The sequence below is a fragment of the Euphorbia lathyris genome, chromosome 5, assembly GCF_963576675.1.
Source record: "Euphorbia lathyris chromosome 5, ddEupLath1.1, whole genome shotgun sequence".
NCBI lineage: Eukaryota > Viridiplantae > Streptophyta > Magnoliopsida > Malpighiales > Euphorbiaceae > Euphorbia > Euphorbia lathyris.
In genome coordinates, this window is record NC_088914.1 from 71946692 (window position 1) to 72018780 (window position 72089).

Genomic DNA, 72089 nt, shown 5'->3' on the forward strand with positions numbered 1-72089 from the left:
TATTTTGAGAATTTTTTGGAAACTTTTTTTCTCGCCGGAAAACGCCAACCCGGATTCCGTTCACCGGAAATTTTTTTACTTGAGCCTCAGGGATCTTAAAATGACCGTCTAATTTAGACGAGTCTAATAGTATAAAAATTTTCGAAAAACAATGTTAGAGATGTCGGGAAAATGTATTTTAAAGAAAAGAAATAAAACAATTTTCTCTATTCTCTCTTTCATTTTATTTACCAATTTGCCACATTACCCTTTTTAATTATCATCAAAACTACGTAGTTTTGTTATGTCACAAAATAAGCTCATTGCCACAACTTAAGCCCTTGTTACGCTGGATCTCTCCCCTATATATATATATATATATATATATATATATATATATATATATATATACTTTTTTTTTAACAAATAAAGTGTATATATATATATACTTCATTTCTTCAAAATCAAACTCACAATTTTTCCATTCTCCAAAATTAGGGGTGAGCAAAACCGCACCGAACCGAAAACAAAACAAACCAAACCGAAAAAACCAAACTAAACCGAACCAAATTGCAATTTGGTTTGGTTCGGTTTTTATTTTTTTACATCTTTGATTTTCGGTTTGGTTTGGGTATAAACCGAAAAAACTAAAAAACCCAACTAATCATAACTTAATTAAATCCAACCCACTACTAATTACTGTCAAACCCACTAAAAATATAGTTAAACCTAAATTAATCATATTAACTTAACTTAGTTAGACCCAGCCTAGCTTACTACACTATTTACTATTGTGCCCAATCCACTACAAATTAGATTATTATTTGTTTATAAAAAAAATTAAAACATTTTTAAGTTGGCAGATAAAAATTGAAAGATTGCAAATGAATGTAAAAGAGAGAAAAAAAACACATGGAAAAAGAAGAATAAATGATTAAATGCTATATATATTAAAGATATTTCGGAAAAATCGGTTTTAAAATAATCTAAATATGTAATGTCCTATAATGAGTCAAAAATATATAAATGCAACTTCCAATTGCACCAAATTTATAATTTAACCTATTTTTCTTGTGGGAAGAACTCGAAGAACTCAAGTCATTATCACTGGTTAAGAAAATAACCGAAACATAAAAATAAAACGTAAACATTTTCTTAATTCTGTGTCAATCCTTTTTTCTTAAGAACACTTTATAATATTATCAAAAATAAAAAAAAAACACTTTATAATATGTTTAAGATTTGAATTAATATCAATCCTATTGTTGCGTCAGTTTTGATTACATGCACCTTAATGAGCATGTAGAATTTGCTCATTCACCATTAGATCTAGGCTTATTAGAATCCTAAGGTGGAGATTCAAAGCATCCTGAGACTTAGATTTAATAAGCCTATATCTAACGGTGAATGAGCAAATTCACTTGCTCATTAAGTTGCATGTGAAAATTCCTGATTGTTGCTGGGTAAGGAAATTTTCCTAATTTTTTTTGGTGCAGGTTTGTTGAAGACTGGCGGAATATCTAAGATGAATGGTGTGAATGTGTTAGCAACTAATGCAATTATAATAAACGAAACACAAACAAAACACAAGAATTGTTTACCCAGTTCGCCACTCAATTTGAATGACTACGTCTGGGGGCACTACCAACCCACGATATTTTACTATAACTTTTGAGATGAAGATTATAAAGGAAAAATGCTATATTTATACTCATAAAGTTGGGCCTATCTATTGGTCTCCAAAGCTCAACAGAATGGTGTTAGGCAGATTGATCATGATCAAGCTATGTGGATTTCCTCTATGTGCAAATTCGTATAAACTAAATTGTGATGCCTCTTTTTCAATTCTTTCATATTCTGGTTCCTTTGGCATGGTTGTGAGGGATTGTTATGGAAATGTGATGTTATCTAGCGGTGGGCCTCTTGGATCCTCAATTTCGGCGCTACATGCTGAGCTTTTAATAATATACAATTCTTTATATGTGGTTCATGATTGCGGGTTCCAAAATATTGTGGTGGTCTGACTCAATTTCAGCTATTAATTTGCTTAAAGGAGATCAAGGTTTGACAAACTGGTTGAGTGTTATTCGTGATGATATTCTCGATTTTCTTCATTCTTTTATGTCGATCGAATTTGTGTTTGAAAGAAGGCAAGCGAATACTGTTGTATATGGTTTAGCAGCTTGGATCCGTTCTTTATCTGTTATGGAAATTCTTATTGAAGATTTTCCTGATTGTATTGCTTTTTGTATCGAAAACGATTTGTCTTGTGTTGTTTAATATAATTTCATGTTATTAAAAAAAAAAAAACCGCATTATTGCATAAAACGTGCTTATATAAAGCAGCGTTTTTCACAATGAAACCGATACCAGCGAAAACATGGCGGACAACCTTCTTTTCATCATCTTCCTCACATTTCTCATATCTTTCCTTGCTTTAAAACATTACAAATCAGTAATTCACCGGAAAAATCACCCTCCGGCCCCAAGCCCACCAGCACTTCCAATAATCGGCCATCTCCATCTACTAAAACTACCTCTTCTTCATCACACTCTCCACAACCTCTCCCAAAAATACGGTCCAATCATGTCTCTCCGATTCGGTTCTCGCCCCATACTCGTCGTTTCATCCCCTTCCGCCGTGGAAGAATGCTTCACCAAAAACGACATAGTTTTCGCCAACCGTCCGCGTTTCATCCTACACAAATACGTGGCTTATAATTACACAACCTTAGTTCAGGCTCCATACGGCGACCACTGGCGCAACCTCCACCGAGTTAGCACGATTGAAATATTCTCACCTCATCGTCTTAATTTACTCGGAAGTATAAGGAAAGATGAAGTGAAGAGACTAGTTAAAAATCTGTTTTCTTCTTCAATTGAAGCTTTTGGGAAGGTGGAGATTAAATCGAAGTTTCAGAATCTAACTTACAGTATAATGGTAAGGATGATTTCAGGGAAGAGTTATAATGGCGATGAGAAAGAGGCTGAGCATTTTAGAGAGTTATTGAAAGAAGTTGTGGCTTATGGAGGAACATCAAATCCAAGAGATATGTTGGGGTTTTTGAATTGGATTGATGGTAGAAGAAGGTGATTAATCTTGCTAAAAGGTTTGATGATGTTTATCAAACGTTTATTGATGAAGTTAGAAACAAAGATGGGAATACTATGATTCATCATCTTCTCTCTTTGCAACAAGGAGAACCTGAGTATTACACTGATGAGATTATTAAAGGCCTTATACAGGTTAGTCATCTTCATTTCTACATGGTATATATGCTCTAAGTTTGTAGGAGTATATCAATCTACTCTCTTGATCTACATGGTATCCCATATATTCTGTTGCAATAATATTTTATATTTTTCCGAACTGGTTCGCTTACCAATCCTAGTTGAAAGAGAATAAAATTTGTACCGATTGATGTTTGTACAGATAATGCTATTTGCTGGAACAGATACCTCAGCAATTACATTAGAATGGGCATTATCCAACCTCCTCAACAATCCAACCATACTACAAAAGGCAAGAGATGAAATAGACAATAAAATTGGGCAGCAAACTTTATTGGAAGAACATGATCTTCCCAAATTACCTTATCTTCAAAACATAATCTCTGAGACTCTCAGGTTACACCCAGCAGCTCCTCTATTAGTCCCCCACATGTCATCCGATGATTGCACTGTTGGCGGATACCACGTGCCATGTGGCACAATTCTACTGGTGAATGCATGGGCTATACAGAGAGACCCTAAACTATGGGATGATGCAACAAGTTTTAAACCAGAGAGATTCTGATACAGATTGAAAGCGATAAATGAAGGTTTTAATCGTAAACCAACAAAGAGGTTCTTCTCTAGCTAAACTAGAAGGAGGGATTCAAGGTATAAACCTTAGGTTCTCAAAGAGAATAATATTTGATTCATAAAAAGTTAGTGTATCCTTACAAAAATGAGGGTTTAAATACATCCTCCTAATGATAATAAAAGACAAGGACTACCCCTTACTAGGGTTTCAATAAGGCTATCCGTAAAGGGTAAAATAGGTGATACGCCCCGACAATCAGTATAATGGTACATGTATGGATTGTCAGGGTTGTAGGTGAATTACTTCGGGAGGAAGTAAACCAAGATCCGCCCAGGGGTAGATGTTGATTCGCCTCCTGGTGTACTCCTAGATCCGCCCCGCTCGTATGTCCTGGGGATCCGCCCTCCTAGGTACAACCTCCGTGGGTCTGATGTCTGAGGATCCACCAAAGCGCGGGTGATCAGCGATCCCAGTTAGGATGTCCGCATCATTCTCTCCTTCTTTAAAAGAGTTCGGCACTGATTTGTCTGTGTTGAACTCTAGAGGACCATCCGGCTTCCACGGGCTAAGGTCACGGATGTTGAACGCTGATGAGATTTTACCAAGCCAATTCGGCAATGCTATATGATAGGCATTGGCATTGACCTTCTTGGTGACCTTGTATGGCCCGTATTTCCTAGGCCGAAGCTTGCTGCTTGTGGCGTTGGCGAGTCTTTCTTTGCCCAAATAGACCATAACCTCATCCCCAACCTCAAACTGTAGGTCCCTGCGGTGCTCATCGGCCTTAGCCTTTAATGTCTGATTCCTCTCTTCAAGAGTCTTTCTCACCTCTTGGTGCATCTGTACATAATCCTTGGCCAGCTGGTTGGCAGTCACGTTTCCTTTAGGAAGATGGGCTATATCAAGGACGTGGTTCGGGGTCTTCGTGTATACCACCTCAAATGGGGATCTCCCGGTTCCCGAATGTACAAAGCCGTTGTAGGCGAACTCAGCTTGGGCTAAAACCACATCCCACATCCTGGGCTTATCCTTATATTTGCTGCGCAGTAAGTTTCCCAAAGTTCTATTGACCACCTCGGTCTGTCCGTCTGTTTGAGGGTGGGCGGTGGTACTAAACTTCAGAGACGTATCAAACAGAGCCCACAACGTTCGCCAGAAGTGACTGAGGAACTTCGTATCACGATCCGAGACAATGCTTTTAGGTACGCCATGTAGCCTGACAATCTCTTTGAAGAATAGCTTAGCAGTTGCTGAGGCATCATTAGTTTTACGATAAGGTATAAAGTGAGCCATTTTAGAAAACCGATCAACCACGACAAAGATGGAATCCATGCCCCTCTGAGTTCTGGGTAACCCTAGGATGAAGTCCATGGACAGATCCTCTCATATGGTCTCTGGCACAGGCAAAGGTAACTGCAATCCAGTATTTGTAGTGCGTCCCTTAGCGGACTGGCAAATATAGCACCGTTCTACTAAGTAGGCAACATCTCTCCTCATCTTAGGCCAGAAATAACGGGAACTCACTGATTCATATGTCTTGTCTCGCCCAAAATGTCCTCCAATGGATCCGCCATGTAGATCACGAATAACCTTCTCGCGGATCGAAGTGCAGGGTAAGCAAAGTTGGTTGCCCCTCATGAGATACTCATCCATCAGGTGATACGCCCCATCCCCATGCTGGTGTTGACAGTTCTCCCAGATACTGCCAAAGTCAGGATCCGCCAAGTATTCTTCTCTGAGGTGTTCAAAACAATCGGTCTCCAGGTTGACTGTTTTTATTAGTGACGCCCTTCGACTCAAGGCGTCCGCCACCTTGTTCTGTTTTCCAGCCTTATGAATAAGCTTATAGGGGAACTTATCTATGAAGGCGGACCACCGGGCATGCATGGAGCTTCAAAGTTGCTTCTGACTTCCCAGGTACTTGAGAGCTTGGTGGTCAGTGTAGAGGATGAATTCTTTCCCCACCAAGTAATGTTCCCACACTTTCAACGCCCTCACTAGAGCATAAAACTCTTGATCATACGTGGCCCACTTTTTCCGTGCCTCACAGAGCTTCTCACTGAAATATGCAATGGGCCTCTTTTCTTGCATCAAGACACCACCAATCCCAACTCCACTGGCATCACACTCAACTTCGAACAGTTTATCAAAATTGGGATACGCCAGCACTGGCGCTGTACTCAGCTTTTCCTTGATCAGGGCGAAGCTCTTCTCTTGGGCATCCGCCCACTCGAACCCCCTTCCCTTCTTCAAACATTCCGTCAACGGGGCCACTATGGCACTGAAGTTCTTGATGAATCGGCGATAAAATGTTGCTAGCCTATGAAAACTTCTGATATCCCCCACATTCCTCGGAGTGGGCCATTCTCGGATGGCTCTTATCTTCTCCCCATCAACTTGGACCCCATCGCCACTAATCATGAACCCAAGGAAAACCAGGCTCTCCATGATGAAGTCACACTTCTTAGTGTTGGCGTATAACTGGTGTTTCCTTAACAGGTCAAACACTATCTGTAAATGCTCCACATGTTCCACCAAGGTCTCGCTATGAATCAGGATGTCATCAAAATACACAACTACAAATTTTCCAATCACCGGGCGAAGCACTTGATTCATCAGCCTCATAAATGTACTGGGGGCGTTAGTCATCCCAAATGGCATAACTAACCACTCATATAATCCATCTCTGGTTTTGAAGGCGGTCTTCCACTCATCCCCAGATCGAATTCGTATCTGATGATAACCGCTCCTGGTTAGGAACTAATGTAACTTTTTCGCTTTTAATTATGCTGACTTAATGTTATTTTAAGAGTTTGATAACTCAGCGTGTTGGTCAGCACGGGCGTTTGATTAGTCAGACAGTTTTAGTTCTATGCTGACTAAGACTGCTTGACTTGAGAGTTGGGAATTGACACTTGAAAGGTCAGCTTCCAACTTAGCACTCAGATTTACTCAGTTTCAGTTTTAACAATTTATAAGCTGAGTAAATACAACAAGCAACACATGCACATATATATATATATATTGAGAGAGAGAGTTTAGAAGTTACTCAGCACGACTTATCCTAGTTCGGCCTCTCTGCCTACGTCCAGTCCCTAGTTCCTCCTGGGATTTTCAATCCAATACTGAGCTCTTTCAAGGTAGAGCACAAACCCTTTACAAGGTAGTGAGTATGCAAGAGTACGTCCTCTATTCGTCTACTCAGCTCCTACTAAGTACTACAACCCAGCACTTAGATTTTTCTACCACTGAATACTTACAACCAAGTACTCAGCTCAACACTCTCAATATTCCTATTGATCACACACTTGTTATTTTTCAACTAAAGAACACCTTAGATGATTACAAAACAATCAATCTAGCATTTACACAGAGAATAGAAAAGTTGGTGTAAGATCTTTTTGTATTTGAGTGCTTTCAAAATTTTCTCTCTTGTATTTTTCTTTTGATACTTGGGCAAATGATCCAAGAACTTTCATTGTCCTTTTATAGATGAATTTCTGAAGATCGGATCATTTTGAATTGGTTTAGCCGTTGTGTCCAAAACGGCTCTTTTAGGAGACAGCTTCTAGTCAGCTTCAGACTGTTCTGCCATTCCCTTCTTCTGTTTCCTTCAGGCGTCAGGTTTTGTCTTCTTGCATCAGACTTGTCTTTTTGTGCCCGTTGTCTTTTACCAATAATCCATAGACCCATGATTCTTGGAATTAGTCTTCTGTGTGTTTTCGAGGCTTCAATTATTGGTGCAGAAGATTGGCAGACTTTGTCCTTTAGTGAACGGATCTTTCATGCTGTCCTGACTGTTACTCAGCTTCATTCGTTATCTTCGAATGTTCAACTTCTATGCTGAGTTCCTTCTTAGTCAGCTCCGTTCTTGTTTATTCAATTCTGAAGGAGTCTTCTAATTTAGTCAGCTTCGTTCTGGCAACTTTGAAAGAAGCTTCTGATGCTGAGTTCTACTTCACTCAGCTTCTATCCTTTCATGCTGAGTTCCGTTCCACCCAGCTTTTGGCTTATGCTGACTTTTGACCTGTCTTACTTTATATATATATTTTTGCACTCAATATTGAACAAACAGATTAGTACAATTAAATCAAAGCATTTAAATTTAATTGTCTCTTAATCATGGATGATTTTGTCAAATCAAAATCTTGTGGAAAGGTGTTTCAACAAACTCCCCCATTTTGATGTTGGCAAAATACATAATTATGGAACTCAGTTATAAGTTACCCAATGATTGATATATTTTTGAAATGACTCCCCCGTAAGGGTTGCACATATTGTCTTAACTTAATTCTAAACCTTCCAAGATTTAATTGAATTATTTTTAAGACATTTGTGTATACTGACTTAGTTTAATGTTGGATTTTTCAAGATCTGAACTTTTTGAATTTAAGTCAGCTTTCAAAAATATTAGAAGTATGTTGTTACTCAGTTTATTACCTAAGTATTTTAGTGTTAATGTATACTGAGTATGTTTTACTTCTTAATTTATTTGTTCAATTTTATCGACTATATTGAGAAAATAGTACTTGACATAGATTAAACAAAAAATAAAGCAAACACATATTTGAAAGTTTCTATGCTAAGTTCTAAAAATTTACTAGACTATATCTAGTTCTTCTTCTTCTGAGCTTGGTGGTCAGCTTGAGCTATTCCTTTGCCTTTGTCTTTACTTCCTGAGGCATTACCTGCAAGCTGAGTTCCTCATTGTCTCTGAGTTCCCTCTTGGCTGTTCTCTCCCGTTTTGCCATCATCGGGTTTATAAATGAATGTGTCAGTGCGAGCATGAGAGGAGAGGTGAGTTGAGTAACGCTGGAGCCTCTTAGTACTCTCTCGCAAGCCATCAATTATAGGAACACTGTCATCTTGGACATGGCGAGGAACCCGAAGAGAACTGCTAATCATGCTGAGCAGGCATTCATAAGATTTGCTAAGCCAGGTGAGTGAGCTGGTGAGCTGACCAAAAGATTGGTGGTACATCTTGAGCAAGGCAGAATCATAAAATATGCGCTGGGCATTGTTGATGCGCATTGCCTTCATAATCACATGGGAAAAGCTCAAGAGTTCACTGTTGGAGACTGGATCAACATCCATCTGTGCTTTGTTGATGTTGAGTAGGCTGACTGCTTCACTCAGTTGGTCAATTGTACACTGAGAGGAGGAAGATACTAAGTCACGCGTACTGGTCAGCTCAACATTAAGCTTGGTAAAGCATTCTTGAAGTTCAGCAGAGGTGGCAAACTTAGTATTGCCAGGTGCACTTGATTTGGTCAGTTCTGTAGTTAACTTAGTAAAATATCCTTGAAGTTCAGAGGAAGTGGCATACCCTGGATTAACTTCTGATGGTTGTTGGATTTTGCCTTCAATCGAGTTCAGATGGTTTACCTTGGAGAGAACTAGTTCAATCAGCTTTGCTATTTGATCTTGGTTTGGTTGCTGAGTTTGAACAGTTGTTATAATACTTACCAGATCCTTGAGTCCTCTCAGTTCATTGAGAAGCTGAGTGATGCCAGATAGGTGGGAGGACTCAGCATGAGACGATCTAGTAGCATCAGCTTGAGAGGGGTTCAAATCTTGAAGCAAGGACTGAGCAGAGGCAATGATTCGTCTTCCTGACTCAGTAGCATTCAAGTATTGAAACTTGACAGCATTTGTCTCAGAGGCTGGAATTGAGCTTGATGGTGGAGGAGTAGGCTCTTTGCCAGATTGATCACCTTGATTGGTGACTGGACTTTGATGCAGATGATCTTCAGGAGCTGAGTTGTCAACATGCTGAGTTGGAGGTGGAGTTTGGTTAGTCATGTTGACCTGCTCATCCTGAGTGGGTGAAGTTGAAGCAAGGTTGGTTCCATCTTGAGCAGTTGGATTTGGATCTTCAAGGGTTTTGGCGTGTTCCTCATCCTGAGTAACAGAGGCTTGTTTTTCCTTTGAAGGAGACTCAGGGTCATTTGCAAAGTATGCGAACTGTAGCTCAGACATGCCAGTAAATTGTTCTGGAAGAGGAGAGTCTGCAAGGAGATCAATAACTTGAGTTTTATGGGCTTTCTTCTTAAGCCGTTTGAACCTTTGTTCCTTGGGAGGAGAAGGGTCAGCATCAATGTTCTCCTCATCAGTATCAACTGTCTCTTCTACCATAGTTGGATGCTCATGTTGCTCAACATGATCCTCTACAGCAACAGTTTCTTCTTCCTCAACTCTTTGCTCAGCATTACCCTGAGGTTGCTCAACATCAACAGGTTCTTCCTGCTCAGTATGGATGTCTTCCTCAGTATGAGTTTCTTTGTCAGCTTCCCTTTCTACTTCAACATTTGTTTTCTCAGCTTGTTGCTCAGTTTCTTTCTCAGCTTCCTTTTCTAGGTCAGTTCCATGACCTTTGGACGATACAACCCAATCTAGGGGGTCAGCTTCAACTGTCTTTAAGGTATCAACTTTCTTCCTTTTCATCAAAGGGGATTCCAGAGTTCCCTCTCCTTCATCCCCAGGCTCTTCTGGCCTCTTTCTTTTCTCAGCCAACTCAGCTTTCTCCTTAGCTTGGTCAGTATCAACATTTTTAGCTCTGCTCATAGCCCGCTTCTTCCTGGGCACTGAGTCAATATCTTTTGCGCATGTTGCCAGCGCTTTTCTCTTCTTCTTGTCCTTAGGGGACTCAACAGGAGCCTCCACTTCTTTCTCAGGCTCATTTTCAGGCACCTCTTCATGTTCAGCTTCATCATTTTCCTCAACATTTTCAACTTCTTCATATCCTTTCAACGGTTGATTGTACAACAGTCCAACTAGCAGAGCTGCTGTGATTTCACTTCCCAAAGTGTCAGTTTCACTTATGGTCTCAATCTGCTTATCCTCCAGAATTTTTGTGATTAGAGAGCCCAATCGAAGTTTCTTACCTCCTTGTTGAAGAGCGCTAACTAGAAAGACTGGAAGGTTGAGAGGAGTGTAGGTCAGCATGTGCCATATGAAGCACTGCTCAAAGTTGGAGGCAGATGAGGCTGAGTTGAGTTTGGGGAAGATGAAGTTGGTCAGCATGTAGTGAGCCATCTTCTGGTCTTGCCCCATACACGTGCTGGGTATTTCTCCCTTGTGATCTTTGGGTTTGCAGAACCCCTTGATCTTGTCAAGTTTTTCCTTAGGTACCTTCTCTTTTGTTGTCCTAAATTCTATTCCTTCGTCTGGTAAATCAAGCAAAGTAGCTAGATAGGCAGGGGTTATGGTGATTTTCTGACCTTTGACTGTAGTTTCCAAATAGTCAGCATCTTCTTCATCAACAAACATGTTGGAATAGAATTCTCTGACCAGTCTAGGGTATGTTTTTTCGGCGAGTGAGAAGAGACCGGTCCATTTGTTCTTCTCGATCCAGTCGCAGAATGGCTTCTCAGAAGTGACGAATCCTGGAGAAAACCATCTGCACTTCAGAACCTCCAGGTTGTTGACCTTTTTATGGACCTTGATCATATTCCTTTCGATTTGCCTCGAAGAACCAGCGGGGTCAGCTTGAGTGGGTTTGCCAGAGGTTTGGCCAGGCTGAGTGGTGAGGTTAGGGATTTCGTTCTTGCCGGAAGCCATTGTTACCGAGGAAGGTTTTTAAGATTTAGGGAGAGAGGAGAATTCGATTTCAGAAGATCGTAAGCGTAAAGAGTAATGAGTGGGGATCCTTCCACTACTTATAAAGTTTTGAGTCATTAATGAACTAGCCGTTTTCATCTTGGGACTTTAATCGACAAAGATTCTGCCATTTATGACAGGTTCGGCGCATGGGTATTCATTATTACTTGTGTTTTCCTAGGTATGATTTGTTACACGTGTCATTGTTTATCGGTGCAAGTGGGCATTTACTCAGTTTACCAGAATATGAGTCGTTTATGATACTGAGTATTTAATTCTACGTAGATGGATTTCCTATCTCTTAGTAACTCAACATACATTCATCACACAACATGTACATTCACTCAACATAAGGTGATTACTCAATATGTCTATCTACTCAGCACAGAATATTTACTCAGCATTTGTATCTACTCAGCATAGACTATTAAGCTCAATGTGCAGTAGTTACTAGATTGATATCAGTCAGCATGACAATCACTCAACATTTATTCAAATACTTAGAATTATTGAAGAGGATTAGACATACCGATAGCTTCCCTTAGTATGTTAAATTGTTCACGAGCCAAAGGCTTGGTGAAGATATCTGCAAGCTGTTCATTTGTTGGTACATAAGTCAGCTTGATCTCACCCTTTAGTACGTGATCTCTGATGAAGTGATGCCTTATGCTGACATGCTTCATCATGTTGTGTTGAATAGGATTCTTGGATAGATCAATGGCACTTTTGTTGTCACATTTGATCTCTATTGTCTCAGTTCTTACTCCATAATCCTCAAGCTGTTGCTTTATCCATAGGACTTGAGCTACACAGCTTCCAGCAGCAACGTACTCAGCTTCAGTTGTAGACAGAGCAACTGATGACTGTTTCTTGCTGAACCAAGATACTAGACAGCTTCCAAGGAAATGGCATCCTCCTGAAGTACTCTTACGTTCTAGCTTATCCCGTCCATAGTCAGCATCAGTGTATCCTATGAGTGTGAAGTCATTTGAGGCTGGATACCATAATCCTGCATCAATTGAGCTCTGCAAATATCTAAAAATTCTTTTTACAGCAATTAAGTGAGATTCCCTTGGGTGAGCTTGATATCTTGCACAATAACATACTGAGTACTGTATATCAGGTCTACTAGCAGTGAGATAAAGTAAGGAGCCTATCATACCTCGATAAAGTTTACTATCTATTGACTTACTTTTCTCATCTTTGCATAGGACAGTATCAGTACCCATAGGGGTTGATATGGGCTTACAATCTTCCATATCAAATTTCTTTAACATCTCCTTGGTGTACTTGGACTGACTAATGAAGATGCCGTTCTTACCTTGCTTGATCTGAAGTCCAAGGAAGAAGCTGAGTTCTCCCATCATAGACATTTCGAACTCAGTCTGCATCTGTTTGCTAAACTCTTGACACAAAGATTCGTCAGTAGCACCAAATATTATGTCATCTACATAGATTTGTGCAAGTAGGGTATGTTTACCCTTTTTCTTAATGAACAAGGTTGTGTCAGCTTTTCCTCTGACATAATTCCTGGTCAGCAGGAAGTTGGTCAACCTTTCATACCAAGCTCTTGGAGCTTGCTTCAGGCCATATAAGGCCTTCTTGAGTTTATAAACGTGGTTTGGAAACTTTGGATCTTCAAAACCAGGAGGTTGATTTACATATACCTCTTCGTTTATAAAACCATTAAGAAATGCACTTTTAACATCCATTTGATACAATTTAAATTTCATGAAACTAGCATATGCACACAATATACGTATAGCTTCTAGCCTAGCAACTGGTGCAAAGGTTTCACCATAATCAATGCCCTCTTGCTGACTATAGCCTTGGGCTACAAGTCGAGCTTTGTTCCTAATTACATTTCCATGGTCATCTAGTTTGTTTCTAAAAACCCACTTAGTTCCTATGGATTTTTGATTCCTAGGTTTAGGTACTAAATCCCATACCTCATTTCTCGTGAATTGGTCAAGCTCCTCTTGCATGGCATTGATCCAATACTCATCATGCTCAGCATCAGCAAAGTTCTTTGGTTCATGGACTGATACGAAAGCAACGTTGCTAAAAAACTTCCTAAGCTGATCTCTAGTCATCACTTTGTTGTTTGCATCATCAAGGATGGACTTTTTTGAATGTCCTCTTGGAATTTTTATTTCCTTGGGTAATGTTGAGTTGTTTGGAACAGGTGTTTCTACAATCTCTGCAGGGACAGATTGGTCAGCAAAGGTAATTTCAGTTTCGATTTTACCTATGGTCAGTTCTTGTACTGATGACTCAGCATGTCCATTCTGGTCAGCAAAAGCTGAGTTGGGTTCTTCCTCTGTGTGTTGAGTTGTTCTTCCTACAGGGTCAGTTTCATCGAAATCTACATGGACTGACTCTTCTACAACCTGGGTCCTTTTATTATAAATTCTATATGCTTTACTGTTTGTTGAGTATCCCAAAAAGATCCCTTCGTCAGCTTTGGCATCAAACTTTGCCAGATTATCCTTAGTGTTGAGTATAAAACATTTACACCCAAAGGCACGAAAGTATCCAATATTGGGCTTTCGTCCTTTCCAAAGTTCATAAGGGGTTTTCTTTAATATAGGTCTTACTAAGGCCCTATTCAATATATAACATGCTGTATTGACAGCTTCTCCCCAAAAATACTTTGGAAGCCTATTTTCACTCAGCATTGTCCTAGCAATTTCTACTATTGTCCTATTATTCCTTTCAACAACTCCATTCTGTTGAGGAGTTCTAGGGGCAGAGAAATTGTGGTCAATACCATTAGTTTCACAGAATTCATCAAACAATTGGTTTTTAAATTCTCCACCATTATCACTTCTAATGTGAGCTACTCTTAGGTCTTTGTCATTTTCAAGCCGTTTGACTAATGTGGTAAACATCTCAAATGTCTCATCTTTGCTACTCAGCAAGATGACCCAAGTATACCTAGAGAAATCATCTACAATAACTAAGGAAAATTTCTTACCTCCCATACTGAGTGGCTGGATAGGTCCGAAAAGATCCAAATGTAGTAATTCCAATGGTCTTTTGGTTGAGACAACCTTTTTGCTATGAAATGACTTTTTAATTTGTTTACCTTGCTGACAAGCATTACACAGTTGATCTTTTTCATACTTTAATTTGGGTAATCCCTCAACTAATTGCTTTCTAGCTAGTTTGGCAAGGAGGTCCATGCTGACATGCCCAAGTCTCCTATGCCATAGCCAGGAGTTGTCCTCTTTTGACACTAAGCATATACTTTTTGAAAATTGTTTTTCCAAACTCAACATGTAAACATTTTCTACACGAGGGGCTGTTAAAATCAAATCATTTGTTTTTCCCTCGAGTATCTGACACTTAGTATCATCAAATATAACCTTCCTTCCACTATTGCAAAGCTGAGCTACGCTTAGAAGATTATATTTGAGACCTTTAACTAAGGAGACTGACTCAATTTTAGGGTTACCTCCGATAGTTCCTGAGCCAACTATCTTGCCCTTCTTGTTGTCTCCAAAGCTTACACTACCTCCTCGTTTAAGCTCTAGTGTGATGAACTGAGTTTCATCACATGTCATGTGTCTTGAGCATGCGCTGTCTATATACCAAAGTTTTGATCTATCCACGCATGTCAAGCTTACCTGCATTTTAAACTATTCGTTTTTAGGTACCCAATTCTTTTTGGGTCCTTTCTTGTTAGTGTAAATAGGTGCAAAGTCTTATTTTAACTTGTGACGACATACTTTTGTAGTATGGCCACTTTTACCACAAAAGCCACACATAGTTACCCTTTGAGGGTGATGTTGAGTGTGGTCAGCATTGTTGTGCTAAGCATGCCAGCATACCTTGGTAGTATGACATTTCTTACCACAGAAGTCACATTGGACAGTCTGTTTGTTATGCCAGCACACAGCTTTTGTGTGTCCTTTCTTCCCACAACAGCTACATTGAGTAAGCTGTTTATGCTGACCAGTACCTGAGTACTCAGCATGGGGTTTATTCTTAGTTGAACCTTTTATTTGGTTTTGTAAAGTTGTGACATCCTTTCTAAGTTTCTTTGACTCAGTTTGAACCTCCGTGACAAACTTATGTAAGATTTGCATGTTCGTATGTAAATCTGAGTTGTCCTGGAGGAGATATCGGAGGTCACTCAGCTTGACCTCCTCAATCTCGTCACAGCGCCTGCTGAGTGCCTTAATCCTTTTGTTACACTTCTTAGTTAGTGTATATAAGTCACTCAGGGCATTTACCATTTCGTTTCTAAGCAAAAGTAAGGATGTTACCTCATTGTTGTTTTCCTTCTGCTCAGAATCTCCAGAGAGGTCGGCTTGCTCAAATTGAGATTGGTCAGCTCCATCATCTGCCATGAAACATATGTTGGCTGTTTCATTTTGCTCAGCTTCAGATGATGTTGACTCATCACTGTCACTCCACGTGGCCACCATTGCCTTTTTGCTTCCATTCTTATCTTTCTTCAGATTAGGACAACTTGACTTAATATGCCCAGTTTGATGGCATTCATAACATGTGACAGGCTTGGAGCTGTCCTTTTTGTATCTGGTGTCACTAGACTCAGCTTTATATCTGTCTCCTCTCTTATATGGCCGCTTACTATTTCTTTCATTTCTTCTAAACAGCTTTTTCATTTTTCTAGTAAACATGGCCATTTCCTCATCATCAGTTGACTCACCTTCTGTGGAGTCAGCTTTCATCACTAGTGATTTCTGTTTCTTATCCTCAGATTTTTCTTTAGCTTCAAAGTTTTTCATGGAGATTTCATGGGTCAGCAAGGAACCGATCAGCTCATCATATTTGTATGTGGTCAGGTCCTGAGCTTCCTCTACAGATGTCTTCTTAGCTTGCCAGCTTTTGGGAAGACTTCGTAAGATCTTCTTTACTTGTTCTTCTTCAGTGAAATTCTTACCGAGTCTTTTAAGCTCATTTATTATGTTGGTGAACCTGGCATTCATTGCTGAGATGTCCTCATTGTCAGTCATCTCGAACAGCTCATACAATCGCATGTGTTGGTTCACTTTGGATTCCTTGACCTTACTGGTGCCTTCATAAGTTACTTCCAGCTTTTTCTAGATCTCCTGTGCTGACTCACAACCTGAAATCTTATTGTATTCTGTAGCATCCAGAGCACAGTGAAGCATATTGATAGCCGAAGCATTATTTTGTAATTTTCTGAGGTCATCCTCTGTCCACTCAGTTTCACTCTTGATAACTTTCTCATTATCAACAGTTTTATAAGGTATATGTGGACCTTGAACTATTGCAAGCCATGCACTCATGTTTATGGCTTGAATAAAGTTCTTCATCCTATTCTTCCAGAATGTATAATTAGATCCAAAGAATAGGGGAGGTCTAGTGATTGATAATCCCTCAGGGAGTATCTGTGTTGTTTGGTTTCCTGGGAGGAAATGAGTGCTATTCTCACCCATTTTTCGGGATCAGCTCAAGATTGTTAGATCTTTGAGTAGTGAGCTTAGGCTCTGATACCACTTGTTGGTCCCTAGTAATTAGTTCCAAGGGGGGGTTAGGAACTAATGTAACTTTTTCGCTTTTAATTATGCTGACTTAATGTTATTTTAAGAGTTTGATAACTCAGCGTGTTGGTCAGCACGGGCGTTTGATTGGTCAGACAGTTTTAGTTCTATGCTGACTAAGACTGCTTGACTTGAGAGTTGGGAATTGACACTTGAAAGGTCAGCTTCCAACTTAGCACTCAGATTTACTCAGTTTCAGTTTTAACAATTTATAAGCTGAGTAAATACAACAAGCAACACATGCACGTATATATATTGAGAGAGAGAGAGAGTTTAGAAGTTACTCAGCACGACTTATCCTGGTTCGGCCTCTCTGCCTACGTCCAGTCCCCAGTTCATCCTGGGATTTTCAATCCAATACTGAGCTCTTTCAAGGTAGAGCACAAACCCTTTACAAGGCAGTGAGTATGCAAGAGTACGTCCTCTATTCGTCTACTCAGCTCCTACTAAGTACTACAACCCAGCACTTAGATTTTTCTACCACTGAATACTTACAACCAAGTACTCAGCTCAACACTCTCAATATTCCTATTGATCACACACTTGTTCTTTTTCAACTAAAGAACACCTTAGATGATTACAAAACAATCAATCTAGCATTTACATAGAGAATAGAAAAGTTGGTGTAAGATCTTTTTGTATTTGAGTGCTTTCAGAATTTTCTCTCTTGTATTTTTCTTTTGATACTTGGGCAAATGATCCAAGAACTTTCATTGTCCTTTTATAGATGAATTTCTGAAGATCGGATCATTTTGAATTGGTTTAGTCGTTGTGTCCAAAACGGCTCTTTTAGGAGACAGCTTCTGGTCAGCTTCAGACTGTTCTGCCATTCCCTTCTTCTGTTTTCTTCAGCCGTCAGGTTTTGTCTTCTTGCATCAGACTTGTCTTTTTGTGCCCGTTGTCTTTTACCAATAATCCATAGACCCATGATTCTTGGAATTAGTCTTCTGTGTGTTTTCGAGGCTTCAATTATTGGTGCAGAAGATTGGCAGACTTTGTCCTTTAGTGAACGGATCTTTCATGCTGTCCTGACTGTTACTCAGCTTCATTCGTTATCTTCGAATGTTCAACTTCTATGCTGAGTTCCTTCTTAGTCAGCTCCGTTCTTGTTTATTCAATTCTGAAGGAGTCTTCTAATTTAGTCAGCTTCGTTCTGGCAACTTTGAAAGAAGCTTCTGATGCTGAGTTCTACTTCACTTAGCTTCTATCCTTTCATGCTGAGTTCCATTCCACCCAGCTTTTGGCTTATGCTGACTTTTGACCTATCTTACTTTATATATATATTTTTGCACTCAATATTGAACAAACAGATTAGTATAATTAAATCAAAGGATTTAAATTTAATTGTCTCTTAATCATGGATGATTTTGTCAAATCAAAATCTTGTGGAAAGGTGTTTCAACAACATGGACTCATACTTTCTCTAACGTATCCCATCTCAATGAGCTCTTCCACTTTCTGTCTCATGATGTCATTTTCCTTTAGACTCATCCGATAATGAGGAAGGCTTGGTAAACTAGCCCCGGGCACAAGATCGATATGATGCTGGATGTCCCTCAAAGGTGGTAACCCACTCGGCAGCCCTTCATGGAACAGATCTTGATATTCTCCAAGTAGGTGGGTCACCTCAGTTGGCATCTCCCTTTCGCTCCTTTGGGCGGATTCGTGATTCGCTTTAACCATTACCACATACACCATCTGGCTCTCTTCACATTCGCTGACAAATGATTTGTGTGTAGGACAGACTACCAAGGTAGACTTCTCGTCGGCCTTTGGCTCTCTCATCATTGGCGTAAGGACGAACTTCACCCCATTCTTCACAAATCTGTAAGTGTTCTCTCTTCCTGCGTGGATGGCGTCGTTATCAAACTGCCAGGGTCGGCCCAACAATAGGTGGCAGGCATCCATATCGACCACATCACAACAGACTTCATCACTGTAATCACCAATCACAATAGGTACCCTACATCTCTGGGTCACCCTAAGCTCACCCACGTTTTTGATCCATCCCACTCTATAGGGGTCGGGATGCGCCTCCACCAACAACCCGAACTTCTGAACGGCGCTGCTGCTCACAATGTTCTCTTGGCTCCCACTATCTATTATCACATTGCATCGCCCACCTTTCACAAGACAGCGGGTCCTGAATAGGCGGTGCCTCTGATCTCCCTCTACCCTGCTGGAGACTAACAAATGCCATACCACATGAATGGCGTATCTCTCTTCATCCGCCTCATCATCATCTTCTCCTAGGGGTTCGCAAAATACTTCATCCCCTTCGTCATAGTCATCTTCATACCTCTCCACCATGTTGGCACTCTTCCTCCTAGGACATTCGTTGGATCTATGGCATGGCTCATTGCACCGGAAACACTTGAAAGGCGCTGGCCTCGCATACGGATTGTTGCTCTTAGGTGGTATAGGTGCTTCTTTGTATGGCCTAGTATCTCCGACAGATCCCCTTCCCACACTGTTAACCTTGGCCCCACTGGCACTCGCCACCTGCTTGCCTTTGTCATAAGACTTCACGTGATCTCTTCCTCCAGGTGTATACTCAGTAGTGGCGGATCTCCTGGATCTCCCGGTTAGTTGAGACTCAGCTTTGAGGGCTAAATTCCTGGCATCTTGTACCCGAACCACCATCTATGTGCCAATACGATCCTGGATGTTGTATCTCAACCCTTCTATATACCTAGAGGTCTTTTGGCTTTCAGTTTCAGACAAGTTGGCTCTCGCCGAAAGCCTCAAGAACTCTGAAGTATACTCATGGACGCTTCGGGTCCCTTGAGAGCATCCCCTGTAGGAGCTGTAAATATATTGCTCATAATCCGGCGGTAGGAACCGCTCCCTCAACATCGCCTTCATCCGTAGCCAAGATCTAATAGGATCTCTGCCCCCTCTTCTTCTTTCTTCCCTCATCTGATCCCACCAAACTGATGCGCCACCCTTCAGGCGATACGCCACCAGCCTCACTTTCCTCTCACCAGGAATCCCAGCATATTCAAAGAAACGTTCCACTTCCGATAACCAGTCTAAGAATCCTTCTATATCCAGTTCACCTCCAAAAGACGGTAAGTCTATTTTTAGCTTAAAGGCATCATCTCTATCAAAGTTTCATAGACCTGGGTATACTCTAGCAACATCCACACGTCTGTTGTCAACAGGCCCAACATCCCTCATAGTTCTAACGGTATTATCATCCCCAATACCCTCAAAGTCATCACTATCACTATCCGCATTATGCACAAAGACATAGTTGGGTCTTCTTACCTCAGGATCCCTAGGACCCATTTGTGGAAGCTGCGGTTCAGGGACTCATTCCTTTCTCTGGGTTGATCCTCCCGCGGTTGGTCGGATTAGAGCTAGAACCTCCAGTTTGAAGTTTTCTAGGGAGGAGGCTAGCTCCAGGAACCGTTGGTCGGTTTGCCTCTACCGCTCATGGCTGGCTTGGATCTGCTCCGCGAGGTGCTCCTTCAGCTCCTCATATCTCCGGTCACTGGTTTCCATGGAATCTTGCGGTTGTCGGGGTTGAACCATTGCCAAAAGAAGTTTCGGGTCAGGAAACGATCGTCTCTGATACCAACTGATACAGATTGAAAGCGATAAATGAAGGTTTTAATCGTAAACCAACAAAGAGGTTCTTCTCTAGCTAAACTAGAAGGAGTGAATCCCAATAACAAGGTATAAACCTTAGGTTCTCAAAGAGAATAATATTTGATTCATAAAAAGTTAGTGTATCCTTACAAAAATGAGGGTTTAAATACATCCTCCTAATGATAATAAAAGACAAGGACTACCCCTTACTAAGGTTTCAATAAGGCTATCCGTAAAGGGTAAAATAGGTGATACGCCCCGACAATCAGTACAATGGTACATGTATGGATTGTCAGGGTTGTTGGTGAATTACTTCGGGAGGAAGTAAACCGAGATCCGCCCAGGGGTAGATGTTGATTCGCCTCCTGGTGTACTCCTAGATCCGCCCCACTCGTATGTCATGGGGATCCGCCCTCCTAGGTACAACCTCCGTGGGTCTGATGTCTGAGGATCCGCCAGAGCGCGGGTGATCAGCGATCCCAGTTAGGATGTCCGCATCAGATTCGATGGAGATGTGCATAATAAGGTGATGATGATGCCATTTGGGTTGGGTAGAAGAGCTCGTCCAGGTTCTGGATTGGCTCAACGAGTGGTTGGATTGACTTTGGGGACACTGATTCAATGTTTTGAATGGTAAAAAGTGTATGGTAAAGAATTTGACATGGGAGAAGGTACAGGCGGGTTCACTACTCATAAAGCTCAATCATTGGAAGCCATGTGCAAGGCTCGTCCAATCATGCATAAAATTTTGTCTCCTCACCATGTTCATTATGATGAGGATTGACAAATTAAACTCATTCTATTATTATTATATCTGTTAAATATGTTTGTTTATGTTGTATTTATATGATTTAATTAGCTGTAATATGTTTCTGTTATTCTAGCTTATCTATTTGTATCGTCTAGAGCTCCTCTAGGGCTGTACTTCTATTTATAATAAGTTTACAATCAATAATAATTACTTCTTCAATATCCCTATATGGTATCAGAGCTTTTTGATCATCTTTCTCTCTTTAAAAGATCTTCTTTATCTTCTCCCATCAAATCTCATGTAACCTCCATGGCCAACAACAACTCATCTCCCCAAATCCCAAACAAAGATGATCACACCAAACCTTTTACCTTCATAACCATCCCAAACACAATCAAGCTCACCTCTACCACAGACCTTTCCTGGAAATTTCAAATCCAAGTCATTTTAATAGGACATGACCTCTATCAGTTTGTTGATGGTAGTCTTCCCTCTCCTCCCACTACTATCGATGTCGATAGGGTTGAGAAATCAAATCCAACCCTAAAATTCTGGAATGGACAAGACAACCTTCTATTCGGTGCCTTGGTTGGTTCTCTTTCCCAATCTCTTATTCCATTAATTTCTAATGCCAAAACTACCAAAGATATTTGGGATATCTTTGCAAATACATACACCAAATCCAGTAGGGGCCACATCTAGCTATTGAAAGAGCAATTTCACCGAATCTCAAAAGGCAACAACGCCATCACCAAATATATGCAGGTTATTAAAGCCTGTGCATACCAATTTGCTTCCTTGGGTAAAGCCATTGAACATGAGGACCTCATTGATCGTGTTCTTCATGGTCTCGACACTTATTACAACTCTGTAATTGAGTCTGTTAATGCTAGAGACAATCTTATTTCTTTTGATGAACTACACGGGCGACTAATAAACCGAGAACTAGTATCAAGCAAAGTCATCATGACTCATCTTTTCTAGCCATTACTTTTACTGCCTCCTCCCATCCGCCATGACGAAACTATCACCGCCCCAATTCTGCTGGTAGTCTCTCAACTCTTGTAAATAGTAATAGCAGGCAGCCTCACCCTTTCTTGGGCAAATGTCAGTGGTGCGGAACATAGGGACCTGTTTTTTCTCATTGCTCCCTCTTGACTCAGCTATATCCCAAGGCAACACCAGATGCTTCCTCTTTCAGCAATAATCGGGCTACATCTCCTAGTTACAAAATTTATTTCTTTTATTGTTTTTATTATTTATTATTTTCGCCTAAAAATTTGAAATCAATTAAATTGAGTTTTATCAAAAATAGGTTTTCACACATTTTTTTGAGATTTAATTTGAATAGCATGTATCAATTTAACAATATTGTATAATCGAAAAAATTACAAAATCGGGTCAAATGGGAGACCCACTTACATATTTAACCCATTTACCCAACCTACTACATATCTAGACTATTTTTGTGTGACTTTCCCAAAATACCCTTAATATATATATATATATATATATATATATATATATATATATATATATATATATAACACTTTTTAGTTTTCTTCTTTCTCCCTTGCGTCTGACTTTGCATATTTCGCAATATGCAAAGCATGCGAATATAATATTTGGTTCTGAAGATGATTTTAATTCGCATATTTCGCAATATGCGAAGCATGCGAAGACAATACTAATTTGCAGAATAACTTTCATTTTCGCAGATTTCGCAATATACGAAGTAACAGATGTGTTTTTAAATAGTATTATCTTCGCATACTTCACATATTGCAAAATATGCGAAGCAGTATATAACAAAAAAATCATAACAACAATGGTGTAACAATAATTATAATATTATCAAAATTTACAACAAGATTACAACAATAACAACATTAAAATCATAACATTATCGTTTCAAAGTCAATGTGACCAATCTTGAAGGACATTTTTCCCACCTCCCCTGCATCCTAGTACACCGCCTTCTTGAAAGGCACCTCCACAAAAATTAAATCGTGTTAGTAAGAAAAAGGACGATTTGGCTTCGCAAAAGAAGATTCCGCGAAGTCTGCAAAGAGAAATATGCAAGAAAGATGACGATTTTATTTCATGAAAGAAGATTCTGCGAAGTCTGTAAAGAGAAATGTAACAGAAAAATGACGATTTTACTTCACGAAACCAGATTACGCGAAGTCTGCGAAGGTAAAAATTATGAACATTTCTCTTCATAGACTTCACATAATCTGTTTTCGCGAAGTTAAATCATCCGTTTCAGCCTCTTTTTCCTCACAGACATTCGCAAAATCTCATTTCGCAAAGTGATTTTTTGAAAAAAAAACGAAGAGAAAATAGTAGATACTTACATTTTTCCGTATTTTACTATTAAAATCATCAATAACCATATGATAAATGCAGAAAACAATCAAAATAACATCGAATAACGATTTCTTCGATCCGCACAAGAAGAAAGAAACCAAGAGATGAGAAGAAACATGAAGATGAAGAACCATCGCTTAATTTTCTAGAAATAGAAAGATCAAGAATCAAGAGAAAAAGAGAGGAAGAAGAGAAAGACATAGGTCTGGGAAAGGGAATGGGAAGAGAAACTGTAAGGAAAACGAAAGGGGAAGGGGAAGATAAAAGGTAGGGGTATTTTGGGAAAGTCATACAAAAATAGTTTATATATGTAGTAGGTTGGACAAATGGGTTAAATATGTAAATGGGTCTCCCATTTTACCCAATTTTGTAAATTTTCCTTTATAATCTTCCTTTTACTAAATTTATAAGTATTGTTTTGTTCAATTTAATATAAAATGGTATTTATGTTAAACCTTTATTTTTTTCTGTAACTTTTATAGATTAGTAAAAACATTTTTATATATTTGTTGGCGTTATTTTGCGAATAAGCCCATTGCAACCTTGAGTCGTGTGGATTGATGATGACGTGCCAAGGAAATTAATTCCCAATTAATTTTATTAAATGCATCTCAAACTTAACTTCAAGAAAACGAAGCGATTGGACGAAGGATTCAAGATTTGAAAAATAAAAAACTTATTGGGTTTCTAGTTACACTATAAAAAGCTTTACTAGCTCAGCTTATGACACTACTAAAAAGACTAAATCAACATTTAGTCTTTTTGGTAAGAGTTTGAATTTTTTTCCTTTTTATTGATTTTGTAAATATTGTTTTAATTACAAATCATGAAATCGGAAAAGAAAGCGTCAATTACAATCGAAAAAACAAGGTTAATTTCGTGGAGAAATTACGTTTAACAAAAGCAATTAGTCCTAATTTAATTGAACAAGAATGAAATTATTGAGAAAACTAAAATTGCAAAGGACAAGCTTAAAGCTGGGAATGAATTGACGACTTGTCGGTGTCTGAATTTGTAATTAATCTTGTATTTATGGATGGCACTTGTTTTGATTGATCAAACGGAGAATTAAACGAATATCGACCGAAGGCTAGAGAAGTACTTGAGTGAAGCAAATATGTTTTGGAAACTGGAAATTTATGTCGAAGAAAACTTGTAATTATTGGAGAAGATGATAATCCTGGATAGGTAGAAAGTTAATTTCAAATAAATTGAAAGCTTGAGGAATGAAGGCAAAGAGTAAAATTTTAAAATGAAGTTTGATTGCTTGAAACAAGAGAATTTCAAAGATCAATTTCAGAGAAAGAGTTGTGTTTTTGTTGTAGGAGTTGATTGGGGTTTGGAATGATGATTTTGAGTTCTATTTATAGTTAAAATCTTTAACCTTTATTCTGTGACTTCCTATATTTACTCCCACTATCTCCACAAATTAATTTTGCAAAGATATGGAGCAAAAAAACATGGTTAGTAGATGCATAACGGGGTGCCACACAAATAGCATCAGGAGCCCGTCTCAATGAGACGCTGTGATTTTTTTATTTTGGTGAGACAAACACCTGTGTCGCAAAGACAAAAAAAAATTATTGTTTTTTTATTTTCGATCACTAAAAGAAAAATCAGTATTGATATGCACAATTTAATAAGGGTGGAAAATACACATATTAAAAGTATAATCTTCAAAGACATCATCATTAGAATAACTGCTTTCTCAAACCAACAAAAAACCCACCGGCCATCCTTCTCCTCCCTTTCATCTCTTCCATTTTTTTTCTTCTATTTGTCTTCAAGCCTTTCTCTCTTTTGTGGATCTACTTTAAGGAGGAAGAAGAAAATTCCTTCTTCCTCCTCTCAACGAGTTAGGTTTACTGTTTTTTATTGTATTTTCTTTAATCAGTGTTTATATATTTTATTGGATTTCTTTTATCCGTTTGAATTGTATCTTCTCTCAATTATTCTGCTATTTATACCATTTTCGGATTTAGCAAGAGCAGAAACGATTTATTTTATACGTGGATCAATATATTTACGTGGTTGCAATAAAAGAAAGGACTCATATCTGAATGTTCGGAAGGGCCTAAATGATGAAGATTTGATTGGAGTTGCTTTTATGCGGATTTTGATTTCCATGAAGTATATGTATTTTTGTTTTTCTGTGTGTTTTATACCTTTTATGGCTTTTTATGCTCTTTGTAGTCGTTTTGGTCCCATTGTGGATTTTGTAAGGTTTTTTACCTTTTTCATTTCTTGTTGTAATTGTTGTTTTCGTATTTAATGAAGTTATAAGCATTTTCATCAAAAAAAAAAAAAGTATAATCTTCTCCTGATTCCAAAAAAAAAAAAAATCTTCATACATATAATAAGGTTAAATTCTATTACTATATTATTAATAAGCAAAACACATTTTTGTTAAATTTTACTAAAATTTTTCCTTATTAATTGACTATAAATTAAAATATTTTTATTTTTATTTCTTTACTAAAATTAAAACCCCTTAATAATTGTATTAGAAAAAGGTAGATATTTATTAATTGTAATAGTAAAAAATAAATCATTTATTAAAAGATTTTGATAGCAAAATAAAACCCTTAATAATTATATGACAAAAATGTAAATAATTATAGTTTGCAATGGTAATTCAATCTCTATTACATAGTAGTTTTATTGTTAATTTGCGTTGAAATGATTCGATTGTGAAAAATTATGATTTAACTAGAGCATTGTTTATTATTATATATTTTTGGTGATAAAGGCGTTCTTATATATTAAGGAAAATTTTAGTTATTATAAATATTTTAATAAGAGGAATATTTATTATTATAATTCTTATTTAGTAAGAGGTTTTTTTTTATCATTGTTAATAATTTCTAATAAAGGGTTTTAATCATTATAAGTATATTTTAATAAGTTTTTGTTTTATCATTATACATACTTTTTAATAAGTGATTTTTGTATCATTATAAATATTTTTAATAAGGGATTTTTTAATTATTAATAATAATGTTTTATCATTGAAACATAGAGTAAAGTGTAATATTGAGATTTTAAATTTATTTTGACCATTGATTTAAACATAAGGATTAAAGAGTTGACGAAATAAAAACATATAATTATTTTCAAAAATATAAAAACCGAATAGTGTGTTAGGTAAAAACATAAAGACTTTGTAATTATTTATCAATTTATTTATTTATTTATTTGTTTTTCTCTCCAAAATAGATTAAAAGTGTTTGGTTGTTATTAAAAAGCTCACCTCGTTTCTACTAATTAACAATAGTAAACAATTAATAGTTAATAATGGCAAAACAAACCATATGCATGAACCTTTGGAGCAAACATACCTTTAGCTTACAAGTCAATTTATTCCAATTTTAATTTTTTTTTAATCAGATTTCAAATTTAAATTTAAGTATCATTTCAACCTTTAAAAAAATTTTTTTTTAATACGTTTACCAGATCAATTTGATCTCTCTAAAAAAATCAATTTGATCTCTCAAGTTGATTAATAATATCAATTTAATTCAAATTCGAGTTCGAATGTCAATATTTTTTTAATTTGATATTTGATATCAAATTAGCTCAAAATCAAAATTATAAGTGACAACATAAAAAATGATATGTATAACTTATGGTAACATGTATTTTTCTTTTAATTAAAGAAAATAATCAAATCATGGACTAAATTGAAGTAAAATTAACCTTTCTGAAGAAAAACAGAGAACTAACCAGAATCATGGCTTTGATGATCTCATCTGTGTAATAGTCAGGTTGTGATTGTTGAGAAGTAAGAAGATGATCGATCATACTATTCATATTCTCCAAATTCCCCTTCTTATATCTATGTTCATCAATCAACCCCTGCAAAAATCTATCAGTCTTTTCTCCGACTTGTTTCAACTTCTTCTCGAATCTTCCACCATCAATCCAATTCAAAATCGGCAAAAAATCGCCTCGATTCGAAACCCCCGCATAAGATGCAAACTCATCCATTATCGATCTGAACTGAGTCGCCTCTTCCTGGTCACTCATATCTTCTCCATAATATCTCTTTCCTGCAATAGTTCTCATCATCACATTGAAAGTCAGATCTCTAAACATCGGTCTCAATCCAACTCCGTTAAAATCTTCGAGAGAGGAATCGCATCGGCTTAGCTTTATGATGAGCTACTTGATTTCGTCTTTCCGGATGCTAAGAAACATGTTGAGTCGCTGAGTTGAGAAGATCTTGATGGTTGCGATTCGGCGGAGGTTTCGCCAGTGATCCCCGTAGGAGGATGAAGGCATGGGAGTAGGAGAAGGGTGTACAAGGAACTCTCCCGCACAGAACTCCAAATTTAAGGGGGCCCAATTTTTTATTATACAAATCTAAATATATGCTATTAAATATTATGTGAAAAATTAAGTGAATGTTAATTTATCTAGAAATTTAACGCTATAAGAGTCTTAAGGGGCCCAATTTTTTTTATTGTTATTATACAATATCTAATTTAATTATTTAATTATATTTATAATGCTAAAAATCAAGTTAAAAGTATATTGGTGTTTCATTTTGTAGAAACATTATTATTATATGAAAGTATTAATTTGCTTAATGAATATGATCCAATTTTTTTTCATTTAGCACAGGGTCCCAAAAATATGTAAGATGGCCCTGGATGAAGGCATAGTGGAATAGTTATAAGCTAGAAGTTTTGCTACTAGGAACTTGGGACGATTGGCTAAGATTACGTCATTTTTGGTGAAACATTCTTCGACGATGGATGGTGATGAGACTACGACAACAAGGCGCAATCGGAAGCGGAGGGAAATGATTGAGCCGTAATCTTGAGAGAGATGGTGGAGAGTGCGGTGGAGAGTGCGGTGGTAGGAGGCGAAGGTGGCCGAGAATAGGTAGAGAAGGTGGAGAAGGAGGGAGGTTTTTGTGGTAATTTCTTGGCCGGTAATTCAGAAAGAGGAGGACAAATACGACGAGAAGAAACATGGAAAGTCAACTCTTTCTCTGAAGGGTATGTGATACAGATTGAAAGCGATAAATGAAGGTTTTAATCGTAAACCAACAAAGAGGTTCTTCTCTAGCTAAACTAGAAGGAGTGAATCCCAATAAACAAGGTATAAACCTTAGGTTCTCAAAGAGAATAATTTTGATTGATTAAAAGTTGTATCATCCTTACAAAATGAGGGTTTAAATACATCCTCCTAATGATAATAAAAGACAAGGATTACCCCTTACTAGGGTTTCAATAAGGCTATCCGAAAAGGGTAAAATAGGTGATACGACCCGACAATCAGTACAATGGTACAGGTACGGATTGTCAGGGTTGTTAGTGAATTACTTCGGGAGGAAGTAAACCTAGAGATCCGCCCAGGGTAGATATTGATACGCCTCTTTGTGTACTCCTATGTCCTGGTGATCCGCCCTTCTCGGTATAACCTCCGTGGGTTTGATGTCTAAGGATCCGCCAGAGCACGCGTGATCAGTGCTGTCAGTTAGGATGTCCGCATCATTCTCTCCTTCTTTAAAAGATCTCGGCACTGATTCGTCTTTGTTGAACTCCAAAGGACCATCTGACTTCCACGGGCTAAGGTCACGGATGTTGAACGCTGGTGATATTTTACCGAGCAAATTTGGCAATGCTATATGATAGGCATTGGCATGATCTTCTTGGTGACCTTATATGGCCTGTATTTCCTAGGCCGAAGCTTGCTGCTTGTGGCGTTGGCGAGTCTCTCTTTGCCCAAATATACCATAACCTCATCCCCAACTTCAAACTGTAGGTCCCTACGGTGCTCATCCGCCTTAGCCTTTAATTTCTGATTTCTCTCCTCAAGAGTCTCTCTCACCTCTTGGTGCATCTGTACATAATCCTTAGCCAGCTGGTTGGCAGTCTCGTTTCCTTTAGGAAGACGGGCTATATCAAGGACGTGATTTGGGGTCTTTGTGTATACTACCTCAAATGGGGATCTCTCGGTTCCCGAATGTACAGAGCCGTTGTAGGCGAACTCAGCTTAGGCTAAAACCACATCCCACATCCTGGGCTTATCCTTACATTTGCTGCGCAGTAAGTTTCACAAAGTTCTATTGACCACCTCAGTCTGTCCGTCTGTTTGAGGGTGGGCGGTGGTACTAAACTTCAGAGACGTATCAAACAGAGCCCACAACGTTCACCAGAAGTGACTGAGGAACTTCGTATCACGATCAGAGACAATGCTCTTAGGTACGCCATGTAGCCTGACAATCTCTTTGAAGAATAGCTTAGCAGTCGCTGAGGCATCATTAGTTTTACGATAAGGTATGAAGTGGGCCATCTTTGAAAACCGATCAACCACAACAAAGATGGAATCCATGCCTCTCTGAGTTCTGGGCAACCCTAGAACAAAGTCCATGGACAGATCCTCCTATATGGTCTCTGGCACGGGCAAAGGTAGTTGCAAGCCAGCATTTGTAGTGCGTCCCTTGGCGGTCTGGCAAATATAGCATCGTTCTACTAAGTAGGCAACATCTCTCCTCATCTTAGGCCAGAAATAACGGGAACTCACTGCTTCATATGTCTTGTCTCACCCAAAATGTCCTCCAAGGGATCCGCCATGTAGATCACGAATAACCTTCTCGCGGATGGAAGTGCAGGGTAAGCAAAGTTGGTTGCCCCTCATGAGATACTCATCCATCAGGTGATACGCCCCCATCCCCATGCTGGTGTTGACACTTCTCCCAGATACTGCCAAAGTCAGGATCCGCCACGTATTCTCCTCTGATGTGTTCAAAACAATCGGTCTCCAGGTTGACTGTTTTTATTAGTGACACCCTTCGACTCAAGGCGTCCGCCACCTTGTTCTGTTTTCCAGCCTTATGGATAAGCTTATAGGGGAACTTATCTATGAAGGCGGACCACCGGGCATGCATGGAGCTTCGAAGTTGCTTCTGACTTCCCAAGTACTTGAGAGCTTGGTGGTCAGTGTAGAGGATGAATTATTTCCCCACCAAGTAATGTTCCCACACTTTCAACACCCTCACTACAGCATAAAACTCTTGATCATACGTGGCCCACTTTTGCCGTGCCTCACAGAGCTTCTCACTGAAATATGCAATGGGCCTCTTTTCTTGCATCAAGACTCCACCAATCCCAACTCCACTGACATCACACTCAACTTCAAACAGTTTATCAAAATTGGGATACACCAGCACAGGCGCTGTACTCAACTTCTCCTTGATCAGGGCGAAGCTCTTCTCTTGGGCATCCGCCCACTCGAACCCCCTTCCCTTCTTCAAACATTCCGTCAACGGGGCCACTTTGGCACTGAAGTTCTTGATGAATCGGCGAGAAAATGTTGCTAGCCCATGAAAACTCCTGATGTCCCCCACATTCCTCGGAGTGGGCCATTCTCGGATGGCTCTTACCTTCTCCCCATCAACTTGGACTCCATCGCCAGTAAACACGAACCCAAGGAAAACCAGGCTTTCCATGATGAAATCACACTTCTTAGTGTTGGCGTATAACTGGTGTTTCCTTAACAGGTCAAACACTATCCGTAAATGCTCTACGTGCTCCACCAAGGTCTCGCTATGAATCAGGATGTCATCAAAATACACAACTACAAATTTTCCAATCACCGGGCGAAGCACCTGATTCATCAGCCTCATAAAAGTACTGGGGGCGTTAGTCATCCCGAATGGCATAACTAACCACTCATACAATCCATCTCTGGTCTTGAAGGCGGTCTTCCACTCATCCCCAGATCGAATTCGTATCTGATGATAACCGCTCCTGAGATCAATCTTGGAGAAAACTCGGGATCCGCCAAGTTGGTCTAGCATATCATCCAGCCTTGGAATAGGGAACTTATACTTGATAGTGATCTTGTTAATAGCCCTGCTGTCCACGCACATCCGCCAAGATCCATCCTTCTTGGGCGTAAGTAGGGCTGGGGCGGCACATGGACTCATACTTTCTCTAACGTATCCCATTTCAATGAGCTCTTCCACTTTCTGCCTCATGCTGTCATTTTCCTTTGGACTCATTCGATAATGGGGAATGCTTGGCAAACTAGCCCCGGGCACAAGATCGATATGATGTTGGATGTCCCTCAAAGGTGGTAACCCACTCGGCAGTTCTTCAGGGAACAGATCTTGATATTTGCCAAGTAGGCGGGTCACTTCATTCGGCATCTCCCTTTCGCCCCTTTGGGAGGGTTCGTGATTCGCCTTAACCATTACCACATACACCATCTGGCTCTCTTCACATTCGCTGACAAATGATTTGTGTGTAGGACAGACTACCAAGGTAGACTTCTCGTCGGCCTTTGGCTCTCTCATCATTGGCGTAAGTACGAACTTCACCCCATTCTTCACGAATCTGTAAGTGTTCTCTCTTCCTGCGTGGGTGGCATCGTTATCAAACTGCCAGGGTCGGCCCAATAATAGGTGGCAGGCATCCATATCGATCACATCACAATGGACTTCATCACTATAATCACCAATCACAATAGGTACCCTGCATCTCTGGGTCACCCTAAGTTCACCCACGTTTTTGATCCATCCCACCCTATAGGGGTCGGGATGCGCCTCCGCCAACAACCCGAATTTTCCGAACGACGCTGCTGCTCACAATGTTCTCTTGGCTCCCACTATCTATTATCACATTGCATCGCCCACCTTTCACAAGACAGCGGGTCCTGAATAGTCGGTGCCTCTGATCTCCCTCTATCCGGCTGGAGACTAACAAATGACGTACCACATGAATGTCGTATCTCTCTTCATCCGCCTCATCATCATCTTCTCCCAAGGGTTCACAAAATACTTCATCCCCTTCGTCATAGTCATCTTCATACCTCTCCACCATGTTGGCGCTTTTCCTCCTAGGACATTCGTTGGATCTATGGCCTGGCTCATTGCACCGAAAACATTTAAAAGGCGCTGGCCTCACATACAGATTGTTGCTCTTAGGTGGTATAGGTGCTTCCTTGTACGGCCTAGTATCTCCGACAGATCCCCTTCCCACACTGTTGACCCTGGCCCCACTGGCACTCGCCACCTGCTTGCCTTTGTCATAAGACTTCACGTTATCTCTTCCTCCAGGCGTATACTCAGTAGTGGCGGATCTCCTGGATCTCCCGGTTAGTTGAGACTCAGCCTTGAGGGCTAAATTCCTGGCATCTTGTACCCGAACCACCATCTGTGTGCCAATACGATCCTGGATGTTGTATCTCAACCCTTCTAGATACCTAGAGGTCTTTTGGCTTTCAGTTTCGGACAAGTTGGCCCTTGCCGAAAGCCTCAAGAACTCGGAGGTATACTCATGGACACTTCGGGTCCCTTGAGAGCATCCCTTGTAGGAGCTGTAAATATACTGCTCATAATCCGGCGGTAGGAACCGCTCCCTCAACATCGCCTTCATCCATAGCCAAGATCGAATCGGATCTCTGCCCCCTCTTCTTCTCTCTTCCCTCATCTGATCCCACCAAACTGATGCGCCACCCTTCAAGCGATACGCCACCAGCCTTACTTTCCTCTCATCAGGAATCCCAGCATACTCAAAGAAACGTTCCACTTCTGATAACCAGTCTAAGAATCCCTCTATATCCAGTTCGCCTCCAAAAGATGGTAAGTATATTTTTAGCTTAAAGGCATCATCTCTATCAAAGTTTCCTAGACCTGGGTATACTCTAGCAACCTCCACACGTCAGTTGTCAACAGGCCCAACATCCCTCATAGTCCTAACGGTATCATCATTCCCGATACCCTCAAAGTCATCACTATCACTATCAGCGTTATGCATAAGGACAAAGTTGGGTCTTCTTACCTCAGGATCCCTAGGACCCATTTGTGGAAGCTGTTGTTCAGGGACTCCTTCCTTTCTCTGGGTTGATCCTCCCGCGGTTGGTCGGATTAGAGCTAGAACCTCCAGTTTGAAGTTTTCTAGGGAGGTGGCTAGCTCCAGGAACCATTGGTCGGTTTGCCTCTGCCGCTCATGGCTGGCTTGGATCTGCTCCGCGAGGTGCTCCCTCAGCTCCTCATATCTCCGGTCACTGGTTTCCATGGAATCTTGCGGTTGTCGGGGTTGAACCATTGCCAAAAGAAGTTTCGGGTCAGGAAACGATCGGCTCTGATACCAACTGATACAAATTGAAAGCTATAAATGAAGGTTTTAATCGTAAACCAACAAAGAGGTTCTTCTTTAGCTAAACTAGAAGGAGTGAATCCCAATAAACAAGGTATAAACCTTAGGTTCTCAAAGAGAATAATTTTGATTGATTAAAAGTTGTATCATCCTTACAAAATGAGGGTTTAAATACATCCTCCTAATGATAATAAAAGACAAGGATTACCCCTTATTAGGGTTTCAATAAGGCTATCCGAAAAGGGTAAAATAGGTGATACGCCCCGACAATCAGTACAATGGTACATGTACGGATTGTCAGGGTTGTTGGTGAATTACTTCGTGAGGAAGTAAACCTAGAGATCCGTCCAGGGTAGATGTTGATACGCCTCTTTGTGTACTCCTAGATCCGCCCCGCTCGTATGTCCTGGTGATCCGCCCTCCTCGGTATAACCTCCGTGGGTTTGATGTCTGAGGATCCGCCAGAGCACGCGTGATCAGTGCTGTCAGTTAGGATGTCCGCATCAGTATGGTAGTCTCATTGCAGCGTCTAACATATCAATTTTTCTCTGTATATAGTGGAAAATACTGGTAGGCTCTTCTTTCTCTTCGGGAACGAATGTCCATCTTGTTTAAAATTGAATCCAAGAGCTCTTTGTTCCCCACAAATATATATATATTCAATTTAAAGAATTTAGAAAGTCAGAGACTATAGTTAAAATTATAGTGACTTCATTCCAATTTTTTTTACAATGCTCCCAGTGCAATACATTCAACTAATCAGTTGATGTCATTAGTTATTTGTATTCATATGTTTTTTAACATCAAACTACTCTAATAGAATTGTATGTATCACTTTTTTTTATTGAATATATTACTTGATCTCTCTCAAAAACTAACATTGTGTTATATATAAAAAGAACATAATATCCATATTTATACTTCCACCAATAAGATTTACATTGAGAAAAAAACCAAACAATAAGAGATTAATTATATATCGAGATATAATGAAATAAAGCTGACAATCACAAAGTAATATTGAGCTTCGAGATGACATCAAATGAATCTGAATATTCTTGAAGGTACCTTCCCCTACATTCTTCTGTCATACATTCTTGTAGACGTAAGATTAAACAGTACAAATCATATATAAATAAAAAAGAATACCAACGAATAGAAGAAAGAAATATCAAATTGGAAATATAATAATTAATAATTAGGATATTTATTAATCATGTAAGTACATCTTACATATAATTTTTTATTCTTAATTATACTGTGTCCATCCCATCCTAAAACAAAATAAGGACTACTCTTATGATGAAAGAGTAATTATTATCAACAAAGTAGATAAGTTGTGTAAAAAACAAGTAGATAATTAAAAAATATATATCTAAGAGCAATTATAGTAACAAATGCAAGTAGAGTCTCCAGTAATCTGATCAATATTGCATAGGGCACTTGCACCCGCATTTGGATGGTTTTGAAAGCATACTTGGCGACAAGTAATAAGCAGACATGGTTTTATATTTGTTATGCTTTTACTTGTGTCTTGACATCTCTGTGCCTCTACCACCTCTAGTATTGTGCCTGCAACTATATTGTAGCATATAGTTTTTCAAATTAATAAAATTTCCTCATAATATAATCTAAAAACAATAATAATATCATTATTAAAGAGAAATAAAATGTACACCAAAATCAAATAAAAAAACATGAATATATATATTTAACTTGAGACAATGAGAACTATGATGAGGAAATAAGAGAATGAAGCCATTTATAGATATGTAAATATGACAAATAATATATATGTATCTCGTCTTCTAGATTGTATACTTGTTGGAAAAGAATTAATGTTTGTTTGGAAGAATTAGAGATGAGTTTATATAGGAAGCATTATTGTTTGTTACAATCTATATCTATTTAAGAGATTTAATTTCAAAAATGTATGGCTTTGCTTAACTAATTATAATTCAATGTACTATGTTTAACAATTTTATTAAATTAAAATTTCAGTTTTAAAAATGTGTTTCTATATACATTGAACTAATTATAATTAATTGAATCTAGTGGCATCAAGTTTTCATACTAACACCAGTCCTTCAAATCATAACTACATTTAAAAATTTATTTTAATTTAATTTTCAATTCAAAAATTTATTGCTCTATTTATACTGGTTATAATTCAGTTAAGCTGAATTCAGTTTCCATATTTAAAAACTATGGAATGTTGATCAAGTATGGAAGGCTCTTCCCTGCTTTCCATTTTGGATGAAACCATCAAACACATACATTTAAAAAAAAAATCAAACCACTTACATTGTATGTATACAATATAGTGGAATTTGATCGGATTTTAGATCTATTCAATTACCGAGTAACCGTGCTATTTCTAGTTTTTCCACTTAAAAAATCCATTTAAATAGATTTTTTGTGTTTTGTTGGGCATGTACATACATCATTCTTCTTCTTTTTGGAAAAAATATTATGAATTTCTCATGTTATAGTTCAAGATTTTAATTCACTTTTTCACCAAAGTCGCCTTGATCCTTTATATGCTCACATGTTCCTCAAATGTCCACTTCAAGAGCCGCAATGATGAACAATAATGTCTTTGAATTCACGATTTATTGTAAACACAACATACTCAGAAGAAAATAAAAATAAAGAATCAGAAAAATCCATAGGATTTCGGTATGGATAAAGCCTGCAGACCACATGAGCCAAGTGTTAAAAATCAAACAAGAGATGAACAATTGGTTAACTAATTAACAATGCTTCCTATTTTAACATACATGTTTCACAATTTTTCAAGAATATCTTGTTTCCAATTAATGGTTTGCTCGTGCGTTTTGAAGGAATAAGTATGGTAGGGATTAGAAAGAGAATAGAGTGAATGTATCTTCATTTGCTAATAGATTGTTGGTCAATCTGATATGTCTTTCTAATACATGGTTACGAACGAAGATGAAAATAACTATGTATTAGTAGTTTTTACTTGTAAAATGCTTCCTTGTGTTTGATGCTTGAGCATTTATAGTTCAATGAGACTTGGTTATATTATATTCTTAGAATATTTGGATATGGGAAGTCGGACCTTAGTGATTTTAATGTAAGAAACTAAAGACTATCAAACTTAACAATAGTCTTGTAGAAATATGGATATAATATGATGCAACTAAATGTTCTGAGTATGTTGAGCTACGCTTTTAACATCTGATTCCAAACATTTGTTCCCTTGATATTTTTATTATTTATGTATGAAAAACCAACACACCCTCTTCAAAGATATTTTAACACCCTTGACTAGTTATTTAAGATAATTCTTCACTTAGTTTCAGTCTAAATCCCAGTGAAAAATGATACTTGGACCTACTATTAGGTTGTGGATGTGTCTAGTCAAGGAAAATGTGGACGCATGTACGTTTGAGGATGAGACTGTGCAGGATTGGTGTTGTTATTAGAAGTTACGATAAGAGTATCACTGCTCTATTTAGTTCTCTGCATGAAGCTAGAGTTGGAGAAAGCTATTGACCTTTAAGAAAGTTTAAGTGGGTATTTTCTCTCCATCATAAGGATGTTGATTTTGAGGTGGATGCCTTATTCTATAAGCTTCTAGATATTTACGAGTTCAATGAAATTTTTCAAGACTATGGAGACGTTCTCAAATATTGTTTTGATTGTACCAAGGTTAATTGGTCACATTTTATTCATGAAATGGGTTGGATTTGTCTTTTGTACCTAGGTTAGCAAACGGTGTTAATCATGTGATTCCCCCGTCAAGCTCGTTACTATACTAACTATTTTGTTTTGTTTTTTTTTCTTAGTTGGTTAAAGAGTGATTTGTGTAATGACTCTACTTATCTTCTTTAATACATAATTGCTTTTTTCTTTAAAAAATAGATGAGTTTTAAAGAAATAAGATAAAATATTCTTGAAACAACTTAGATTGTTGTTATACTTCTAATAATTATTTTTAAAATTATACTTTTTTTTTTCCAAATCAGTTATTTTTGCAGAATTTTATATTTATTTCAATTCGAGTTCATTAAACGGGATAAAGATCAAATTTAAGGAAATTGCTTATTTAGCCTAACATTTCATATCATAACGTTTTCAAGTAAGATCAATTTTACTACATTACTGAAAATTAAAAAAAAACTGATTTAATGGGTATTTAATTGTCTCTTCAACCCTTCTAAATATCAAATATACCTAACATATTTATATTACTAACAAAATTATAAAATTTTTGTTAAAATCCTAAAACTAAATTTGTTATATATAAGTTGATCATAAGTTTTTTTTTTTTTTTGTCAAGGTATCTAAAATATTTATTGTGTTCTTAATAGAGTTAAATAAAAACCAATAAAAAAATATGAAAACGCTTCAATTTATGGAAAAACTTATTTGACCGTTAAAATTACAGTCAAATCAATATTTTCAAATTTTCCACAGCGCATGTTAAAAAATTTGCTTGAAAATGTTAGAATTAAATTTACATAATTTAGGGCTAAATCTGTACTTTGTTTGGGACATTAAGGTTAAATTTTTCGCTAATCCACCATTTTAACTAACAGTTCAAATTGATAGTTATGGTTCTATCATAGATCTTATATTAATTTTTGACATAATTCCACACGTAAGTGCTCTATGAACTCACAACGTGTACAACACGATCATTTGATCCAAAAGTCTCTCGTACCATGTCAACTATTTGAACTAAAAGTTCAAACTCATAGTTAACATCCTATTATATATTTATTTGTATTAATCTCTGAGACAAAACTGAACAGCTCTTACCGAGTACCCTTATCAATTTCTCCATTTCTAGAAAATGATAATCTGAAAAAGTTTCTAACATTATGCTCCTGTCTTCCTAGGGCTGTAATCGAACGGAGTCAAGCCGAGTTTTTATTGAGCCGATCACCGAGCCGTTCATGAGCGGCTCGGCTCATTTACAGCCCTATGTCTTCCATTGGAGAGACGCAGTGCATGTAAATAATGGAGATGAGACCATTCAAACCAGACCAATCTCTTACTCTAATAGTACTATAATTATAATCATTAACTTTATCAAAGAAAGAGGGTCTTGTTTTATTGTTAATTTGCGTATTCAATGACTCAGATTTATTCATATTATTGGTACATACAAAGGTACACCATATAAAAATGCAGCCTGTAGGGTCGTAATCTGCTGCATCATTCTTGTCCTCTTTTTCTTTTTGTTCTTTAGAACATCTCCAATAGAGGGTGTCCAAAAGAGTGACAGCTGATGTGACATCAGGTTTGACAGAAAGTTACCAATTTTTGACAACCATGTTTATTATTTTTTAATATAATAAAATCTGTAGCCTTTTATTTTTAAATTTTTTAATAAAATAATAATTTGTAGGATTATAATGGCAACTTTTCAAGCAACCTCTATTGGAGCATTTTTTAACTAAAGGTTGCCAAAAGTGATGTAGATGAAAGAGACAATAAAATATTATATTTTAAGATTAAGTGTCAAGTTTTGGCATTTTTTAGACATCTCTGTTGGAGTTGGAGATGCTCTTACATTTACTATCAGCCAATAACTCAAGTCATTATCCACTACTTAAGAAAATAATTCAAACATAAAAATAAAAGGCCAATATTTTCTTAATTTCTTTGTTAATCCTTTTTTTAAGAACATTTTATAATATTTTTAAGAAATTATTCTCTCCCGTGACTCCATCCCTTTTAATATTTTTTTTCATTGTCAAATGTGTAGAAAATACTAAAAAAGAATAGACCATGTTTAGTGAAAAAAAAAATTGGTGTAACGTTAGAAGTGATAACATCGGGATTCGTACAGATATCATCAATTGTGGGAAGATAGAGAGACACTGATGAAACAATAAGAATCCACAATAAGACAAACACATTTATATAGGATAGATTCATCTCTAAGAGTCTTATCATATAGGATCCGCATGATGTAGATTAAAGTCGACTGGAGGTTTTAATCTTAAACCAACAAAGATTTCAATCTTCTCAAGCTAGACTTGAAGGTTGAGTTAACCCAAACAAGGTGAAACCTTGGTGCTCCAATGGAGGCTATATTCAAAATTCATCAAAAAGTTCCTTAACATTACAAAGAAGGGAGTTTAAATACTCTCCCAAATAAGAAGGGAAAAGACCAAAGACCCATGAATAGGGTTTTGGGCAAGACAATTGATTAAGGATAGAATAGGAAAGGAAAGAGTCTATGACAGTTTAGTAATAATAGGTCGAGGGCAAAACCGTAAATAAGCATCAACAGAAATGGTCCCCTCTTAGTAAGAACTTGGAGGAGAAGTATTGTTCTGGCAGGATACGCCCCGCGTGGCCCTAGGTACGCCCCGCGTCTCGAAGCTTCTGAGATTGAAGAGTCTTAGAAGAACACTTCACGCGTGGCGTCCCAGGAGTCACGCCCCGCGTATTGGAGCCTCGGATCTTGGTGACTCCTGTTGATGGACTCCACGCGTGGCGTCCCAGGTGGTACGTCCCGCGTAGTCGGTCTCCTGGACAACCTTCGCTTCGGGCTCTGGTTTCACGTCCCGCGTACTGGGAGAGGCGCCCCGCGTCAGGTCTCTCCTGGACAATTCTTCGGCAAGGGAGTCTCGTACGCCCCGCGTCCTGCTGACCACGCCTCGCGTGCTCGGTTTGTTAACCCGGTCCTCGTCGTCCCCGTCTCTTGGCTCCGAGCTCGGGCTTAGGTAAGGGATGCCCTCATCACCGCAGTCTTAAGAAATCGTCAAAGCTATAAGAGATTCACTAAGAAGACGAGGGAAAAGAAGGAAAAGATGTACATTATCACATTATTATACCTCTTGCACAGTTATGTAGAATCTCGAAGAAACTGTTATTCCTTCTAAATCGATTATAAGGGTAATGACAATTAATAAGAGTAACAACAAACGACCCAATTAAGGCAAGCAGATTATAAAAGGAAGTATTTACACCCACTAGGGTATCTTTAAAAGTAAGTTACAACATTCTCCTAAATACATTTTCAATATCAATTATTCTCAAATTTCTTTATTAACTTTATTATCGGAGGTGCTACGGCCTAACCCAATGGCGTCTCCCAGCGGCCGAATTAGGAAGTGTTGTGAAGGAAGTGTTGTTATCAATTTGGTGCGGTGACGCAGATTCTCATAGAGGTTCATGACGAACAATACAACGAAGCCAACATGGGTACCACCAGCCAATGGGGATCTCACGGTACCCACAACGACCACACCTATGGATCCAATTTCAGAGATAGTACAAGTGGTGGATATAGATGATGCGTCCCCCTCCACCTTCCTGGATGAGGCAAAATCTATTCTTGCCACCCACATGAGTCAATGCTTAGGGAATCGTTCAGTCCAGCTACTCAAAGGCTTGGAAACTTGAGTGGAAACACCAACTCCAGTTCAACCCCACCCTCAAACCTTGGGAGTTCCAATGCACACGAGCCTTCCTCCACAAAATGTGTTCCATGGATCAAGAAGTATAAACTGATCCAAAGGGTAAATGACCATAGGCCTTATAACTTACCACATTCTCTTCTTGGTGGACAAAGTACATGCCCACCCCTAAAGTTGTCTCCATATATGCCACCTAGAGCAGGGATTCTCTAGTATCCCAACTGATGCTAACACAAACAAAACCTACTTGAAATGGAGAGGGACCTGAGATTCGAGGAGGACATTGGCTATTCGATCCATTTACTGGACAACGACTTCCACATGCAGTGGAACATATGGCTCTATAACTAGGTCGTAACCAATGGTTGAAAGGGTCATAAGTAGAGTGAATATATGTCTCGGAGGAAGGGCTAGCGCAGAGGAAACTGATGAAGACATGGATAGGCGAGTGTTGAACACACTGCTGAGATATGGATACCAGGCTAACAAACTAGTTCCATCCCTAAAGGAAATCGGGTAGGCTACCCGTTTTTCCTAGGTAGAAACGGATAGCCTACCCGTGTAGGCTACCCGTTTCTACCTAGGAAAAACGGGTAGTTCATACTATCGGTCCATGGACCGGACCGTATGGGCTACCTGTTTAGTGCAAATTCAACGGAAAAAAATTCGTTTAAAGTTAAATTCGTTAAATTTCAGATTATTAGTAAATACGAAACTTAGATGTTCAAGTATTTTTCCTTGTTTTGGAGGCATGATTTTTCTTCGTTTTGCTCTTCGGGGTTGAGAGAATTTCACTTTTTTGAATGAAAAATGAAAAGGGCAAAAATGTCAAACAGGAGGCGACGGTAAGTAAAATAGAGGCGACGTATAGCAGTCCATTTGCTGAAATCAGAGGTTCAGTCGTTACAACCGTTCCTGGTTGACAACAAGCTCTCTCCACTGATCGACCGCTATATGGACCTCACCTCTGATATAGGACACACAACCTGATCCTTTTATAAATATAAGACTCACAAAAATTCACTCAATTTCTTTCCCTTGCTCACTTAAGTTTTATTCTACTCAATATGTTTACCACTTAAGCATTGAATGAGGCACACCTCGATTATTTTTCTATCTAAAAAATCTTATCAAATTCACCATATCACATCAATATATATATGTAAAAGCAAATATTTTACAAACACTCTAGTAATTCTTTTCAACAAAGGGAAATCATGCTGGATTTTATACCAGTTTTTGCTGAAATTATATGGAGATTTGTTCCTCTCTCTCTCTATATATAATTATATATAAATGAAAAAGAAAATAAATTATATCCATCTAAAAGGATAAACTAAAATAAATAAACATCTATGTACAGATAATGGGAAGTAGGTCCAAAAATAGGCTGCATTATATTCCATAAAACCTGCTTGCTTATATAAAGCCTTTGGCACCATTTTACTCAACAAGAAAGATAGCAGCAAAAACATGGAGGAAAACCTCCTTTTAATCATCTTCCTCACTTCTCTCATCTCTCTCCTTGCTTTAAAACATTACAAATCAATAATTCACCGGAAAAATCACCCTCCGGCTCCAAGCCCACCTGCAATTCCAATAATCGGCCATCTCCATTTACTAAAACTACCTCTTCTTCATCACACTCTCCACAACCTCTCCCAAAAATACGGCCCAATCATCTCACTCCGATTCGGTTCTCTCCCCGTACTCGTCGTATCATCCCCTTCCGCCGCCGAAGAATGCTTCACCAAAAACGATATCGTTTTCGCCAACCGTCCACGTTTCATCCTAGGCAAATACTTGGCTTATAATTACACAACCGTAGCTCAGGCTTCATACGGCGACCACTGGCGCAACCTCCGCCGTGTGAGCACGATTGAAATATTCTCAACTCATCGTCTTAATGTACTCCGAAGTATAAGGAAAGATGAAGTGGAGAGACTGGTTAAAAATCTGTGTTCTTCTTCAGTTGAGGATTTTGGGAAGGTGGAGGTGAAATCGAAGTTTCAGAATCTGACTTATAATATAATGGTGAGAATGATTTCAGGGAAGAGTTATTATGGCGATGAGATTAGTAATGAGAAAGAGGCTGAGTATTTTAGAGCGTTGTTGAAAGAAGCTGTGTCTCATGGAGGAACATCAAATCCGAGAGATCTTTTGCCTTTTTTGAATTGGATTGATGGTGGAAGATATGAGAAGAAAGTGATTAATCTTGCTGAAAGGCTTGATGATGTTTATCAAAGGCTTATTGATGAAATTAGAAACAAAGATGGGAATTTGGAAAGTAGGAATACTATGATTCATCATCTTCTTTCTTTGCAAGAGGCAGAACCTGAGTATTACACTGATCAGATTATTAAAGGCCTTATACAGGTTAGTCATCTTCATTTTTTCTCAAGATTAATTTTATCCATTTCTAATTGAAATTTTAAATGGATAATTAGGGGATATATGGTGTATAATCTTATGTGACCTTCTACTGTAAAATGGATAACTTGTAATTGTGACCATTTAACACGAAGTCAATGCGTTATGTTGTCAAATTGCTTTGCATCACAATTACCGCATGTACACTTTAGTGCAAGGTCACCAAAACGTTGTACATTTTTACGTGTAAAATTGAAGGTTGTACACCAAAATATGAAATATGACAAAGATTGTACACCACATGTGTAATTTATCCGGATAATTTGACTGCTTTAATTGTTATGTTGTTATATCGGACATTCAAAATAAATATGACGATAAAGTTAACAGTTTCATATATTTTGATTGATGTTTATACAGATAATGCTATTTGCTGGAACAGATACTTCAGCAATTACATTAGAATGGGCATTATCCAATCTTCTTAATAATCCAAGCGTACTGAAAAAGGCAAGAGATGAAATAGATAACAAAGTTGGGCAACAAACTTTATTAGAAGCACATGATCTTTCCAAATTACCGTATCTTCAAAACATAATATCCGAGACTCTCCGGTTACACCCAGCAGCCCCTCTATTAGTCCCCCACATATCATCTGATGATTGCTCGGTTGGCGGATACCACGTGCCACGTGGCACAATTCTACTAGTGAATGTTATGTCTATACAGAGAGACCCTAAACTCTGGGATGATGCAACAAGTTTTAAACCAGAGAGATTTGATGTGGATGGGGAGGGGGAGGGGCATAATAAGGTGATGATGATGATGCCATTTGGGTTGGGTAGAAGAGCTTGTCCTGGTTCTGGATTGGCTCAACGAGTGGTTGGATTGACTTTGGGGACACTAATTCAATGTTTTGAATGGGAAAAAGTGAGTGGTAAAGAAGTTCATATGGGAGAAGGTAAAGGTGGGTTTACTACTCCTAAAGCTCAACCATTGGAAGCCATGTGCAAGGCTCGTCCAATCATGCATTAAATTTTGTCTCTTCACCATGTTCATTAGTGTTCTAATGGATTCTGAAAATGACATTGTAACATGTAATGTACCTTTGTAATATGATGGAAAGTTATCATGTTTGTGATGTTTTATTGTCTACTTGTTACACATAATGTGTAGCTTACATTAATGTTTTCAATAAAGTGGTTGCAATGCATAATACAATGATACGATTGAATTTGTAGGACAATGCTCTAATGCTTCCGAGATAATTTTTCCAGTGCTTGAGATAAAATAGGAAAAGGATTAATACGATTTTGTTGACCGGCTACCCCACTTCGATGCCTAAGTTAGAAAAGTATAAAATTTAGAGCACTAAGCAATTGAGAGTAATTGTAATAGATGTTTGTATCTACATTGATTATGAAGTCACATTTTATTTATAGAGACCCAAGGGTAAAACCATCAGGTAGTGCTCGAAACTCTCCTTAGTTTACTTCAATCACCTGCTGAAATGGTGGCGGTATTTTAAGTAGTTTTTAATGTACCTAAATTGGGATGCCTTAATCCCAAGTGAGGTTGAAGGGTCCTTATCCGAAGAGCATTCAAAGAGTATCATGTTGGTTCACGTGTTTCGAGAGAGGTTTTATTCTTATTTAGTTTGATCCGGCGATATTCCTTACTCCAAACATTCTTATAGATTTAGAATGAGGACGCATGGATCCTAATATCTTTAAGATGATATCATACCTAAATTAATATTGGGAAATAGTATTTTTAAGGCTTTGATCTTTTCAATCATCCAAATCCTTGTTTAATAGATTGATTATGCTACCATTCATTAATTTCAAAATAAATTATTAAACTACTGGGTTTTTTTTAGTCAATTCTTTAAAAAAATTGAAACATTAATTTCATTACTTGAAGATTTAAGTGATGATTCCAAACCTTTTTCTATAAATTCACTTGAAAAAGCAAGAAGGCAAGCAAGTAGAAACATGCTAGACTCAATCTTTTACCTTCAAGAGTATTCAGATTCATTTGATGTCATCTCGAAGCTCAATAATACTTTGTGATTGTCAACTTTATTTCATTATATCTCGATATATAATTAATCTCTTACTGTTTGGTTTTTTTCTCAATGTAAATCTCATTGGTGGAAGTATAAATATGGATATTATGTTCTTTTTATATATAACACAATGTTGGTTTTTGGGAGAGATCAAGTAATATATTCAATAAAAAAAAGTGATACATACAATTCTATTAGAGTAGATTGATGTTAAAAAACATATGAATACAAATAACTAATGGTATCAACTGATTAGTTGAATGTATTGCACTGGAAGCATTGTAAAAAAATTTGGAATGAAGTCACTAATTTTAACTATAGTCTTTGACTTTCTAAATTCTTTAAATTGAATATATATATTTGTGGGGAACAAAGAGCTCTTGGATTCAATTTTGAACGAGATGGACATTCGTTCCCAAAGAGTAAGAAGAGCCTCCCGGTATTTTCCACTATATACAGAGAAAAATTGATATGTTAGACGCTGCAATGAGACTACCATACCCTTCAGAGAAAGAGTTGACTTTCTATCTACTTTATCACCATTTATAATATCTTAAATATTTCCTAATGAGTTCATTTCATGAATTACTATGATGCTAACGTAATAGATGATAATTGTTATTTATTTTGAGATAGCAGGATTTTCTCAGATTCTTAGGTTTATTTTAAATGAATCATTTAGATACAATTATGATAAGGTAATATACAAATGAATGACTGAGGCTAATGTCAATGGAAATGTACGATGAACGGAATATATTCATGAACAAAATCAAATAATGACGAAAATAATGTAAACTTTCGAATGAGAAAATAATGAAATATTGTTCCCGATCATTTGCAAAATATATATGTATATATTTAAAAACGGTTGAAGAATAGCTTTGGAAAACTATTTAGGAAACACAATATTTGCAATACTTCCCCATATTCTGAGGTATATTATGGAATCTTGTACATTTGTTATTTAGAAAGTGGGATAAATACTGATGGAATGCGGTTTATTCTGATGAAAACTTATAAAGTTATGATAATTATCTTAGTATTCATGAAATATATTCTAATGGAAAGAATATCAAATTTTGATATTTTTGGAATTCTCGAGAATGGAATAGGACTTTTATCGATAAAATTTTATTTTTATTGAAATGAAAAGCTAAATAAAACTAAAAAAAATCCAGGAAATTATGACAATTACCCAAACATTACCAAAACATTCTTCCAACTATTGGACATTCATTGGAATGTTTCGAGAATTTTTTAGAAATAAGTGAAACTTTTATCAATAAAATTCTTATTTTCAATAATAAAAAGCTTAATAAAACCTAGAAAAGGTTAAAAAATCATACTAGATATATACCCAATATTTTCTGAAATAAGTGGGACTTTTATTAATGAAATTCCTGTTATTAATAATAAAAGGCTTTCTAAAAGCTAGAAAACTAAAATAAATGCCCAAATATTTCCAAATATATAATGTAAGCAATATTCTTTTGAATACCATTGTAATCCTTGAGAATAAAATGAGATTTTTATCTAAAAGAAATCTATTTTTCATAAAGAGGTTAAAAAGCCATAAAAATTTATAAAGGCTCTGTGTGTTTTGGGATAAAAAGAGTGGTTTTGACCAATTTTAGAGGTTCGACCACTGAAACCGCTGATTGGAGTGTTTCGTGGAGAGAGGTTTGGGAGAGAGTTTTGGGATGAAAACGCTAATTTAGAAAAAGCTCTTAAAATGAGTTTTTTCAATTAGCGTTTTGGAATATTAAAATTAATGGACTTCTTTAACCCTAATAGATAGACTCTCTCTTCTCCTGCGCCAAAATTAATACCCTTATTCGTCTTTTTGCACAAACCGCTATTATCAATCAGCTAATTTTTACCAAACAGGTCTACACGAACAGCTAGTCAAATCAGTTAGTCAAATCAGCTAATGTAACCAGCTAACAGCTAACAGCTAATTCCCAAACAGGGCCAAAATGAATACTTCTTCAACTTAAAATTAATATTAAACCCATTTTTTAAAAAAGTAGAGTTTTTACTTAATTTTAATATAAAAATATTGGAAAAAGGACTAGAAATTTGGAAATTACATGAAAAAGACCCGAAAAGGGAGGAGCTCTGATATATTCCCTCAAGAACAGAGCTGCTTGGCTCTGTTCTTGACGAACAGAGTTAAATGACCCCACTTTTGTGGGAAAATAATTTTGAAAAATCATAATAGATCAAAAATAGATCTGATTGACCTCAAATCAAAGCTCAAAATTAAAAATTAAATATATCTAATTGAAAATGAAATAAAAAGTGACTTTATTTCTCAGAAATTATACCTTTAGAGCATATCGCTAGTGCAGTTTGAGTTTAATCCGCCCAAATCATTCCCACCATTGAATTCAAAACCCCAACTAGGGTAAAATAATGGCTTGTTGATTCTTAGTTAATCAAAATCCAAAACTTCGATTTAAAAGGAAAAAAATGAATAAAATACTTCTTTCTCTCTCTAAAAAACGCAAAAGCATTTTTCTTATTTAAGAGTGATTTCTTCTCTAATTCTTGGAGCATTTGGAACTGTGAATTCGTTCACTATTTATAGAGAAATAAATCGTTAAAATGAAAAAATGTACTGAATTTACGAAATAAAGCCAGAGGGTAGTAGCAGAGTCGAGCTGGGTCTATTTCGTACGATTACAGGTATTTTTTCGATGTTATTTTTTAATTTTTTTCTGACCAATTTGTTCGTATCAAGACGTGCATCTACATGATAAATTTTTGTGTCAGAGCACGACCAAGGTTATAAAAAACGCTAGGCGCTAATCGGACGCACATGGCCCTCGAAGATTAATCGGGGATGAGTGAGAGATTTATCGGGGATTAATCAGATTTGTATTTTTGTATTTTTTATTTATTAATCAATAAATTATTGTATAAATATAATTAAAATATATATTATATAATTTAAAAATAATAATATAAAATTATTTAATATAGAAAAACACGTATATATATTTGTAACATATATCTTTAAAATTGTGCAAACATCAACATTTCAATAATAATATCATTGAAACAACTTAAAAAATGAATTATAATAAAGCAAAAAAAAAATCACAATAAAAAATGCTTTTGTTCATTGTCGTTTAGGCGGTTTAGAGGGTGCCGAGATGGCCTAGGCGGTGTCCAAGTGGCTGAAAATCGCCTAGGAATCAATAAAACGCCTAGAGGGACTAATCATAGAAAATCAGGACGGATTCTCGATTTCGAGCCCTAGGTGGGTCCTAGACGATCCAGGCGGCCTTCGTTTTGAACAGTGAGCACGACACAGAGCCACGCATACCGACTTTTTTTTAAAAAAAAACTCTGCAAATGCTTAGTTATAATTTTCTACATGGAATACTATTTTTTATGTTTGAAAAATAATTTAAAAAATTATGAGATCGTCTCTGCCCCAATCTACAAGGGAAACTCATTATTTCGGTTTTTCTAAAAAAATCATGAAAAATCTACAAAAAAAAATATAGCGCAGAAATACGTAATAATATCTTCTCAAAATAAAATATGTTAAGTATTAATATACCTTTAGGATGATTTCAGAGTTCAGAATTATGTCGGGAACCTGGATTTTGACTTGTTTGGTCGCATTAGATTCAAATGTGTAATTATATTAATCATGGAAACCGGACAGAAATCCATGCTTACAATAACATCAAAAGTAATTAACAAAAAAGAAAACAAACAAACAATGTAAAATTTAATGGATATTTAATAATAATTTATTTATGAATTATACTTTGTCCATCTCCTTAATGAAATGAGATGGTAATATATATCTACTAGAAATTATAGAAACTGTTAACGATATTTTACGAATATTGCTAATTTCAACCTTTGCATTTGTGAGTGATTGTGCGGGGGTGCCAAGGAAGTTAATTCCTAAATATTTCGGGTTGTAAAATACGTGTTAAACTTGACTTCTAACAATTAATAATTGGATGAAGGATGCAAGGCTTGATAAAAAAATCCTTCTTGTGTTCCTAGCACGTCTACAGAAAGTTTAACTAGTTAGAGCAATGGTGACTAAAGTGAAATCAACACAAAGGATTTGGAAATATTTACTTTTTATTGATATTTGCAAATATTGTTGTGATTACAGCTGATAAAAATTGGAAATAATAATTACAACTGAAAATAGTATGTTAATTTCGTGGAGAAATTATATTTGATAATGTCACCATGGAACCACTTCAACTAAAAGCTCAAGCTTTGGGCTTGCAGCGTGCACAACACTGTTGGGGTTTAGTGTCCTATAGACAATTGTTCTAGGATACAAACTTAATGTAAATGAATTGTTCTTTATATCATTTGTTTAATGAGATATATGTTTTATAACTATATAAAGGCAATCCCTTTTAAGCACTAAATAAAGTCTAATAAAAGGAAATCCGTAAGTTTATTTAAAGTGATTATAAAGTGTTCATACTGTTGGTCCCTTGTAAGGTTGCAAATATAGTTCCAAGTGGGGGGTTAGGAACTATTTTACCTTTTTAAAATAATTTGGGCAGATTTCTTTTCTTTAAGAAAAGTTTATCTAACAGCGGTACTTAGCACTCAGCAAGACACTGGCTTAGTCAACTAGTGACTAGGACAGCTTCGTTGCTTGGGTTAGGAAATAGCACTTAGAGTCTATTCCTGAACCTTCTCGTTGGTAGCGCACAACTCAGCTTGACCTCTTTTACTTGGTCAGTTTTAGTTTGTTTTAAGCAAGCAGTGTAAATAAGGAGTTAAGGTTTAGAAATACTTCACTCAGCAGATTTATCCAGGTTCGGCTTCTTCTAAGCCTACGTCCTGTTCCCGGAACACTTCCGAGATTTCAAATCCTCTACTGAGCTCTTTAAAGGTAGAGCCTCAAACCTTTTACAATATCAGCAATTGAGTATGACAAGAGTACCTTCCTCTATACTTCTACTCAATCCTAATCTCTCCGCTGAGTACTTAAAACCGAGTACTCAGCCTCTCCTTTCTACTTCTAGAAATGATAAAGATTTTGTCCTAAACAACAATTGCTAGAACACCTTAGATGATTGAAAAACAATCACTCTAGACTTTTACACAGATATGAAAATGTAGTGTAAGAATTTTGCTTTGCTTCTTGCTTGCAGAACTTGTAGAGATTTGGACAGCGTAATGGCTTGATCAAGTTCTGTATTTAGTGAAGCTTGTGATGGCACTATTTATAGAGACGTCTGGCCATTCGGTCATTTCGAATTTCGAAATAACCGTTGGAGGGAAACGGCTATGTGTCGTTGTCATCCTGACTTGCACAGAGCTCTTGGCCAATCACAATCGTGTATCTTCTGTCCTCGGTCAGCACAGCAGATGGTCTCTCCTTTTATGGTAAAGTCAACTGGACAGCATACTGTGTCGTCTGAACTTTGCTAAAAGAGGAAACACTTTATCTGGAAGTTTTCCTCTGCCGGTCTGCTGTCTTGTACGCTTTGTCGAGACTACTCAGCAGCTTCATTGTGAAGTTGTTCCTCAAGGTCTTCTAGATCCTTCCGTTTGCTGAGTTGCGTTTTTGTCCAAAACGACAACGTCTTGACATACGCGGGCCGAGTGTACTGAGTTGTTTGACTTGGGCCTTGGCTTCAATATTGGGCTTGGGCCTTCCAATCCTTATGACTTATAACATTTATACTCAACATTGAACAAACACATTAGTAGAATAAATCAACGCTTTTAAACTTAGTGTGTTTAGAATATGTATTCTAATTTATACTTAAACAATTTTGTCAAATCAAAATTATGTGGAAAGGTGTTTCAACAAACTCCCCCATTTTGATGTTGGCAAAACTGTTCAGCAAGGAACTCAGTATGAGCTCCCCCATGATAGTTGACCTTTTTAATTAAGTGAACTCCCCCGTAAGGACTGAACTACTGACTTAGTTTTATTCTAAACATTCTAAGGTTTAACTGAATAAGTCTAAGATCAGATTTCAGGTATAGGTCAGCTTATGGGTCATATTCTATTTTACTCAGAATTCAGCGGAAGTAATGTATAGTGACAGAGCGCGCTGAGCAAATTATTGTTCAATGAGTTCTTTATCAGAATATTTCATAAGATCATAGTATGATGTCAAACATGTTATCAGCATATCATTTAGTCAATAAATATTATAAGTGTTAAGCATAACTGATATAAACGAAGATACATAATAACTCAGTACTTAATAGCATATATCATAACTCAGTATTTGAATAAGAAAAGGAAGTATGATATATTGATAGAAGTCAGCAGTTGCACAGCAAAAGAAATAAATTAGCAAAAATTAAGACCTAGCCTAACTATTTCTTTTTCTTGCCCTGTGACTGACTTCTCTTGTACTGACGTTGCTCATGCTGAGCTCTAGCAGCTTGCGCTTTCTCCCCCGTTTTGTCAACTTCAGGGAGCTTAAACGCATCGGTTAAGACAGCGCGAGTTAGTTCTTGTGAAAGCTCTTTGAGTTTGTCAGCACTTTCATTGACCCCATCAAAAATGCCAACGCCATCAGCGGATACTACGACTGGTATATGAAGATCAGCAGCACTGAGCATATTCACACTGAAGGCTTGTGCTTTGGCTTGCCAAATGAGAGCTTCAGTGAGACCAGCAAAGACTTGGTGGAAGGTTTTTAAGAGTGCTGAGTCATAATGATGACGCTGGATATTGTTATGACGGATGTGAGTGAAGGATTGCCGTGCAAGAGATAGCAACTCATTTTGCTTCATCGAGTCAGTATCCATCTCTTGCTTGTTGAGATTAAGGAGCCGAATGGCCTCACCAATTTGCTCGACTGAGCACTGACTATATGATACCATTTGCTCATTTGTCTTAAGTTGCTCAGTATGAAGCTGAGCAAAGAGCATCTTGAGTTCTGAGGAAGTGGCATAGTCAGTGTTCACAGCAGATAACTTCTGAACTTGCTGATGGAGTGAGTTCAGATGTTGAATTATTGACAGCTGTATCTCTGCCAACTTAGCAATTGAATCCTGCTTAGCTTGCTGGGCTTGTAATGACAGGACGACATTCAGCAGATCCTTGAGTCCCTTGACTTCGTTAAGAAGTAGAGTGACTTGAGAGAGCTGAGTTGCGGCAGGAATTGAAGATCCAGCAGTAGGCGAAGCGGAATGTTGAAGATCGTGGATGAGTGCTTGCACTGAGTCAAAGAGCTTTTTGCCGGACTCAGTGGTATCCCGATGTACATCAGTATGACCAGAGGAAAGTGGGGTGAAAGGAGTACCCTGGTCAGTGACTGGATGACTTGGCTCAATCTGCACTTGAGTTGGAGGTAAGGTTGATTGATCAGCAGAGAGGGTGTTGATGATGGAAGTCATAACCCGAACATTGTCTGTGCTGACGGCAGAGGGATGAGGAGTCAGCATTATGCTTGAGGAAACAGGATGGGCAGTGCTTGGTTCAACCTGACTTGTAGAAGTGGTTGAAGTGTTATGCTCGGCATGTTCCTGTTGAGAAGAAACAGAGGCTTGTTTTTCCAACGGCGTTGTAGTAGAGGAAGTTGAGGGCCGTTTGAAAAATTTTAATTTGACGGTAGAAGGATCCTTTGTTGTCTTGGAGAGGACAAGTTCAGGAATGGATGGTGGTTGCACAGGAGGGTCATTGACTATTACCTCACTGGCCTTAACCAGTTTTCGCCTTCTACGTGGTGGAGTGGTATGATGAGCAGGTTCTATTGAGTGAGTAGGAGAAGGTTCCTTTTGCTCAGTCTGAATCTGGTCAGCTTGCTCTTCAACTTGTTCAACTCCCGCAGCCAACTCAGTGTCAGTCTGCACAGCTCCACCTGCTAACCCAGCGTCAGCGTCCTCAGCTTCAATTTCGCTGGCATATTCTTGAGACTCCTCAGCGTCATTCTGACCGCTGGTTTCATCATCTTCTTCTTCTTCCTCAGTATTATCTCCATCAAGTTCTTCCTCAACTTGGGAGATGAAGTGGTCATCTAACTGGACCTCAGTTCCCTCAGCATTAGTGCCTTGACATTGAGTGAAGTGAGAATCACCCGGTACAATAAAATCCGTCGGTATGACGTCAAGAGGGGCTAGTGTTGAAGACTTCTGCTTCTTCTGAGGGAGCTCAGCAGCTGCCTCAGTGTTAGGCTCATCTTGCCTGCTTCTCTTCTCAGCTGACTTTCCAGCTGACCTCTGCCTCTTTGCTGGAGACACAACATTAGGTGTCTCAGCAGATTTTCTCTTGCGAGAAGCTGGGGCCTTAGTTCTTCGCCCTTTCTTAGGCTCAGCTATAGTCTCCTCAGTCTGATCAGCTTGGCCAACAGCAGCAGCAGCTTTTCCTTTCTTCAAAGGCTGCCCATATTTCAGTGCCCTCAGCGAGGCCACTGTGATTTCGGTTCCTCTGAAAGATTCCTCACCTTCAAGGTCAATCTTGTGGTCGATGAGGATCCTGGTAATGATTGATCCCAACCTCATTGTACCCGTGCTGCGTAGGAACCTAGCAACTAGGAAGACCGGCATGTTGATGGGGGTGTACGTCAGCATGTGCCATATGAAGCACTGTTTAAAGTTCGTTGCTGAGGTCGTGCAGTTTATCTTAGGGTAAATGAAGTAGCTCAGCAGGTAGTGAGCCATCTTTTGGTGCTGTCCCATTGAAGATGCTGAGATCTCGCCTGAGTGACCCTCAGGTTTGCAGAAAGTATGGACGTAGTCGGTCTTGTCCTGATCTCCAGACTTCCTCAGCCTCACTCCCTCAGTTTTAAGTTGGAGGAGATTTCCCATGTACAGAGGGTTGATGAAGATCGTCTTTCCTTTTACTTTAGTGCTTAGATAGTCAGGGGAGTCATTGGCAACCATGAGATTGTGGTAAAACTCCCTTACCAGGTCAGGATACGTTTCATCTCTGACGGAGAACAGCCCAGTCCATTCGTTCTTTGCAATCCATTCGGCAAACGGTTGTTCATGTTGGACGAAGTGCTCAGAAACCCATCTGGAGGGCTCAACTTTCCATTCGAGAACACTTTCGAAGACTTTGGAGTAGGTTCGTATTTTCACAGCTTTCTCTTTTTCAGAGTTTTGATCAGTTTTACCCTTGCTAGAGGTGGAAGGGTTTCGTGAAGGTTCATCGGAGCTGGACTTATTTTCGCCGGCACCGGAGACGTTGAAGGATAGCTTAGTCATGCTTCTAAGATGGAGAGAATAGAGGTATTTGAGAGAGAGAAATTTGGGTGATTTCGTAGCCTTAAGGATTTGTTGAGCGTAAGGAGTAAAAGATGGGGGAAATGCCCATGATTTATAGACGAGTTGAACGGTGTGGATCTTAACCAAATCCATGTGTCAGTTGCCTTGGGATCATGTACCGACAGGGATCCTGGCATTTATGACACATTACGGCGAATATGTCATCCTAGGTTATACGCGTGCTTGGAATTTATGCTAACGGATTAATCACTCAGTATTTAGAATGTCAAGCGTTTGATATTCTGAGAGGTCAGTGCATTATTTAAGGATGATTTTAAGTTCAAGTTCTAAACTAATTTACTCAGTATTGTATATTCAGTCAGTTTCAAGAGATACTCAGCAAACAATAAATCATTCAGCATGTAATTCACTCAGCATTCAATATTCATTTAGCACAGGAATTTACTGAAGAGGATTAATCATACCAATTGCTTCTCTCAGTATGCTGAACTGCTCACGAGCCAGTGGCTTCGTGAAGATATCCGCCAGCTGTTCGTCCGTTGGGACAAAGGTCAGCTTGATCTCATCTTTGAGTACATGGTCTCTAATGAAGTGATGTCTGATGCTGACATGCTTCATTCGGCTGTGTTGAATTGGGTTCTTGGAAAGATCAATTGCACTTTTGTTGTCACATTTGACTTCAATTGTCTTCGTTTGAACACCATAATCTTCAAGTTGTTGCTTGATCCATAGGACTTGAGCAACACAGTGACCAGCAGCAATGTACTCAGCTTCAGTGGTAGACAATGCTACTGACGCCTGCTTTTTGCTGAACCAGGATACAAGACAGCTTCCTAGGAATTGGCATCCTCCAGAGGTGCTTTTTCTTTCCAGCTTATCTCGTCCATAGTCAGTGTCAGTGTATCCGATGAGTGTAAAGTCATGAGTATTTGGATACCACAAACCTGCATTTACTGAGCTTTGCAAATATCTAAGGATCCTTTTTACGGATATGTAATGGGATTCCTTAGGGTTAGCTTGATATCTAGCGCAATAACATACTGAGAACTGAATGTCCGGTCTACTTGCTGTTAAGTAAAGTAAAGAGCCAATCATACCTCGGTATAACTTGCTGTCTACTGACTTACCATTCTCATCAGCACAAAGGATAGTGTCAGTGCCCATAGGAGTGGATATTGGCTTGCAATTTTCCATGTCATATTTCTTTAAGATCTCCTTGGCATATTTGGCTTGACTGATGAATATGCCATTCTTTCCTTGCTTAATTTGAAGTCCGAGGAAGAAGTTGAGTTCTCCCATCATTGACATTTCGAATTCAGTCTGCATTTGTTTGCTAAATTCCTTGCACATAGATTCATTAGTAGCACCAAATATAATATCATCCACATATATTTGTGCCAGCAGGGTATCTTTACCCTTTCTCTTAATGAATAAGGTTGTATCAGCTTGACCCCTGACGTAACCTCTAGTCAGTAAGAAGTTGGTCAGCCTCTCATACCAAGCACGTGGTGCTTGCTTGAGTCCGTACAGAGCCTTTTTGAGTTTGTAAATATGATTTGGGAACTTAGGGTCCTCAAAACCTGGAGATTGATTTACATAAACCTCCTCGTTTATAACTCCATTAAGAAAAGCACTTTTGACATCCATTTGGAATAATTTAAAGTTCATGTAAGATGCATATGCACACAGTATTCTAATTGCCTCTAGCCTTGCCACTGGGGCAAAGGTCTCACCATAGTCTATACCTTCTTACTGACTGTAGCCCTGAGCTACAAGCCTTGCTTTGTTCCTGACTACATTTCCTTGTTCGTCCATCTTGTTCCTGAAGACCCATCTTGTTCCGATGGTCTTTTGACTCTTTGGATGGGGCACTAACTCCCATACATCATTTCTTCGAAATTGATCGAGCTCCTCTTGCATTGCGTTCATCCAGAATTCATCGTACTCAGCTTCAGCGAAATTCTTCGGTTCTTGTACTGAGACGAAAGCAACATTGCTGAGGTACTTCCTGAGTTGATTCCTCGTCATCAGGGTATTCCCAGCAGAATCAAGGATTGCACTTTCGGAGTGCCCTCTTGGAATCCTTATTTCTTTGGGTAGATTCATGTCTTGTGTTATTCCTGTTTGAACAATCTCTGCAGAAGTAGATGGGTCAGTAAAAGTAATTTTAGGTTCACTCTTACTCTTGGTCAGCCGTTTTGTGAAGGACTCGGTGGCTGGTTCTTGATCAGCAGGTGCTGAGTTTGGTTCATCTTCTGTCAGCGGCTGGTATCTTCCTGCAGGGTCAGTTTCATCGAATTGCACATGTATAGATTCTTCTAATACTTGGGTTCTCTTATTAAAAACTCTGTATGCTTTGCTGTTTGTTGAGTAGCCTAGAAAGATAGCCTCATCAGCTTTTGAATCAAATTTGGCTAAGCTATCTTTGGTGTTTAAAATAAAACATCTACAGCCAAAGGCACGAAAGTATCCAATGTTGGGCTTTCGTCCTTTCCAAAGTTCATATGGGGTTTTCTTAAGTATAGGTCTAACTAGAGCCCTATTCAGAATATAGCATGCTGTGTTAACAGCTTCTCCCCAAAAATACTTTGGAAGCCTATGCTCATCCAGCATTATTCTTGCTATTTCAACAAGAGTTCTGTTCTTCCTTTCAACAACCCCATTTTGCTGAGGCGTTCTAGGAGCAGAGAAATTGTGGTCAATGCCGCTGGCTTCACAGAATTCAACAAACTTTTGGTTTTTGAATTCTCCACCGTTATCACTACGGATATGAGCTAATTTTAGGTCTTTCTCATTTTCAATTTTTCTAACCAAGTTTGAAAATGTCTCAAAGGTCTCATCCTTGCTGGTCAGCAAGATAACCAACGTATACCGAGAGAAGTCATCTACAATGACCAAGGAAAATCTTCTTCCACCCAGACTCAACGGCTGGACTGGACCAAAGAGATCCAAGTGTAGTAACTCTAACGGACGTTTAGTTGAGACAATGTTTTTACTATGAAAAGATTGTTTGGTTTGTTTTCCATCTTGGCAAGCGTGGCATAGTTGATCTTTTTGAAACTTAAGTTCAGGCAGTCCCTCAACCAATTGCTTTCTTGCTAGTTTGGCCAGGAGATCCATGCTTACATGACCAAGTCTCCTGTGCCATAGCCAGGAATTTTCTTCCTTTGTTACTAAGCACACAGTTTTTGAAAACTTTTTCTCTAAGTCTAGCATAAAGACATTATCTATCCGAGGGGCAGTTAAGATTAACTCATTAGTTTTACCCTCGTATATTTTACATCCAGTAGCATCAAATATAACTTTTCTCCCATTGTCACATAGCTGAGCTACGCTGAGTAAGTTATATTTGAGTCCGCTGACTAGGGAGACAGATTCAATAGTAGGGTTACCTCCGACGGTTCCTGAGCCTACTATCTTACCCTTCTTGTTGTCTCCAAAACTTACACTCCCTCCTCGTTTACGTTCAAACGTGATGAACTGAGTTTCATCACCCGTCATATGCCTTGAGCATGCGCTATCAATATACCACATCTTTGACTTCTCGGCACATTTCAGGCTTACCTGCATTGTAACTAGTTACTTTTAGGTACCCAACTCTTTTTGGGTCCTGACTTGTTAGGTGCAACAGGTATAGCATCATATTTTATTTTATGGCGGCATACATGGACAGTATGGCCATTCTTTCCACAGAAGTCACAACTGACCTTCTGTTTAGGATTTTTTACTGACTTGTCAGCACCCCAGTGCTGAGCGTGCCAGCACACTTTAGTAGTGTGTCCTAACTTCCCACAAAAATCACATTGGACTTTTCGCTGGGGATTTCTTCTCTGCTGAGTACCTTGGTACTGTGTACCTTGATACTGAGTTTTCATCGGAAAATTGTTTTTGTTTGGAACCTTTAATTGGTTCTGAATGGTTGTGACATCCTTCCTCAGTTTCTTTGAAACTGACTGGACTTCAGAGACAGACTCATGAATGATTTTCATATTTTCATGCAAAACTGAGTTGTCTTGAAGAAGGTATCCGAGGTCACTCAGTTTGACCTCTTCTACTTCATCACAGCGCCGGCTGAGTGCTTTAATCTTCCTGTTACACTTTTTAATAAGTGTATAGAGATCACTCAGGGCGTTACCCATTTCATTTCTGAGTTGAGAGAGTGAGATTACCTCATTAGATTGCTCTTCATTATCTGACTCATCAGATTGGTCAGCATGCTCAGAAATGCATGGCTCAGCAAGTTCGTCAGCCATAAAGCATATCTTCGCTGACTCGGTGGCCTCAGTTTCTGTTGATGAAGATTCATCACTGTCACTCCAAGTAGCCACCATTGCCTTCTTCCCACTTTTCTTGTCTTTCCTCAGCGTGGGGCAGTTTGACTTAATATGGCCATCTTGGTGGCACTCAAAGCATGTAATGGGCTTTGAGCTGTCCTTTCTGTATTTGCTGTCGCTTGAGTCAGCCTTATACTTATCAAACTTTTTGTAAGGCTTTTTGGAATATTTGTCGTTCTTCCTGAACAGCCTCTTCATCTTTCTTGTGAACATAGCCATCTCCTCATCATCAGTTGAACTCCCGTCAGTGGAGTCAGCCTTCATGACAAGTGACTTCTGCTTCTTGTCATCAGATTTTTCCTTCACCTCAAAGTTTTTCATTGATATCTCATGGGTCAGCAATGAACCGATGAGTTCGTCATATTTGTAGGTGGTTAAATCCTGAGCTTCCTCAACTGCTGTCTTCTTTGCTTGCCAGTCTTTTGGAAGACTCCTGAGTATCTTTTTGACTTGTTCTTCCTCAGTGAAGATTTTCCCAAGTCTCTTGAGCTCATTAATGATGTTGGTGAACCTTGCGTTCATGTATGAAATGCCCTCATCATTGTTCATCTCGAACAGCTCGTACAGTCTCATCTGCTGATTCACCTTGGATTCTTTTACTTTGTTTGTTCCCTCGTAGGTGACTTCCAGCTTTTTCCAGATCTCTTGTGCCGACTCACAACCTGAGATTTTGTTATATTCTGTAGCATCGAGCGCACAGTGAAGCATATTGATAGCCGAAGCATGGTTTTGAAGCTTCTTAAGATCATCCTCTGTCCATTCAACCTCAGCTTTAACAACTGACTGGCCAGCAACAACTTTCACAGGTACAAACGGGCCTTGGACTATAGATAGCCAGGCACTCATGTTTGTAGCTTGAATGAAGTTTTTCATCCTATTCTTCCAAAAGGTATATTTTGACCCGAAGAATAGGGGAGGCCTGGTAATGGACAGCCCCTCAGGTAATATCTGAGTTGTCTGGTTTCCAGGGAGAAACCGAGTGCTATTTTCGCCCATGGTATGGATCAACTCAAGGTTGTTAGACCTTTAGTAATGAGCTTTTAAGCTCTGATACCACTTGTTGGTCCCTTGTAAGGTTGCAAATATATTTCCAAGGGGGGGGGGGGGGGGGGTTAGGAACTATTTTACCTTTTTAAAATAATTTGGGCAGATTTCTTTTCTTTAAGAAAAGTTTATCTAACAGCGGCACTTAGCACTCAGCAAGACACTGGCTTAGTCAACTAGTGACTAGGACAGCTTCGTTGCTTGGGTTAGGAAATAGCACTTAGAGTTATTCCTGAACCTTCTCGTTGGTAGCGCACAACTCAGCTTGACCTCTTTTACTTGGTCAGTTTTAGTTTGTTTTAAGCAAGCAGTGTAAATAAGGAGTTAAGGTTTAGAAATACTTCACTCAGCAGATTTATCCAGGTTCGGCTTCTTCTAAGCCTACGTCCTGTCCCCGGAACACTTCCGAGATTTCAAATCCTCTACTGAGCTCTTTAAAGGTAGAGCCTCAAACCTTTTACAATATCAGCAATTGAGTATGACAAGAGTACCTTCCTCTATACTTCTACTCAATCCTAATCTCTCCGCTGAGTACTTAAAATCGAGTACTCAGCCTCTCCTTTCTACTTCTAGAAATGATAAAGATTTTGTCCTAAACAACAATTGCTAGAACACCTTAGATGATTGAAAAACAATCACTCTAGACTTTTACACAGATATGAAAATGTAGTGTAAGAATTTTGCTTTGCTTTGCAGAACTTGTAGAGATTTGGACAGCGTAATGGCTTGATCAAGTTCTGTATTTAGTGAAGCTTGTGATGGCACTATTTATAGAGACGTCTGGCCATTCGGTCATTTTGAATTTCGAAATAACCGTTGGAGGGAAACGGCTATGTGTCGTTGTCATCCTGACTTGCACAGAGCTCTTGGCCAATCACAATCGTGTATCTTCTGTCCTCGGTCAGCATAGCAGATGGTCTCTCCTTTTATGGTAAAGTCAACTGGACAGCATACTGTGTCGTCTGAACTTTGCTAAAAGAGGAAACACTTTGTCTGGAAGTTTTCCTCTGCCGGTCTGCTGTCTTGTACGCTTTGTCGAGACTACTCAGCAGCTTCATTGTGAAGTTGTTCCTGAAGGTCTTCTAGATCCTTCCGTTTGCTGAGTTGCGTTTTTGTCCAAAACGACAACGTCTTGACATACGCGGGCCGAGTATACTGAGTTGTTTGACTTGGGCCTTGGCTTCCGTATTGGGCTTGGGCCTTCCTATCCTTATGACTTATAACATTTATACTCAACATTGAACAAACACATTAGTAGAATAAATCAACGCATTTAAACTTAGTGTGTTTAGAATATGTATTCTAATTTATACTTAAACAATTTTGTCAAATCAAAATTATGTGGAAAGGTGTTTCAACACATACAAGCATGAAGTGAGACAAAACTTTATAGTAAACTGATAAACTTAAAACCACCCCAAGTCAAGTGATATGTTTGGGATTGACATATCACTGTTGAGACTTGTATGTAACAATGTCTTCTGTTCGACAGAAAGCTGATCTCACAAGCTTCATATATACAGATATCTGGACAGTTACATAGATCCAATGAAACATTGTTCATTAAGATTGGGGATCCGATTTGAGATAACAGGATAGGTAGATTCATCCTTGTCACCTGTTCATCTCATTGGTCTTAATAGGTATAACTAATCCTCAGACTCAAAGGAATATTAATTGGTATTCTGGATTACGGAATGTGATGCTTTGACTCTGGTGTAACACGATCCTTAACAGAGATGACTCTAGGGTGTGAACAGTAGATGTTGGGTATCATAGGAAGTAATTGCGGAGTCGTTATATATTGGATTGAGCATTTATCACTCCCGATAAATGGGAGATACATCCATGGATCGCTTGTGGAAGACTCGACTCTAAATCCTTGCAAGGTGATAGCTTAAGAGTAAGAAATACAGATTTCACTTAACCTATCTTTTTGAGTTGACTCGGCCTGTACAAGTAAAACGAACGTCTCGCTATATGTGACTTGACATCACCCATAGTCATAAGATTCAGTTCAAGGATGTAGTTGATAAAGGATCGAATTATACTGTAACTAATACGGAAAGGTTAACGATAGAATCAACCTGTCTTCTTATAGCTCTGGGGGAATGATTACGGACTTGCTAATCACATACTCTGTACATCATTCCGTTATGCAAAGATTAAATATAATTCTTTGAAAATTAATTTAATAACGTTGCATACGGCTAGAAGCAATAAGAACCTAATGGATCACACATAAGACTTGGAACCTAAAAGAGAGATAGATGTTAATTAATTGATAGAAGCCCAATGGAGCCCAATAAGGCCCATGGACATAAGGGGGTCGAAATTCATGTAGTTATATACATGAATAATTAATTTGATTTTGTTAATCCTAATTAGATTAGGAATATGAATTAAATTAATTAAGAGATAATTAAGTTAGGAGTTTTAATTAGATTAATATACTCCTATTATTATCCAATAAGGTTATTATTATTATCCTTAATATATTAGATATATAGTGAGATAATAATTAGGAATTCTATTCCGAATGGAATTCCTATTCAGTAACCTAATTCTATCCAAGTAGGGATTAGATACAAGAGATTATAAATACCCCTTCCCTTGAGATTTTCGAAATCCAAGCAAGCCATACCCTACTTGTGATTTTCGAAATTCACCTAGTCCAAGAGAGAGAAAATTCGACACCCCTAGTTCGAGGACGAGATTTCTCTACGGCTTCGTTTGATCAATTAATTTTCATCTATTTCTTTTATCCTTGATCTTGTGTTGATTAGTTAGAGGCAATCTACTTTGGTTGCTATTCAACGGTTGATACTAAATTAATCTTCCCGTGTTTTATTTCGTGTTTGGGAACTCGAAGAAGAAAAACAAACAAAAGGGAGAAATTCGTTTTACTACTCCTACATCAGGTCAGTTCACGATTTCGCGGATTCCCGGAGATTGAACCGTCGAATCGTCGCGATTTTTGGACAGGAGCTTCTAGACATATTCTTCCACGTTTCCACCGAAGGGATTGTCGTTTGGAGGTCTGGAAGGTCTGTTTCGGATAGGGGCAGATTGGTAGACAGTTTCTATCTCTTTTGAAGTTGTAGGCACTTCGTTTGCAACGGTAGATAGAACTTCTAAAAGGTATTTCTTCTTATCCTTCTTTATATGAAATAACGGTTAACGGATCTTGTGGTTAAATGGAAATAGGTTAAAATCTTTTTTTTATATTTCCGCTGCTATACCTTAGCCTAATTTCCAACAAACACAGGTCCATCCGGCCATGTGTTTTTAATTCCACAATTAATGAGGTTGTCAGGACTCGAACCTTCAACCGTTTGGTCCTGGAGGCTCTGATACCATATCATGGAACCACTTTAACTGAAAGCTCAAACTTATAGTTAAGGCCCAATCATAGATCTTATATTAATCTCTGACAGATAAAGTAATTAATCGTAAGAATGAAATATTAAGAAAAGCTAAAATTGGAAATAATAAACTTGAAATTGAATTGAATTGGATTGATGATTCGTCGGCGTCTGGAGCTGAAAATTTGCCTTGTGATGTGAATGACGGGTGCTGTAATTAATCACATGGAGAATTAAACGAAAATGTCAAACGAAAACTAGAACTAGTGTTGAAGGGTTTTTCTGAGCTTTGACAAAGATGACTATGGTGATTAGAGGAGAAGTTGGTTTCAAACAATTCGAAGGCTTGGCGAATGATATTAAATGCTTAAGGATAAAAAATAAAGCTTTAGAACGAAGCTTGATCGCTTGGGAAGAACAAATTTTGGAAGCACTGACTTTAGAGAAAGAACTAAAATTTTGTTGTAGAAATTGATTGAATGTTGGTTGGGGTGTGGGAAAATGATTTCAAATGAGTTGGAAGCTTGAGGAATGAAGGTAAAGGTTAAAAATGAAGATTAAATAGCTTGATTGCTTGGAAAAAACTGATTTTGGAACAACAATCTCTGAGAAATAATTGAGTTTCTGCTGTAGGATTTTGTTGGATTGGTTGAATGAGATTTGGAAATATGATTTGAGGTCCTATTTATAACAAAGAAATCCAAGCTTCATATCCAGTGATTTCCTATTTTTGTTCCTATTAATTGTTATTACTGATAATGCAGAGTTTGAGGGCCAAGAAACATAGATAGTGGACGATTTAACGATGATAAAATGGCATACAGATCACCGTCTTGCTGAGACCAAGATACGTCACACCGAGACGGGGGCGTCTCGTCAAGACCTAACCATGTCTCGGCGAGACCTAGATTTTGCTGGGGGAAAAAAATTCCAGGAAACCAACTAAAAAAGATATTTGTTTAAAGTATTTTTTTTTTGTTTTTGCTATTTTTTGATATTATAATGAAAAAATGATTTTGGATATTTTTTATGAAATAAAAATGATTTTTTATTTTCATCCAACAGAAACAAAAGGAAACTAATCTGACGCACTTGCAATTAGCATTAGCATCCACATTTGGATGTTTTTTCTCACATACTTGCCGACAAATATGTGGCCTGCATGGTTTTATCTCTTATATTCTTACTTGTGCGTTGACAACTTTTTGCCTTAACAATTGCCGATATTGTACCAATTTTTTTTTCCAAATTACTTACATTTACCAACTAGTCGAAAATGCATTCGATTCACGACATATGAAATTTTTATATGATGTAGATAAATAAATTCATTAATTAAAATCTGGAAAAAGTACACAAATAAACCTAGTGGTTTAATCGATTTGCAAAGACTCGTGGTTTAACAGTTTGCAAATAGGGGTTTGTGCTTTTATAGTTTACAAACTCAGTCATTCTTTCAAAAATTGTTGTGGTTACTATTTACCCCAAAAGGAAGCAATTTTGAGCAATTAAAAAGATTGAGTTTGCTAATTATCTAAAATACAAGGTCTAATTTTGCAAATTAACTAAACGATAAGTACCGTTTGGCCGGAAAATTGACTCAGATATATCTGTAAAATTCACAAAGTACACCCTAATTGCAAACTTTTAAACGACGAAAATTGTTTTTACAAATTGACCAAACCACCAGATTTATTTGTACACTATTTTTCACATTGACCCTGATGACCACGTGAATTTGGTCATTCACCGTTAGATGTACGCTGATTAAATGTGGATCAAAGGCCTTCTAAGCCCATAAGCTCACCACATATATTATAAATACCCCTACAAAGGGAAGGTATGCTCTCTCTCTCTAGACACCACTTTATCTCTCTACTTATATACTCCTACTAACTTTAGCATTAGAGTGTAGACCGGGGGCCTCCCCCGATGCAGGTTCGACGATCGGAATGGAAGCAACCTCGTCTATTGTACCTGATCCACACTGAAGATCCAACGTCCTCATTATTTGGTGCGGTGATCATGGAGAACAAGCGATCTTCAGTTCTACATTCGGAGAGTCGTCCGTCGAGGCATGCGATCAAAACCACAATCAAAATGCACCGGTTTTGGACTTTTCTGGAAACCTCAAGCTGCTAGCCTTTGAGCTCTAGCCTTTAAGTTCAGAGTAATACTTTTATGATTTTGTTTTTACAAATTCTATAAAAGCATGCCTTTGGTCTCTAGACATATTGTTGATTTCATTAGCAGCTTGATACAAAAATCCTAGCATTCACAGATGTGCATCGATATATGGGCATCAGAAGTTGAGACTTAAAATAGCATGAGCTAAGCAAATCAATTATTCGACTACCATGTATGCATACTATGATCATGTGATAATTATCCATATATAAGAATTATATGATTACTATGGCTTTCATGTGGGCATTCTGAATCACTTTTTTATCCGAGCACTCCTTCGAGGCCAATCATATTCCAATCGAGGTCAAAACTATGTCAACACATGACAAACAACATCGGTTCAATCCCATCAACATATGAGGAGAGCACCTCGGTTCAATCCCATCAACATATGAGGAGAGCACCTCGGTTCAATCCTATCGGCATAAAACGGAGCACCTCGGTTCAATCCTATCGGCATAAAATGGAGCACCTCGGTTCAATCCTACCGGCATAAGACGGAGCACCTCGGTTCAATCCTATCGGCATAAAATGGAGCACCTCGGGTTCAATCCTGTCGGTATAAGACGGAGCACCTCGGTTCACCTCGATTCAATCCCATCGGTATATGAGGAGAGCACGTTGGTTCAATCCTATCGACATATGAGGAAAGCACCTCGGTTCAATCATATTCAAGTTTACGCCGCATCGAAGCCACCTAGCGAGTCGAACTCGTTCAGAGTAAGAAGCTCCTTGCTTAAATGTGCAAGACGATTTCCCCGACGTATTGACTATGCTATAGTCTCTCCAAATCCGTCGAAGTTAGTAATCTATGGACCCATCGCAGTCAGTTTGTTCATTCAGATATATCCGAGGATCCAATCCTCTAAATAGTCGAAGCTCACAGGTTACGGTCGGATCCAAATCAAAATCGAAGACCTCAAGAGTTCTGTGCCTCGATGAAGAAGCATATTTACATAATGGAAAATCATATATGCATGATGACACCTTTTCATCAGAATAAAAGACCATGTACATAGCACACATCAAAACCGACTAAGCTCACCTAGCTATATCGAGGCTCCACTAACAAATTGAGGGCTACCTCAGATCAACCATCGAGCACCCCTCCTACCTCGGATCAACCATCGAGCACCCCTCCTACCTCGGATCAACATCGAACACCCATTCGATCAACAAGCTCAACATCGGAGAACCTCAGATCAATATCGAACACCTATTCAATCAACAAGCTCAATATCGGGCAACCTCGGATCAACATCGAGCACCCCTCCCATCTCGGAACTCATCAAAGCCCTCCGATGGAATCTCCTCGCAGTCAGAAGCTCACCTCCCTTAGTCGAAGCTCCTCGGATCTACCATTCGCACCTTCCTAACATGTTAAAACTCAGTCGCAATCTCCAAATCCATCAAAGTGGATCCACCGTGCAACATACAGCACAACGAGGTCCACCTCGGTACCATGTCGAACCTGGAACTCACCTTCGGAGTTGGAATTCATGGCTAGAACTTTTCAAAATCATATAATGATAAAAGGTAGAAGACATTCGGAGCTCATATATGTCAAGATCTCTTCGTTCAAGGGATTCTCACTACAATACAGGTCTATTTCTGCTTGGTTTAAGTACAATATTTACGTCATCTCGTGCATAACTGAGCATTGACACATGGAATATCTTCCATACATGTGTCCCCTGCTTATTTTTTCCAACACAATACATGCTAATATTCATGTACTAGTTATGAGGCATGCAATGTCTATAAATTCTGACCTATTTATTCACCAATTGTAATACTAGGCACAATATTCATCATTATTTTATTATTATTATTATTATTATATGTTCAATACACTTATAAGCATTGAGACCACCATTTTGCCATGATGTAATACAAATATCCATTCATAAAATCCATGGCATATGGATACATGAAACACCATTTGTTTTCGCATCAGATAATATCTCAATATCTCAATCTCTGATCATCTATATTGGTACTAACAATAAAGTGCAAGAGCAATTCTTTACATAGTCGGTGTACAAGTCTTGAATATCATCTATCTATGTGTATTTATCAATTATCTTCATAAGTCGTCTCAATTGACGCATTTATATTCTTAAGCCGTCTTAATTGACACAATTATATTCTTAAGCCGTCTCAATTTACGCAATTCTCTTCATAAACTGTCTCAATTGACGCAACTATATTCATAAGCCGTCTTCATTGACACAATTATATTTTTAAGCCATATCAATTGACGCAATTATCTTCATAAACCGTCTCAATTGACGCAGCTATATTCGTAAGCCATCTTAATTGATGCAATTATGTTCGTAAGTCGTCTCGACTGACGCAACTATATTCATAAGTCGTCTCAATTGATGCAACTATATTCATAAGCCGTCTTAATTGACGCAATTATATTCTTAAGCCGTCTCAATTGATGCAATTATCTTCATAAACCATCTCGACTGACGCAACTATATTCATAAGTCGTCTCAATTGACGCAACTATATTCATAAACCGTCTTAATTGACGCAATTATATTCTTAAGCCGTCTCAATTGACGCAATTATCTTTATAAACCGTCTCAATTGACGCAACTATATTCGTAAGCCGTCTTAATTGACGCAATTATATTCTTAAGCCGTCTTAATTGACACAATTATATTCATAAGTCGTCTTAATTGATGCAATTTTATTCGTAAGTCGTCTCGACTGACGCAACTATATTCATAAGCTGTCTCAATTGACGCAATTATATTCATAAGTCATCCCAAGTGACACAAATATATTATTTCATTTATTTCTTGAAGACAGTCATTCGACGCGTAAATTGTCGTTTATTTCTCAAAGATCGTCATTCGATGTGTATATAGTCATTTAATTTTTGAAGGCCGTCCCTCGATGTGTATTTATCCACATATTTGTCGAAGACCGTCTCCGGACGTGTATATACCATTTATTTCTCGAAGACAGTCATTCGACGCATAAATTGTCGTTTATTTCTCAAAGACCGTCATTCGACGTGTATTTATTCACATATTTATAGAAGACCATCTCCAGACGTGTATATACCATTTATTTCTCGAAGACAGTCATTCGACGCGTAAATTGTCGTTTATTTCTCGAAGACCGTCATTCGACTTGTATATAGTCATTTAATTCTCGAAGGTCGTCCCTCGACGTGTATTTATTCACATATTTATCGAAGACCGTCTCCGGACGTGTATATACCATTTATTTCTCGAAGACCGTCATTCGACGCGTAAATTGTCGTTTATTTCTCAAAGACCGTCATTCGACGCGTATATAGTCATTCATTTCTGGAAGGCCGTCCCTCGACGTGTAAATACCTATCTACTCCTCGAAGACCGTCCCTCGATGTGTATATATATATTCATCCATTATTATTCATAAAGTTGACCTAATCAACACCATTATTATTCACAAGCCGTCCTAAGCAACGCAACGTTTATTACCACTCTTAAAATATTGTGAACCTCGCATAAATACTCGAAAGACCCTTGAAGGGGGTACTAATTGATGAGGAATGTGGATCAAAGGCCTTCTAAGCCCATAAGCCCACCACATATATTATAAATACCCCTACAAAGGGAAGGTATGCTCTCTCTCTCTCTCTAGACACTACTTTATCTCTCTACTTATATACTCCTACTAACTTTAGCATTAGAGTGTAGATCGGGGGCCTCTCCCGACGCAGGTCCGACGGTCGCAATGGAAGCAACCTCGTCTCTTGTACCCGATCCACACTGAAGATCTGACGTCCTCATTACTTACATTTACCAACTAGTCGAAAACGCATGCGATTCACGATATATGAAATTTTTATATGATGTAGATAAATAAATTCATTAATTAAAATCTGGAAAAAATACATAAATAAACCTAGTGGTTTAATCGATTTACAAAGACTCGTGGTTTAAAAGTTTGCAAATAGGGGCTTCTGCTTTTATAGTTTACAAACTCAGTCATTCCTTCAGAAATTGTTGTGGTTACTATTTACCCCAAAAGGAAGCAATTTTGAGCAATTAAAAAGATTGAGTTTGCTAATTATCTAAAATACAAGGTCTAATTTTGCAAATTAACTAAACGATGAGTATCGTTTGGCCGAAAAATTGACTCAAATATGTCTATAAAATTCACAAAGTACACCCTAATTGTGAACTTTTAAACCAGAAAAATTGCTTTTACAAATCGACCAAACCACCAGATTTATTTGTATAGTATTTTTCACATTGACCCTGATGACCACGTGAATTTGGTCATTCACCGTTATGATACAGATTGAAAGCGATAAATGAAGGTTTTAATCGTAAACCAACAAAGATGTTCTTCTCGAGCTAAACTAGAAGGAGTGAATCCCGATAAACAAGGTATAAACCTTAGGTTCTCAAAGAGAATGATTTTGATTGATAAAAGTTGGTTCATCCTTACAAAATGAGGGTTTAAATACATCCTCCTAATGATAATAAAAGACAAAGACTACCCCTACTAGGGTTTCAATAAGGCTATCGATAAAAGGGTAAAATAGGCGATTCGCCCCGACAATCAGTACAATGGTACAGGTACGGATTGTCAGGGTTATTGGTGAATTACTTCGGGAGGAAGTAAACTGAGGTCCGCCCAAGGGTAGATGTTGATTCGCCTCTTTGTGTACTCCTAGATCCGCCCCGCTCGTATGTCCTGGGGATCCGCCCTCCTAGGTACAACCTCCGTGGGTCTGATGTCCGAGGATCCGCCCGAGCGCGTGTGATCAGCGATCCCAGTTATGATGTCCGCATCATTCTCTCCTTCTTTAAAAGAGTTCGGCACTGATTTGTCTGTGTTGAGCTCTAAAGGACCATCCGACTTCCACAGGCTAAGGTCACGGATGTTGAACGCCGGTGAGATTTTACCAAGCCAATTCGGTAATGCTATATGATATGCATTGGCATTGACCTTCTTGGTGACCTTATATGGCCCGTATTTCCTAGGTCGAAGCTTGCTGCTTATGGCATTGGCGAGTCTCTCTTTGCCCAAATATACCATAACCTCATCCCCAACTTCAAACTGTAGGTCCCTACAGTGCTCATCCGCCTTAGCCTTTAATTTCTGATTTCTCTCCTCAAGAGTTTCTCTCACCTCCTGGTGCATCTGTACATAATCCTTGGCCAGCTGATTGGCAGTCACGTTTCCTTTAGGAAGATGGGCTATATCAAGGATGTGATTCGGGGTCTTCGTGTATACCACCTCAAATGGGGATCTCCCGGTTCTCGAATGTACAGAGCCATTGTAAGCGAACTCAGCTTGGGCTAAAACCACATCCCACATCCTGGGCTTATCCTTACATTTGCTGCGTAGTAGGTTTCCCAAAGTTCTATTGACCACCTCGGTCTGTCCGTCTGTTTGAGGGTGCGCGGTGGTACTAAACTTCAGAGACGTATCAAACAGAGCCCACAACGTCTGCCAGAAGTGACTGAGGAACTTCGTATCACGATCCGAGACAATGCTCTTAGGTACGCCATGTAGCCTGACAATCTCTTTGAAGAATAGTTTAGCAGTCGCTGAGGCATCATTAGTTTTACGACATGGTATGAAGTGAGCCATCTTTGAAAATCGATCAACCACGAAAAAGATGGAATCCATGCCCCTCTGAGTTCTGGGTAACCCTAGGACGAAGTCCATGGACAGATCCTCCCATATGGTCTCTGGCACAGGCAAAGGTAACTCCAATCCATTATTTGTAGTGCGTCCCTTAGCGGTCTGGCAAATATAGCATCGTTCTACTAAGTAGGCAACATCTCTCCTCATCTTAGGCCAGAAATAACGGGAACTCACTGCTTCATATGTTTTGTCTCGCCCAAAATGTCCTCCAAGGGATCCGCCATGCAGATCACGAATAACCTTCTCACGGATGGAAGTGCAGGGTAAGCAAAGTTGGTTGCCCCTCATGAGATACTCATCCATCAGGTGATACGCCCCATCCCCATGCTGGTGTTGACATTTCTCCCAGATACTGCCAAAGTCAGGATCCGCCAAGTATTCTCCTCTGATGTGTTCAAAACAATCGGTCTCTAGGTTGACTGTTTTTATTAGTGACACCCTTCAACTCAAGGCGTCCGCCACCTTGTTCTGTTTTCCAGCCTTATGGATAAGCTTATAGGGGAACTTATCTATGAAGGCGGACCACCGGGCATGCATGGAGCTTCGAAGTTGCTTCTGACTTCCCAGGTACTTGAGAGCTTGGTGGTCAGTGTGGAGGATGAATTATTTCCCCACCAAGTAATGTTCCCACACTTTCAACGCCCCTCACTACAACATAAAACTCTTGATCATACGTGGCCCACTTTTGCCGTGCCTCACAGA

General features: G+C 38.4%; 1 protein-coding gene and 2 pseudogenes across 1 annotated transcript; 2 read left to right on the forward strand and 1 right to left on the reverse strand.

Annotated features, from left to right (window-relative positions):
- Nucleotides 1-2359: 2359 nt before the first annotated feature.
- On the forward strand, nucleotides 2360-21298 carry LOC136229867 (cytochrome P450 81Q32-like; annotated as a pseudogene).
- A 1820-nt stretch (nucleotides 21299-23118) lies between these two features.
- LOC136229869 (cytochrome P450 81E8-like) lies at nucleotides 23119-28613 on the reverse strand (annotated as a pseudogene).
- Nucleotides 28614-42597: 13984 nt separating this feature from the next.
- Nucleotides 42598-44756, forward strand: LOC136230578 (cytochrome P450 81Q32-like). Its single transcript, XM_066019699.1, has 2 exons — nucleotides 42598-43526; nucleotides 43941-44756. The coding sequence occupies exons 1-2, from the start codon at nucleotides 42624-42626 to the stop codon at nucleotides 44553-44555; spliced, it is 1518 nt and encodes a 505-aa protein (XP_065875771.1). The 5' UTR covers nucleotides 42598-42623; the 3' UTR covers nucleotides 44556-44756.
- Nucleotides 44757-72089: the final 27333 nt, after the last annotated feature.

Excerpts from the sequence above, each read along its gene's own strand:
- LOC136230578 (XM_066019699.1), top strand. The coding sequence starts at position 42,624 with ATGGAGGAAAACCTCCTTTTAATCATCTTCCTCACTTCTCTCATCTCT. Across the intron at positions 43,527-43,940 it reads TTATTAAAGGCCTTATACAG|ATAATGCTATTTGCTGGAAC; the intron begins GTTAGTCATCTT and ends ATGTTTATACAG.